The 71656-nt window shown below is 32.4% G+C and overlaps 6 protein-coding genes across 7 annotated transcripts; 2 read left to right on the top strand and 4 right to left on the bottom strand.

Moving 5' to 3' along the window:
- The first annotated feature begins 227 nt into the window (after positions 1–227).
- LOC107839311 (dynamin-related protein 5A) lies at positions 228–11417 on the top strand. Its single transcript, XM_016682738.2, has 16 exons — positions 228–610; positions 1713–1776; positions 1865–1972; positions 2397–2498; positions 3053–3103; positions 3198–3259; positions 4383–4473; positions 6196–6260; positions 7581–7775; positions 8483–8602; positions 8735–8805; positions 8879–9104; positions 10056–10106; positions 10356–10584; positions 10703–10842; positions 11023–11417. The coding sequence occupies exons 1-16, from the start codon at positions 482–484 to the stop codon at positions 11149–11151; spliced, it is 1833 nt and encodes a 610-aa protein (XP_016538224.2). The 5' UTR covers positions 228–481; the 3' UTR covers positions 11152–11417.
- A 14481-nt stretch (positions 11418–25898) lies between these two features.
- LOC107839313 (wax ester synthase/diacylglycerol acyltransferase 11) lies at positions 25899–29095 on the top strand. Its single transcript, XM_016682741.2, has 7 exons — positions 25899–26258; positions 26792–27397; positions 27536–27602; positions 27916–28025; positions 28158–28367; positions 28461–28598; positions 28934–29095. The coding sequence occupies exons 1-7, from the start codon at positions 26031–26033 to the stop codon at positions 29093–29095; spliced, it is 1521 nt and encodes a 506-aa protein (XP_016538227.1). The 5' UTR covers positions 25899–26030.
- Positions 29096–29245: 150 nt separating this feature from the next.
- Positions 29246–33347, bottom strand: LOC107839314 (wax ester synthase/diacylglycerol acyltransferase 11). The gene is made up of 7 exons (XM_016682743.2): positions 32708–33347; positions 31359–31952; positions 30817–30883; positions 30329–30420; positions 29956–30165; positions 29669–29803; positions 29246–29522 (listed from the first exon to the last, which is right to left on the bottom strand). The coding sequence occupies exons 1-7, from the start codon at positions 32933–32935 to the stop codon at positions 29358–29360; spliced, it is 1491 nt and encodes a 496-aa protein (XP_016538229.1). The 5' UTR covers positions 32936–33347; the 3' UTR covers positions 29246–29357.
- Positions 33348–41236: 7889 nt separating this feature from the next.
- Positions 41237–42711, bottom strand: LOC107879258 (wax ester synthase/diacylglycerol acyltransferase 11-like). Its single transcript, XM_047395546.1, has 4 exons — positions 42469–42711; positions 41749–42243; positions 41498–41635; positions 41237–41371 (listed from the first exon to the last, which is right to left on the bottom strand). Exons 1-4 carry the CDS (start codon positions 42709–42711, stop codon positions 41237–41239), a joined length of 1011 nt encoding a protein of 336 aa, XP_047251502.1.
- A 337-nt stretch (positions 42712–43048) lies between these two features.
- Positions 43049–50555, bottom strand: LOC107839312 (wax ester synthase/diacylglycerol acyltransferase 11). 2 transcript variants are annotated; one of them, XM_016682739.2, is made up of 7 exons: positions 50180–50555; positions 49344–49955; positions 47058–47124; positions 44158–44243; positions 43742–43951; positions 43453–43590; positions 43049–43320 (listed from the first exon to the last, which is right to left on the bottom strand). In XM_016682739.2, the coding sequence occupies exons 1-7, from the start codon at positions 50420–50422 to the stop codon at positions 43153–43155; spliced, it is 1524 nt and encodes a 507-aa protein (XP_016538225.2). In that variant the 5' UTR covers positions 50423–50555; the 3' UTR covers positions 43049–43152. The 2 variants fall into 2 exon arrangements, with proteins under 2 accessions (XP_016538225.2, XP_016538226.2); XM_016682740.2 differs by having other exon boundaries at positions 44158–44234; positions 50180–50542.
- Positions 50556–54565: 4010 nt separating this feature from the next.
- On the bottom strand, positions 54566–58018 carry LOC107879756 (wax ester synthase/diacylglycerol acyltransferase 11-like). Its single transcript, XM_016726699.2, has 7 exons — positions 57720–58018; positions 56652–57257; positions 56402–56468; positions 55943–56022; positions 55356–55565; positions 55131–55268; positions 54566–55041 (listed from the first exon to the last, which is right to left on the bottom strand). The coding sequence occupies exons 1-7, from the start codon at positions 57957–57959 to the stop codon at positions 54874–54876; spliced, it is 1509 nt and encodes a 502-aa protein (XP_016582185.2). The 5' UTR covers positions 57960–58018; the 3' UTR covers positions 54566–54873.
- Between the last annotated feature and the right edge of the window lie 13638 nt (positions 58019–71656).

Genomic DNA, 71656 nt, shown 5'->3' with positions numbered 1-71656 from the left:
AGGAGTATTGAAATTATGGTCGCATCACTTTTGATTATAAATACACTTACTGATCTATAGATTAATTTAGATATTGTATTTTATGTTGATCGAGTAGATTGAAGTATCTGGTAGCTAGCTGAGTTTGCGAAGCTCTGTTTTGTAATGTTCACTTTTGATGATTAATGAAAAATTTAATTATTGAAAAAAAAATGACAAACTACAAGTCTCTGATTATTAATTAATTAATTAATTATTTAATTTATTATAACGGACCAACCTTTACATTCGCCAACCGACGTCGACGCGTTCCGTCTTTTAAATTCTCTCCCTCTCTCTCTCTCCGTTACATTTTCAAATTCTAATTTCGACCCGTTAGCCTTTTCTCTCCTTTCTCTGAATCGTCATCGATCAATTTAGGAAATCGCCGGCATTGCCGCCGATCAATTATTGTTCCACTACGTTACGCTGAGTCAACTCGCCGATCTTTGACTCGGATCAAATGGAGAATCTAATACAATTGGTTAACAGATTACAGAGAGCTTGTACAGCCCTTGGCGATCACGGTGAAGAGAGTGCATTGCCTACTCTATGGGATGCGCTTCCTTCTATTGCCGTCGTTGGTGGCCAGGTATCTCCGATCTCCTTCTTTCATTTTCCGTCATCGTTGTAGTGATTTTTTTGCGTTCGATTCAGATCTGTGATTGATTGTTATATTTCATTTTTTGTCATTGAAGAAGATTTGTGAATCGTTGATGATCTATTTTAGCTTGAGAATATGCTGTCCATGATGAAATATCTAGGGTTCCGATCTATTTGGTATTTTTTGACCGAGTCAGAATATGTGACGATGCTGTCTCCATCATAGATATAGAAGCGTAATGTGAAAGAGAATGTGTCCAGATGAAGTTTTATGAGATGGAGAATGTGTCCAGATGAAGTTTTATGAGATGTTGGATGCTATTGGATAGTGCGATGAATATAGGATACTGTAGCTCACTGTGTATCAGATTGTAAATATTCATGTACATTTATCAGTTCCTTTTGATTCAATTTGAGTTTGTCTGCACCCTGATGGTTTCATAGCTATGAATTATTATCATGTGTCTGAATCTTTGGTTATGTCTTTTAGCTTTATAATATGCAGTTCATGATGAAATGAGTATTTTGTCAATATATACGATTCCGATATATTCTTGACTGACTTGGTGATTTTGGTACATTTTGGAATATGTAATGATGCTGTCTCGTCTCCCTTGTAATATAGAAGATTAAAGTGAGAGAGCCTGTGTGCAGATGAAGTTTTATGAGCTGCTGGATGTTATTGCGATAGTGTGATGAATATAGGATCCTGTAGCTCACTGTGTTCCAGCAGATCCTTGATAGAAGAAATATCCAAATACCACATCCGACTTCTATATACTCCCTAGAAACTAGGGTCAAAGAAAGAACTTGTTCTTCCGACATGAGAATACCAATACTGATACACCCAATATGTCGAAACTTATTGCTCATGGATAAAGAAAAATTGTTGCAACATTAAAAACAACAAAAACTGGAGAATACATTGTGAACATTCATGTACATTTATTGTTCCTTTTGACTCAATTTATATTGTCTGCACTCTGATGGTTTTGTAGCTGTGAATTATCGTGTGTCTTTGGTCTGATTATATATCTTAAATAATATTAGTGTATTGCTTGCTTACCTGTCATATTTTTTATGGCTTATAGAGTTCTGGGAAGTCTTCAGTGCTTGAGAGCATTGTCGGAAAGGATTTTTTGCCTCGTGGATCTGGTAAAGATTGTCTTCATTATTAGTGCTGTTCACATAAAGTTTTATCAATATCCCATCACAAGAAATATTATTAACATATCATGTACAGGTATCGTCACTCGTCGACCCCTTGTCCTACAGCTTCACCGGATAGAAGAAGGTAGTAGAGAATATGCAGAATTTGGACACCTTCCAAGGAAGAGGTTTACTGATTTTGGTGAGTTGTTGGACAACATATACTATTACTCCCTCCGTCCCAGTCTATGTGACCCTTTTTGTTTATTGAGACTTGAGAGTCAATTTGACTAATTTTCAAAGGTAAATTGGATTAGGTGAACATAATATTTTTAAAAAATCAAAATTTATTCAAAAACTATACGAAAGAACTATGTGATGCAATTATTCTCTTGTTAATATGATGAAAAAATATATTTTGAATTATTGGTCGAAGTTTTGATTCTTGAAAAGTGAAAAGTCCCACATAAATTGAGATGGAAAGTGTATTGGTCATGCAGTACGAATTTTCTCCTTCCCCATGTATCGCCGATATACTTTAGCATACTGTTCTTGTTATCTTCCTTGTAGTTTCACCTTACTTTATTGTCCTTTCGATTTCTAAATTCCGTGTATATCTTGTTCAGCTGCTGTGCGAAAGGAGATTGCTGATGAGACTGACCGAGAGACAGGCCGTAGCAAACAGATATCCAGTGTACCAATTTATCTCAGTATATATTCTCCCAATGGTATGAAGAGATTCTAGCTTTCCCTATTGGCAATGGTGTATTGTAATTCAGTTTAAGGTTCCAAGTCATTTACTTGTGTTGAGAAAAATAAGAACTTGAACCTTGTCACTGTTATATATTTGAAATTCAGAATTATAGTGATCTTTTGTTTCCTTGTGACGTGGAGGCAAATATTTCTGCAACAATTAATGCAACTAAATAGTATTGACTGGACAATTAAAGCTTCTTGGGTAAAATCTCATGTAGGAGAGCTTTGCTGGTGAACCATAATTGTGTTGTATGCTTTAGTGGATACCTTTTCAAAATTGTATCACTCGTTAAGAGATCTACTTGATGTTGAATATGATGTTTTTGACATTTGTTTCCTATTGAGCTATACTTTTAATTTGAGTTGCAGCCTTTTGTTGTTGCCAATTGTGTCCCTCTTTTCCAGCCATCAAATAATTTTGAGATAGTCCCTAATAAACATGATCTGCAATTGTTCTTCCATGTTGTATATTTCTGTTTGTTGATCAGGCTTTTGACAGCTAAATTTTGATTTTGGTCATTGCCAGTCGTGAACTTGACACTGATAGATCTTCCTGGACTTACAAAAGTAGCAGTTGGTGAGTTGTTTGTTTTGAATCATCAGTCTTAGTTTGATTCTTGCTTTTTCGTGATAGTGGACTATTTTTGAATTAATTCTCTCCATTTATTTAGAGGGTCAATCTGATAGCATTGTTGCGGACATTGAAAGCATGGTTCGCGCTTATATTGAGAAGGTTAGTTTTACCTTCTTTTATTATTAATTTTCTATGGGCATTTAGGCGTATTGTACTAGTTTATATGCATTTATGTTTTGTGTTTGTTATACTGTTGTCGGTCCTAAGCCGGGGGTCTATCGGAAACAGCCTCAGGTAGTGGTATGGTCTGCGTACACTCTACCCTCCCTAGACCCCACTACGTGGGTATACACTGGGTATGTTGTTGTTGTTGTTTCTATGGGCATTTATCTGGTGTGTTTACAGTTATGAGGGAGAACAATAATGCAGCGCCGAGTTTGCTATGGGCCAATCCGGTACATTTTGGAAGAAGTTTGGCAGTGTGGAATTAGAATATGGTATAGATGGTTTGTGTGATTTGGATTTTTTCTTGATATAAGCTGGAATCAATATTGGGGTACACCCTAACCTAATTCACATCTGGTTTCAAAATGAGTTTGGGAAGGCATGATAATAGTAGAAAAGTTGGAGGGGTTGAACAGAACAGGTGGGGGGAAGATGTAGGGAGTAGCCAATTTCAGGTCAATGAGGGTGAGGGACTTAGGGGTAGCTCTGGAGCTTGGGGAGGGAAAAGGGATCATTGGTATGAGTTGAATGGCAATGGCTATTAAATGGGTGTTGATAAAAGTTTGAGATGGAACGAATTTCCTGATGCACCATCAATTTCCCCCCTAAATGGAATGGTCATTTTGCGCATGTAAAATGGAACTGGAACTGGAACTGGAACTGGAACTGGAATTAAGTCGAAAGGCAAGTAACATTCGGATCACGACTTCAAAATGAAATCAGGAATCACAAACATTGAAATAGAAGGGAACATTGCTATTCGATTGTGTTGTTTGTACTTCCTGATTATTGTGATTCCAATGCTACTTCCATCTGTTGTTGTTCCATTGTCCCATACATGCCATAAATTCTGAGCGGTTTGCTTTGTTTACTTTAACCAGACCTCACTTTGTGGGATTACACTGGGAATGTTACTACTTTCTATACTTTAAATGTTGGTAAATATATATTGGCTTTTGAAAGCGTCTCAGTTACTACTTGACATGTGTAGGAAAGTTTTTCTGATTTTTTTTTCTTTTGGATAAGGTAACGATTTTTCTGCTTCTTTAAATTGCAGCCAAATTGCATTATTCTTGCTGTTTCTCCTGCCAATCAAGATCTTGCAACATCAGATGCGATTAAGATTTCTCGCGAAGTAGATCCGAAAGGTTGACTTTGAAAGCGTCTTTCTTTTCCTTCTCTTTCTCTAGTTTGCTTGCTATATTTGATCAGTTATGCATAGTTTGATTGATGTCAAATAGCTAGATCTAGTTAATTAATTATTGTTTTGCAAATTGTACAATTTAGTAGACGCTGGAATTTTGGGATAGACTAGGAAATCCGCATGCTTTTAAGAAACTTATCTTTCTGTATCCGGTTATTCTTTGCTGTCTTCGTTCTATTTTATTGACTTATCAATTTTTTTTTAAACATTACTACTGTGTACAAGGTAAGCACGTTAAAATATGCGTTATTTTACTGGCTCTTTCATGTGATGTGAGACTCTCATGAAAGTAAGAGGATGAATGATTCTCACCTGCTTGCTCCCCATTACATAAGGTGTTTTGAAGCGCAGTCCTATTGTACGATACCTTTTATACAGTGCAAGTTGTGTTAGAAGTCCATGAACTTCTAGTTTTTGTTTTTATGTCCCTTTTCTTCCTGATAAGGAATGCACAGTATTTCCTATGCAATATAACCATTAAATGTGACAAAGGAAGAGAAGGAAGACTTGGATTTCAAGGAATTGAATAAAGAAAATACAGTAGACTGAGAAGAGAATATTTTTTTTATCAGGGAGAAATAATATTTTCTTGTACTGCATTCTTGAAGATATAATATTTGCACTTAACGAGTTTTCACTGCCGAAATTAAAGCAGGTGTGGAAATTTGATATTCCACAATCTGAGGGTGACTAAGTATTTGAATAAAGAGCTCCTGGAATAGGTTCCCAGCTGCCTGTTAATCTGATGAAAGCTACTAGAGGTGGCTGGTTAAACTTCTTAATCTGATAAAACCTGTAGGAGGATCTGGTTGAACCAAAAGCCGTTTAGGGGCTAGGTAACCAATTCATTAAGGTTTTAGGACTCCTGATATTCTTCGTGTTGGTATGTTAGAATGACTTTCTTGTCTTGCATGCATAACATCGTTTTCGGAAGACTACACAAGCTTTCCCACATCTGTTTACGTGAGAATTGAGAATAACATTTTAATTTCTTAACCAACTGATAACCACTCAAGATGGAAACAAATTTAATTCCCGTCCCAATTTCCCCCCTGCTTATTATCCCCTACCCCCCATGTCTGCTCCTGTTCTAACGTGTTACCTTACTTCTTAAGAGTGGATTGTCTTTCAAGCATGTAAATTTAGTGCTCCCTATGATTTAACAAAATAAGACCATCCAGATTGGCCTTGTCACCTAACCAAACACAGTGGCTGCAACTGATCAATAGGCCGTGTAGTCACTTTAAGGGGGCACCTTTTGTCTGATTATTTCTTGCTTTTATTTGAATGTTTATTGCTTTTTTAGGCTTCCAGGGTTCCCTGAATTGTTTTTTCGACTTTTAACATTTGCAAAAATCATTCCTTTTATAAATATATATCAACAATATTGTCTTATACACATAAAATTCTGGGTTTCTGACTCATTTAAAGTAATATTGGTTGAGCAAATAATGTAGCTTAAGTTTTTGCTTGCATAATAATCTCTTTACGTTTGGCTCTCTTTCTTTTTGTGTTGTGTTGTGTGGTGTGATGCAGTGAATCATGCTAGCTCTTATTAAGTACTGGATGAGTTAGTTTGCATTATAGATTGTGTTATATCAATAGTGATTTTGAAAATGAGATGATTATATTGCCGTTTAACACTGTGAAAGGCTACTTGCCTCAGGGGAAAGGACCTTTGGTGTTCTGACAAAGATTGATCTTATGGATAAGGGTACCGATGCGGTTGATGTAAGTTTGTTACTTGGTTATATAATGTTATTTCTATTTTTGTTTGTTGGGAAAAAGTATATTTGCACTAAGCATGGCTTGATTAAGTGATGTTGGAGCTCTGTTGTAAATGGTTTGTTTGGTATTATACTTTTAAAAGAAGTTTCTTCTTTAATTTTTGGTCTGGATGGAAAATCTATGTTGTAACTTGTTAGTGGGTCTCTTAAATGATTAGGGGAACTCATTTGTACTCTTGTTCAAATCCCAAATAGAGATAAAAGGACTAGTTGGTTTCTTCCCGTCTCTACTAGCGTTAGTAGATAGAGTTACTTGATATCTGTTGCTGGTCCAGACACCATGGTTATCAAAAAAGAATATATTTATGTGAAGCCAATACTTACTTGGTTATATAGAACAAGAGGCACAGGCTAACATAAAACAAGAATAAGTAACAGATGTGGATTTGTCTCCCCTACTGAAGGCGTTGACATTGTAGCAGGTTTCTTGTTTATTTTTGCAGGATCTATATGAAAGTCCTATCCCCATGTCTCATCCATTCACACGAGTGCTTTAAGACAAATGAAGAGTCTGGTAGCATATGCTATCTTAAGTATTTCAAATATGTTGTCTTTAAAAGTAATTCCTATATACAGTAAAGTCTGTTTAAGTGAACATGTCAAAGTAAGAATGATCAGACAAGATCTAACTATTAACAAAAAATTAAACAAAGATCAATCTGCATTTAAGTGGATATGAAACTGATCTAAAATCTTGTAAATCGTCATTCATAAATTCCTAAGGTTAGTTTTGAATTTGCTTTAAGGATTTTATTTCAAAGACAATGGGTAAGGCATGGTTGTCCTTGATAAGATTTGAATTTGTTCCAGTTTTGTTGATATTTTTTTGGTTTATTGGAAAAGGTTTGGTTTGTGGCATTGAATAGGAAACAAAATATGCTTTCTGGATTGTATTTTTATGTGAACTACTAGTAGCTCTACTTTCAAATTTGACTTAGAGAGCAGCTCTCCATTAAAATATCTAAAGTTGTAGACATGATTTGATTTCAAAGATATAAGATGCTCAGAAAACACCTATCCTTTGTCCTGCCTGTTGATTTCTTATCTGAGAATTTTGGAATACTACCTTTTTGAGTCAACCTTTCTTTTTGCCTCTATTTTGTTAGCGAAACTAGTAAGCATATCTTCTCTTGTGCTGTGGATGGATACTGTACCTACTTCATTTCTTGAGCAAATTTTTGAGCCATATCGAGGTGGTTGATCACACCTTTATATAAAGGCAAAGCAATGCTTGTTTGTTAAATTCATCTTCTTGGATTTTCAGATCTTGGAAGGACGAGCATATAAACTACAATTTCCGTGGATAGGTGTGGTCAACCGGTCTCAAGCGGATATTAACAAAAATGTTGACATGATTGCTGCCAGGCGCAGAGAAAAGGAGTATTTTTCTAGTACCCCTGAATACAGGCATCTTGCCAGCAGGATGGGGTCGGAACATCTTGGGAGAGTTATGTCAAAAGTATGTTATATCTTCAAAGAATATTTTTTCTAATTCTGAAATGTTGTTTAGGTGCCTTGGTGCATAAACCTTTTTAATTAGAGCATGTTCCCACCTGTTAAATTCATTTCATGCGCCTCTGGGGAAAGTCTTGGGATACGATTTTCTAGAACATCTTCCTCTACATACATTGTTTTTTGGTTGTCCTAAATGAAGTTTTGAGCTCTTTATTCTTGACTAATTGACTTGTATCTTATGGCCGAGCTTCTAAGATCAGTTTATTTTGAAAAATGTTTTTTCCAAAGTGTTTTTTAAAAAAGTACTTTTGGTGAGAAATGGCTTGTGTTTGACCAATAAATTTAGAAAACACTCCTGTGCAACAATAAGTGTTTGACCAAGCTTTTTAAAAGTGCTCTTTAAGTGTATTTTTCTCAAAAATGCTTTTCAAAGAAGTGCTTCTAGGGAAACACTACTTTATTTAAAGTTACTGGTTCAAAAAGAGAACTACTACTTTATTTTAGCTTCTGAAGAAACAAAAAACAACTTCTGATATTCCTCTGAAACACTTATTTTCTCAAAAGCTTGGCTAAGCACGTCACTCTTTTTAGAATAACCATTTTTGGAACCACTTTCGGCCTCCCAAAAGCTTGGGCAAACAGGCTACTAGTTATGATTTTCAGTTTATTGAGTACTAACTGTTTTGTTTGATTTTCTTGATGCATATTTAGCATTTGGAGACTGTTATCAAGTCAAGAATTCCAGGTCTTCAGTCTCTTATCAACAAGACCATTATTGAACTAGAAAATGAACTGAGCCGTCTTGGGAAACCCATTGCAACCGATGCTGGAGTAAGTATCATCTTGAATTTTCTGTCAATTGGTTATCAAATTTTGCCTGACAGATTTTACTCTAGCTGAAATGAGTTGGTTCTCTACTTTTCATGTTAGTTTGTTTACGTACGTTTACATTTATCAATGCAGGGAAAATTGTACATGGTTATGGAAGTCTGTCGTACTTTTGATGGGATCTTCAAAGAACATCTTGATGGAGTGTAAGTATTCCTTGTTGCGTATGTCCTTTTAATCTAGCAGTGCTGCTTTGTTCTAATCTTATTTTCGTTGCAGACGACCAGGTGGAGATAAAATTTATAATGTCTTTGATAGTCAGCTCCCAGCTGCATTGAAAAGATTGCAATTTGATAAGCAGCTTTCAATGGACAATGTAAGGAAACTTATAACTGAAGCTGATGGATATCAACCCCATCTGATTGCTCCTGAGCAAGGATATCGCCGTCTTATTGAATCCTCCTTGATTTCTATCAAGGGCCCTGCTGAAGCAGCTGTTGATGCGGTACACAATTAAATTTTCTCTGACATGCTTCGACAATTGAGTCTAATGAGATAACTCTGCATGAATGCCTTCAATTAGCTTTTTCTTCCTCTTTTTTTTTTTGGGGTTCCCTGGATGTTAAGGATTCCGTTCTAGGTCCCTAGCTCTGCATGAATGATTCCAATTAGCTTCTTTTTTACCCTGAGTGTTGAGGATTCCCTTCCAGGTCCCCCCTTTCACTTCTTCTTTGTCTTTTCCTCCGCCTTCTCGTGATTCTTATTTCAGTTTTCTTTTTCAATTAGGAGGTTATGATAATAAGACTGTTGAATATGATCTCTGACTTTGAACTCTTGATGGGCAATGATCGCTCACTATTGAATGTGATATTTCATAAATATTTAGGACTAATGTCGCAAACAAGAAACCTAATGTCTGCGATTTGTCATTTCGGGTTGCTTTGGTTTTAAATCAAATTTGATTTTTCTTAGTATTTGAGACATTCTTCAAGAAAGATGTAAGCTAAACTTGAATGGGTATTTAAATATCATGCAAACATTTCAAGACCTAGAAACCAGTTGTTTCTCCTTAAAAATGAGAACTTGTGAGAAAAATAAAATGTATGCTATGGTGAACTCACTTTCTTCTGGAATAACAACAATGAGCTTTTATTTACTTTTATTCTGTATTATTCTAAAAGTTCTAAAAGTTGAACTATCTCAATCCCACCAGGATTTAAGCATCAATTGCATTTATATGTTTCAAGCTGAGATAGTTTGGCAACTGCTACGTTGTTAAGTGCTTAATGGTGAAAGAGAATTACTTGTGGAGTATTTTGTTTGCTCGACTTTATTTAATTATAGTAATCTCTGAAATACACAAGGGATTTTTGATTAAACATAATGGCCTGATTAGTACATTCTTGTGTAGTTGAGGAAAAATATTTACTTGACTATTTCATCTGGATGCTTTCAGGTTCATGCTATACTGAAGGATCTGGTTCACAAGTCAATTAGTGAGACTACAGTATGTTCACTTGCCATTTTAAATTACTATTCTGAGTTTGATATATATGAAAGGCTAAATAACATATGCGATGAATCTTAGCCATTCTCATTTAGGATTTAAAAATTCATTCTGGTGAGTTAAGCAAATAAATCCCAGTAAAGCACTGTGCTCAGTGATTTTCAACACGGAAAAAGTCCAAGTATTCTCTTGTTACTTTGATTATCTTTTGGTAAATGAATGCATATACTGGGTCTTTGTTATTTACAGGAGCTAAAGCAATATCCCTCTCTTAGAGTTGAGGTCAATGGTGCAGCTGTTGAATCATTGGAAAGGATGAGGGATGAAAGCAAAAAAGCAACTCTACAGCTTGTTGAAATGGAGTGTAGTTACCTGACAGTGGATTTCTTCCGGAAACTTCCTCAAGATATTGAGAAGGGAGGGAATCCAACACACTCAATTTTTGACCGGTACAATGAATCCTATCTTCGAAGAATTGGTGAGTTTTGAATTAACCTTTTCCTTGAAATTCAATTGTCTTTCAATTAGTCTTCTGATCAGGTGTTATTGATTATGAATTATTTTGATTATTTCCTCTGATGGGCTCTTTTCAACAGGATCGAATGTCTTGTCTTATGTCAATATGGTTTGTGCTAGTTTGAGGAATTCCATTCCTAAGTCTGTTGTTTATTGTCAAGTACGGGAAGCCAAACGCAGTTTGCTTGATCATTTCTTCACAGAGTTGGGAAAGAAGGAGGTGAGAATTTTGCACCTCACTGTTCAACTAACCTGAAAACTCCATTTTCTTGCTTGGTCAAAGTGTTTTGGGTGGTTGGGGTGGGGTTTGTTCAGCTGTGGGAGAAGAAAGAGTAACAATGATGGTGACTTTGATGTATATAATAATATGTGCTCCACTTTCCAACCTTTTTTTTTGTAGGGGAAACAGCTGGGTACTTTGTTGGATGAGGATCCAGCTATAATGCAGCGTCGTGTTTCTATAGCAAAGAGACTAGAGTTGTACAGATCTGCTCAAGCTGAGATTGATTCAGTTGCTTGGGCTAAATAGACACGAACCGTTATTTTTCTTCAGTTTTTGTTTATCACGATTGGGATGTAGGGATAGGTGGCCTATGATTCTTTGCTTCGACATATAATTCTTTTTATATTAAGTAGGTGATATATAGTTGCAGAAATGCTAGCAGTTTCTGTGCCTCGTCTTATTTTGCAGTACTCTTATTGAATACAGATGTATCGACTCGATTTTGACATTTACTATCTCTTGCTTTTATGAGCAAGAGAATATATTGGATGTGCTGTCCTTATTTTTTTCCACTCACTGAAATCCAGTTCAATTTGGAAGTCCCTTGATGGTATCAATAGCTAGTTATTTCCGTTTGTACGACTCTTTGATGTCCAAGGATGTATCACAACTGGGTATTACTTAAAAAATATGGTTGCTGTGCTTGCTTATTGTTTGAAATGAATCTTAATGATGAATGGATATGGTGAATGGTGAATTTCAATGTCTGTTGGTATCTATTCTGGTTATCTGCATCCGTTGGTCATTAAAAAAAGGAGGAAGAATCAGTGAGTTCTGTTCCTTTTGCTGGTGGGCAGGTTTACTAAGTATTTTTGGTCATTGTAGTTTGTTTATCCGACATTTGATGTGTTTTGGACATCAATTTGTTGATTTTAATTGAAATAAAATAACACACGAGGATGAAAATCAGCAACACTGTATAACAATAACAATTTCTATAGTTAAAATATAATTTTGTTTGTGTTATTCGTCAATACATACAAAATCTGGTTACCTTTTGTAGTTTGGTGGCCAAGACTCAGATTGACTTCTTGCTACTTAGAAAGGGGGATGGGGGTATTTGCAAGGATTGTAAGGTCTTATTGAGCAAGAGTCTTTCGATCCAGCATAGGCTTTTGGTGATGGACTTGGGGATTGTAAAGGAGTGGAGGAGAGGTATGGAGGATCAGCCAAGGATTAGATGGGGCAGGTTGACTTTAGCTAGTGCACTAGATATAGGGGATAAGTTGATGATGAGGAAGGCTTGGGAGAGTGGAGGGGATATAGATATTATGTGGGATGAGACTGCCAACTGCATCATGGAGACCGTTAGGGAGGTGTTGGGGGTCTCGAGAGGTCGTTCGAGCAAGCACCAAGGGGACTAGTGGTGGAACGAAGAGGTGAACGGGAAGGTGGAGCGAAGTTGACGGAGAGTACGGATGAAGAAGATAAACGGAAGTATAGAGAGGGGTATGAGATTGCTAAGCGAAAGGCGAAGTTAGAGGTCACGAGGGCTAAGGATGCTGCTTTTGAGAGTTTATACACAACGTTACATAGTAAAGGTGGAGATAAGGAGTTGTACAGGCTCGCCAAGGTTAGGGAGAGGAGGACTCAGGACCTGGATCAGGTGAAGTGTATTAAGGATGTGGACGACAAAGTTTTGGTGGAGGAGGGTCATATTATGAAGAGATGACAGTCTTACTTTCATAAGCTCCTGAATAATGGAAGGATACTAGCATTGTGCTGGGGGATTTGGAGCATTCCGAGAGGTTTTGCGATTATGGCTATTGTAGGCGCATTAAGATTGAGGAGGTTAAGGGAGCTATTCATAGGATGTATAGGGGTAGACCGACAGGGCCACATGAGATTCCGGTGGATTTTTGAAAGTGCACAGGAGGGGTAGGTATGGAGTGGTTGACTCGATTGTTTTAACATAATTTTTCAAGACAGCGAGGATGCCTGAAGCTTGGAGGTGGAGTACGATGATTCCGTTGTATAAAGAATAAGGGTGACATTCAGGATTGGAATAATTATAGCGGTATCAAGTTGTTGAGCCATACTATGAAGGTTTGGGAGAGGGTGGTAGAGTTGAGGTTGCGGAGGATTGTTACTATTTCTGAAAATCAATTTGAATTTATGCAGGGCGCTTGACTACAGAAGCGATCTATCTCGTCAGGAGACAGTATAGGGAAAGGGAAAGGGAAAGGAAGAAGGATTTGCACATGGTGTTTATCGACTTAGAGAAGACCAATGATAGAGTTCCCAGGGAGGTTCTTTGGAGGTGTTTGGAGGTGTTTGGAGGCTAGAGGTGTACCAATAGTCTATGTTAGGGCGATTAAGGATATGTACGACGGAATCAAGACTCGGGTTAGGACGGGGGGAGGGAACTTAGAGCACTTTCCTGTCTTGATGGGGGTTACATCAAGGATCGACGCTTAGTCCATTTCTTTTTGCCTTGGTGGTGGAAGTTTTGACGCGGCACATTCAGGATGATATGCCTTATTGTTTGCTTTTTGCGGATGATGTTGTCCTGATTGATGAGTCTTGTAGTAAGTTAATGCGAAGTTGGAGGTTTGGAGGCAAACCCTTGAGTTTAAAGGGATTAGATTGAGTAGGTCTAAGACGAAGTATTTGGAGTATAAGTTCAACGAGGTGTCTCATGATTCCAATGTGGTTGTTAATCCTGCCACTCATTCTATCAGTAAAAGAGATAGTTTCAAGTATCTGGGTCGATGATTCAGGGGAATGGAGAGATTGACGAAGATGTCACTCATCGGATCAAGGTAGGGTGGATGAAATGGAGGCTCGCCTCCGGTATCTTGTGTCACAAAAAAGTACCTCCCAAACTTAAAGAAAAGTTCTATAGAGTGGTGGTTAGACCAACTTTGTTATATAGTGATACGGGAAAAACAATGGAAACACGAAACAACTCCAAAACAATCCACTAATCTTAAGGATTTGAGGACTAAGATGGAGACCACTCTCGGATTCACTACAACAACAACAATACGAGATAACAATGGTGCATTTGACACCAAAAACAATAGCAACACAATGATAACAAGATGAATACAATGAGAACAAATTTCGAATTATAGATGGACACAAAACAGTCCACTATGAATCTACAAAGTGCAATAAGATAAAGATAGATAGATAGACCAAATGAGGGAATAATATTAACAATTCAAGAATTGTTACACCTTTGGACCTTTAATACTACACACAACACTAACCTATCTCCTACGTAGGCACAAGAGGGATCTCGATCTCCCAAGGACCAACGTTTCAAGCTTGAATCCAACACGAGTGATTCCACACTCAAGTTGCTTTCCCTAGTTACAATTTCATATTTGTGCCTCAAGGAGAGAGGACTTGTCTTTCAATGTTATACAACATTCATCATCATCAAAATCTAATGAATGAATCCCGAGAAGGTTGTATTTATAGTGTATTACAAGAATAGTGTGAAATGTCCAAAATGACCCCTTAGTCAAAGTCTTCAAGTGGGCTCCCTTGGAGTGCATTGTATGGACTGATTTTGGAGCCTAGTTAGGCCTTCATTTGCACTTCACGTGTACACTCCAAGTCTCGAGTTCATTCACTCTCGCACTAACCCACCTCCGTGGTTGTACCCGTATCATCCTTCCCTTCTTGAAAAGGATTCGACCTCGAATCCGTACCTTGCAAAATCAAGAGAAGACAAACAAGCATACATCCTCATGATATGAGGGGTTAGGGTTAGCAAAAATAACACATCACATGTCATGCCAAGGTGGGACAAACTTGGAGTATACCCACGGGTCCTTTGTATTGAACATGAAAACCTTAGTATAAATGGCACAAAGGAAGAGGTCATCATCAACAAAAAGAGACAAGGAGGAACCTTGCCTTTCTTTATTAGCACCCACAATCAAACATTGCTTGTCATCTTGACCAAGCATCAAGTAGGAAGTGTAGAAATTCCCACATTCCCGGAGGGTGCCGGGGTCAAATGGGAGAAGTAGCCAAAGGTCTAAGCCGAGGTTAGCCCTTCCTTCCCCTAAAATGTCACTCCCACAACCACGTATGACATTTTTCATTAAAAGAAGACTAACATTCAAGAATAGAGAGACACGGCCTAGAAGTCCTACCTCAAAAAGACATATGCCATCATTTACAACATTTCCATACACATGATCTCTATGAACAAAACTACTAGCAAGGCTTTTACCACACAAGATGTTCAAAGAGTCACGTGCACCATCAAGATCAACTCTATAAAAACCATCACTAACTTGAGATTTTTTAAGCACGCCACACACATGCTCAAGTAGTGGAATACATTCATGAGTAAGTTGATCTTCATTCACATCCTCACTAGTTGTTGGCAACTCACATACCAACGTAGACTTACCTTGGTTCGCACAAGGGTCAACTAGTGTGTGAGTACTCTTGTCAATTGGTAATAAAACCTTGTTCAAGTTATAAGGGCTAGCACTAGATAGACATAAATCATTCTTACAAGAAGAATCAATTTCGTCATCTAAAGGATCAACTAGTGCTTGCATACTTACAACAAGAGTTTGGTCCTCACATAACCTAACATCACCAAGAGTATCACCATAGGGAGACTCAAATACCTCTATTCTAGGTAAATCCGTAACTACATCTAATTGGCCACTACTAGCCACAACACAACATTTTAAGTTCATAGGAGTGTAGGGAATAGTGTTTTTACCTCATAGCTCACATGAGCTATGGCCTTCCTCTTGACATGTGTCTGGGCAGCCCACTTGCTCCCTTTGACCTATAATACGATCCAACCTTTCATTTGCCATAACTAGGTCTCGGGACATAGTGTCAAGGTAGGCTAAAATGACATTGGTGGCATTGTTGTCCATGGGTTGAGACGTGGAAGCCGCGAATTTCCTTGTAATTGTACCTAAAAAAAAGAAAGAAAAGAACACCTACAAAACAAAATACAAGTTAGTTTGAAACAACCTCACCACACTCTCGCACACTTGATCGTCTCACACTTGGTTTCACAAGTGTTGAAAGCCGACTTGTACTTCGCCAGTGATTGAGGGTCGAGTTTACTCTTGCCCGAAATAGATTTTCGTTTGAGTTGACTCAAGCAAAATTTGTTACGGACTTGAACCAACAAGATACAACGATTTCACAAAAGAGAAAAGCACACAACAAATGTGTAACACGAATGAACGAACACAAAAACTAACTAACAATCTAGTAGATAAGTACTTGTTTGCCAATTAGTATTGGAACCAACGAAATTGAAACTAAGAAACAACAAACGGAAACTAAGAAATCTAAAATTTGAGCTTAAATATGTTGCGTGAACAGTAAAATATGATGATGTGACAACCACGTATTGGTCTCGGTTGCACACAACTTTTGTTGTCCAATTTCAAGTCTTGGTCAATTTTTCAATTTGGACTTTGGTGAAACTTGTTCAATGGAGGGAAACACAAAGTAGTCTTTAGAGCTTCTTTTTCGATTAAAATTTCAAGACTCAAAGTCTTGGACTAGACTTGTACTCCTCCTTAAAACATGGATCCTTGTTTTATGGGAAAGTGGTTGAGATGTGATTGACTTGTTGGTGAGTAATGGTAAGTCTTTCAAGACTAACAAAGTTCTCACACTATTTCCTTCTCCTTTTTGGATCTAACTTTCACTTTATTTTAACAAGGTATGAAGGTTTGGAAGAACATCAAGAACACTTCAACAATCACCAAGAATATCAACAACAATCTCCCAAGAACAACAAAAAGGTTAACTACAAACTTCCAACAAACGACCAAGTCCTTTAGTGTGGTGTTTTGGTCTTAACAAGGGGTAAATATTGTGATGAACAATAAGAATACAACAACTTTTCAAGAATAATAACAACACCAACAACGTCCAGCCCAAGTCCACAAGAAAGGTCACCACACGGCTAAGAACAACAACATCAATACACGGCCATTAACTTGTCACAACAGCAATCTCAACAATTCAAGCTCAACTCAAGATATAGACTCAATGTGTTCGTGATGAAAAAAAACTAACACTTAGAGACAATAAATACAAGTAAAAATCTCGGCCAAGACACAACAAAAATATAATTTTCGGCCAAGAACACAAAATGGACAGATTGCTCTCTTTTCTGGAATTTTCAGTTTTCAACTTTTTTTTTTTTTTTGTAGTTTTCAAGTCTCAAGCCCAAGATTGATCTTGTTAGAACAAAATCAAAGATGACTTTGATACCAAATGATACGGGAAAAAACAACGAAAATATGAAACAACTCCAAAATAGTCCACTAATCTTAAGGATTTGAAGACTAAGATGGAGACCACTCTCGGATTCACTACAACAACAACAATACGAGATAACAATGGTGCATTTGACACCAAAAACAGCAGCAACACAATGATAACAAGATGAACACAATGAGAACAAATTTCGGATTCAAGAAGGACACAAAACAGTCCACTATGAATCTATAAAGTGCAATAAGATAAAGATAGATAGATAAACCAAATGAGGGAATAATATTAACAACCCAAGAATTGTTACACCCTTGGACCTTTAATACTACACACAACACTAACCTATTTCCTACGTAGGCACAAGAAGGATCTCGATCTCCCAAGGACTAACGTTTTCAAGCTTGAATCCGACACGAGTGATTCCACATTCAAGTTGATTTCCCTAGTTACAATTTTAGATTTGTGCTTCAAGGAGAGAGGACTTGTCTTTCAATATTATACAACATTCATCATCATCAAAATCTAATGAATGAATCCCTAGATGATTGTATTTATAGTGTATTACAAGAATAGTGTGAAATGTCCAAAATGACCCCTTAGTCAAAGTTTTCAAGTGGGCTCCCTTGGAGTGCATTGTATGGACTGATTTTGGAGCCTAGTTAGGCCTTCATTTGCACTTCACGTGTACACTCCAAGTCTCGGGTTCATTGACTCTCGCACTCACCCACCTCCGTGGTCGTACCCGTATCATATAGGATGGAGTGTTGGCCTGTTAAGAAGACTCACATCCAGATGATGAAGGTGGCGGAGATGAGAATGCTTCGGTGGATGTGTGGGTGTACTAGAAAAGATAGGATTAGAAATGAGGTTATTCGAGATAAGGTGGGCGTGGCTTCGGTGAAAGCCAAGATGAGGGAAGCGGGGTTGAGATGGTTCGGTCATGTGATGCAGAGGAGCACGGATGCCCTAGTGTGGAGGTGTGAGAGGTTGGATAGGGATGGTTTCAAATGAGGTAGAAGTAAACCGAAGAAATATTGGAGGGAGGTGATTAGACATGACATGGAGCAACTTCAGCTTACCGAGGACATGACCCTGGATAGGAAGTTGTGGAGGAGACGAATTAGAGTAGAAGGTTAATTAGAGTTAGGAGGTTGTATGTTTTGGGTGTATACTTGAAGTATCTTGCGCTGGGTATTATTGACGGTGTTGTTTTCCATTGTATCTTGTTTTATTGCTATTCCTTATCTTATCTTAGATTACTTTATTTTATTCTTATCTTGCTTTAGATTGTTTTATTGTTTTATTTTGAGCCGGGGGTTTATCGAAAACAACCTTTCTATCTTAGTTTGAGGTAGTGATATCGACTGCGTTCACTTACCCTCCACAGGCCCCACTTGATGGGAATATACTGGGTATGTTATTGTTGTTGTTATTCGTCAATACGATATTTGAGTAGTTATGTTAAAATTACTGCTTATCAAGTAATTGAGCTTTATCAACTTGAAAATTAGGGATCCTAACATATAGTACCCATTGAAAAATAACTCCTCATTACTCATTGTACCCATTGATCTCTCTAGACTCTACATGAGAGGTACTATCTTCTAGTTAGTCAAATTACTTTTTAATTAATGTTTTTCTAAGGATTGTTTAACTTAAAAAGATGACAAGTAAGTAGAAACGAAGGGAGTAGAACATAAATCAAATACTACTTTTCACTATCATTCTTATGGTCACTCCCAAACTAATTATTTAGAACATAAAAAAAAGTCTCAACAATATTTCTCTTGAACTTTGAAAAAATAATTTTTTTTTTTTAAATCCGAATAATTCACTTAATATAGATTAAAGAGAATAAGATATATTTGTGACCAAGTTTTCCAAAGTAGTGTAAAATTAAAAATTTTAAAAATATTTATCTTCGAGAGTTTAAGTACATTTAAGGAAAATAAGTGCTTTTAAGTATTAACAGATTTTTTGGATAGAGTTGTTTTTTCTCATAAACACTTCCAAAATTTTAGCCAAACACAAATTATTGATTAGGCAAACACCATTTTCTACTGTTCAAAAAATATTTTCTTAAAAATACAAGAAATGGTGTTGTATTGTTGGATGACGCTTAAGGGGGAGTCATTGCAATCTGCACGTTAAGGGGCGAATAGACAAATCACATCTCAACCCTTTTACGACATTCATAACTGTTCTTTCATACTTTTTTTTTTTTTTTTGCCGAGTTTAGATTTGAATTTGAATTATTTAAAAGTGCGCCGACAGAAAAGGACAAAATAAATAAAATAATATTTTATACTTTTTTCATTATTAAATAAGTGGTAATTGATTTAGACACTCACCTCTGAAAAATTATTAAAGATAATTTTATCAACTTTTTTCTAATTAAATTTCTTCTTTTTTCAACTTGACATATTCCTAAATAATATATGGTTAAATCTTTAAATACTTTAACTATATCTTTCCTATTATAAAACAAGAAAGAATAAAGAAGAAGAGTAGAGAGAATAGAGAGAGTGATTCTTATTTCTTCTCTTGAGGGATGAGAGATCATCAGATTGTAAATACAATGAACAAAACCCCTCTATTTATAGGGAAAATTTACTCCTACTCTGAGTAAAAGACGAATGCTTCAAATCCTAATAGATATCAAAGTAGATCTTGATAGATCTTGATAGACATTCACTATAATGTAAATATATTTATAACGCTCCCCCTTGAATGTCTAATTGGTAGATAATGTGTCTCGTTAAAACCTTACTAGAAAAAACCTAGTAGGAAAAAAATCTAGTGAAGGAAAAAGAGTACACATCTCTAATAATACGCATTTTGGGTGCCTCATTAAAAATCTTACAAGGGAAACCCAATGGGAAAAAACCTCGTAAGAGAAAAAGAGTACAACACGTATTAACTCCTCCTAATGAGAACATCTTTGACCTTTGCATCTTGATCTTGTGCAGCATCTTCTTGAAAGTTGCAATTGGAGAAGATTTGGTGAATAAATCAGTCACATTGTCAATTGAACGAATCTGTTGCACATTAATATCATCATTCTTTTGTAGCTCATGTATGTAGAAAAGCTTTGGCAAAATGTGCTTCGTTCTATCTCCATTTATGAATCCTTCCTTAAGATGTGCTATGTATGCTGAATTATCTCTGTATAAAATTGTGGGTAGATTGTCATATTTCACACCACATTTTTCTCGAATGAGATGTATCATGGACCTCAACCATACATATTCTTGGCTTGCTTCATGAATAACTATTATCTCAGCATGATTCGATGAAGTAACTACGATAGACTACTTTGTATATCTCCAAGATATGACAGTACCACCACATATGAACACATAGTCTATTTGAGACCGAGCTTCATGCAGGTCAGGTAAGTACCCATCATCAGCATGACCAATAAGATCGGGACTGCAATCTTTAGAATAAAACAAGCTCATGTGTTTTATCCCATTTTGATGTCTCATAGTAGGAGCAGAAATATACTTTGCGAACAAATTGACTGAAAAGGCTATAGGCCTTGTAGTATTTACTAGATACATGAGTGGATCAATTACACTAAGATATGATACTTCATAACCAATTCAATTCGATATATTTCGAATTTCAGTAAATAATTCATTGCTTTGAAAACTCTCCAAGAGTTCCAATGATATTCAAGCAAAAAGCTTATACAATATAAGGATTATAAATAAGTTTTCCAGAAACTTGTATATGCTTCAAGCAGTTTGAATCCTTAAAAGTTTTTACATAAGTTTTGTCAAGTGACAATATTCAACATTTCATGAGTGACATCTTCAAGTGTCTGGACTGCAAATCAAATAAGTTTTACACTTACCAAAATGCATCCTTTCATGTCACTTGATAAATGTTTCTACGTCAAAATGCTTAAATAAACGTAGAATTCAGATCCTCGTAATCTTTCACAATATTGCGCCAATATTGTGTCAAAGATATTGATGATATATCATTTTGTATCGGTTCACAATGCGACATAACATTTTGAGATCCCATCACTTCATTATATTCAGGCACATGAACCTTACATAAGGTTTCATGAAGTGTTATGTCGTAGGATCTTCAAGAGTTCATTGCCTTCTTATTATGATTATTTGCTCCTTATTTTTCAAGGACTATTTCATTTGGAACCGATTAGTCTACCACGCTTCACGCATGCATAGACTCTATCCTTTAGAAACACAAAATAAGAGCACTTGCGCTTAATATGAGATGCTTTTGATATTTGACTTGAATTATCTTTTGGATGAGGATCTGGTGATAATTCCTAACATATTTCATAGCGCTTATAATCTCCCCCTTATGTTAGGAAAACTAACATACATCCTCTACTTCTTTGAGGAATCCATCGTTGTGCATTATGGTATATTCATTAATCGTATACCGCACATCAAAATTATTAGATGGAATAATTGGTTCCCGACCTTGAACCAATTGAGAGGGAAAAAATAATCATAATTTATTGGTCTAATGCATACAAATGCTATTGCAATATATCATATTTCAGACCAATACATTAAGTTTTGTTCTCATTAACAATGATTTAGATATTTATCGAAGACATTCAATGCTAAATCATCACCATCAAGATGAATTATCTTGATTACACAATCTAAAAATTATGCTCAATTTATATTGAACAAGTAACTTTATGAATGTCAAACGTAGGTTGACCATGAATGTACATGTGATCATCTTATTGATGCATCTTTTCAACATATCACATAATAGGTGAACGGGCCCTTATTCACTTTTTATAATTTTCAGATTTGAAGGGATCGAATCCCAATATTAGTTGGTCCAACCAACTTGTCATGAGAATAAACGACATAAACAATTCTTTAAGAATCTTCTAGTTCTTCAATACATGCACATCTTCGAGATGTCACAATCGTTCATATCAATTTATGAACTTTTATTCTAGTAAACTCCAAGTTTATCATGACATGTACTTTTTCTTTAGTAAATTTCAGATTTACTATTACATGAATAAATTTTAGATTTACTACTTCAGAAGTAGATTTCAAAATTATTCAACCTCTTTCGGAGGTGAGTTGTGATACAATCACAATCAAGTGCACGTTTGCATCAATAAGTTTCTCATTCCCCAGGAATGGAATATAATCGTGCCTTAAGCCTATCAAATTATGATATCTTATAACCTCTTTCAAGATTTTGCTACTTCAGAAGCAAATTGAGGCATACATATGATGTAAAGAATTTTTCTCTAGTATATCTTATAATCATATAAGCGTGTGAAAATATCATCACTTTTGATGATCATTATTATATTCGTGCATTCAATCACTTGTCTTCTTTCAGATATATTATGCACTGCTACCACATACACTTCAAGAATGAAGTAAGTTGTCATATTTCAGACTTATCATATATTGCTACCACATTCACTTCATGAAATGGAGCATATTCAATGGGTCGAATTTCATGACTTTTCACCCAATATCCATTATTTTGCCTTAGCCATCACAATATCATCAATATGGTGTATTGAGATTCAAACTCAATATTTTATCCATATAAAGACTTAGGCATAAATCGATAGGACTTGAACCCAAATATTATCATCCCTTTTGATAATATTGTTCTTGAGGAATAGATTTAAAACATAAATGGTTCCAAACTAATTATTTTTCCTCAAATCCAACAATAATTATATCATTAATAGAAAAATACAAATAACATAAGGAATTACTAACCTTGACCTTTAGATTTATAATCTCACCTTATTTGATAGAGTCTCGTGCTGACAACGTATTATAAAACAAGAAAGAATAAAGAAGAAGAATAGAGAGAATAAAGAGAGCGATTCTTATTATTTCTCTTGAGGATGAGAGATCATCAGATTGTAAATACAATGAACAAAACCCCTTTATTTATTTATAGGAGAAATTTACTCCTAGTTTGAGTAAAAAATGGATATTTCAAATCCTAATAGATATCAAAGTAGATATTGATAGACATTCACTATGTAAATATATTTATAACATTTTCTAATATGTCCTTGGTTTAATCGTAATGATTCAAAGTTTTCTGTTTTCCATTCTTGGAAAAAGTCAAGCCTAATTTGTCATTGAAATCTTTTAAATTGTTTGCGATAAGATAGAAATGACTCCGAGAAGAGATTTTCTTTCTCCCTTCATTTTTTACTTGTTTATGTTATTAAAAGTTGATATTTTTAAAAAAATTAATAACTGATTTATTTTATTTATTATCTAATATATTTTATTAAAATATTAAAATTTATCATATTTAAAAAATAATATAATAAAGTTACTCAATTATTTACTCATCATTTCTTAAGATGCATGACAAATTAATAGTGGACAAGTAAAATTAAAGTTGGATCTTATCATCTTACATCTCTTTTTAGAAAAGTCTTTCTTGTTTCACGTGATGCTGTCCAACAATACTTGTGCATATTACTAAATTTAGAAAATTAGTATTCCCTTCGTTTTATTTTATTTATCTTAAATTTTTTAATTTGGTGTTTCATTTTACTTATATTTTTTTACTTATCAAGACAAGATAATTTTTTTTTACATATTTTATTCTTTGCATTAATTACTTCTTCTTTAAATTAAAATATAAACATTATTTAATAGGAATACTATGATAAACGAGTCATGTTATTTATTATTTTTCTTAATAACTGTGCCATTCCAATTTGGAACGAGTAAAATGAGACGGAGAAAGTATATTTTTATTTATTTTGCATTTTTAGTATTAAATACTATTTATTATTCAATATATTTTTTAAAATATTAAATTTATTTTATTCAAAAGGTACAATAATAAAATTACTCTTATTATTTATAGTTTTGTAAGTCAAGTTAATAATGGATAAATATTGTTCAAGAATAAAGTATTTTCTTGTACGTAATATATAAACAAATTATTATATATCATATTATAAAACACAATTCAAATTTAAAATTATGAGGATTCTCCTCGATCGTAAGTTTTTCAATTGCTAAAAGATATTCATGATTGCGTAAAACATTAGTACGATTTACTACTGAAGTTTAAATAATATAGTATATATACTTCACTATTTTTAATCCCATAGAGTTGACCAACTAGTCTTGTTGAACTTCATATATGGAGGAGGTCACTAATTTTATTTTCTACGACCTGCAGTTTATCAATAAAAGAATATTGAGGCCCCTTTAAATGTAAATTACATTTTCAGAAAGATCTGAACCTCTACTTTAAAGTGATCCGCCCGACCTGTGAGCTAGCAAGTATTATAAGATATGCCTATATCTTAATCTTTTCAAACTGAATGTATTATTTTTCTCACAGTAAAAAATTTCAGGAACAAATTGTTGGGTTCGAAATCGAGAGGGCTTCATGCGGAAGCTTAAAGTTTACAAATAATAGGATGGTAATTCAGATGACAAAGAAAAACAAATACTAAAAATATATTATTAATATGGCTCGGTCAAACGACCTACATATTAAAAATAATATTGAAAAAAACTTAAAATTCTATTGAGAGAAAATCTCCCATAAACGAAAATCTTAAAAACTACAGTGTGAATGTTATTATGTTATGGTATGAGAAGGAGTCTTCTATTTATAGATGTCCAAAACCTTTCCTTCAAGAAAGAGGTTAGCCAAATATGAAAAAAAATTATATTTTTTCTTTCAGAAAAAGTAAAAGTAATTATGATAAATTTTATTTTGATTCTAAGAAAAATTAAAACTTAAATATAGTAAGAAAATCAGGCAAAAATCCTAACAAATCTCCACTTTTTGGTTTGGTTTTCTTCAAAATATTGTTGATCATCCTTCTTCTTGTGCATGATCTTCGTTCTTCATATATATTCTTCATATATCACTGCTGTTTGACATGTTTAAAAATGGAGCTATTGGAGTTAAAAAATATATTAGCCCTTTAGGGTTAAAAATATTGAAGCCCTTTTGCAGGGTTAAAAGTGAGCTTTATTTTCAAATATGTGACAGCAGGTTTGTTGAAAATATGATTGACAATTATCTCCACATTTAGCTTTTGGACATATATCTTCATTATCATCAAATTGGTTGCAGCTTGATTTTGAAATCGCTTTCAACCTGTTTAATCTCGTCTCACCATACCATTGGACCATTGAACCGTAAGCTCTGATACCACTTGTTGGGTTCGAAATCGAGATGGCGTTATGCGGAAGCTTAAAGTTTGCAAACAATAAGACGGTAATTCAGATGACAAAGAAAAACAAATACTAAAAATATATTATTAATATGGTTTGGTCAAACGATTACATATTCAAAATAATATTGAAAAAAACTTAAAATCCTATTAGGAGAAAATCTTTCCCTAAACAAAAATCTTAAAAAACTACACTGTGAATGCTATTATTTTATGGTATGAGAAGAGAGTCTTCTATTTATTCTATTTAATGTCCAGAACCTTTCTTCTAAGTGGAAAAGAATTATAAGTAAAAGTAATTACGGTAACTTTTATTTTCTTTCTAAAGAAAAGTAAAACTTAAATATAGTAAGAAAATCAGGCAAAAACCCTCACACAATTGTCCGGTAACACCGTTTTCCCTAAGGCGGCTCTATCCTTGTCACCTTTGATTCAATTGACCTGACGCAATTTATCATTATTGCACAACCATCAACCTTCATCTATAATTTCACTGTAATTTAACGGTCTTATAAGACACACAATTATATATCTAACGTAAGACGAAATTGAAAGCTAGTACTACTAAACTTGTTATATATACAAAACAACAAAATCCCATTTTCCAGAACAACATACACATACAAGTTATTACTAAGTAATAGCTAAACTCACAAGTACTTGTCTAAAAAGCTAAGAGACATTAGTAATGGAGTCCATAAATATTTTAAAACCAATTAAAACAAAGGCAAAACCAATTGAAAAAGAAGTATGTGAAGAAGAGCCATTGAGTCCATCATCAAGGTTACTTCATGAACCCAACTTCAATGTCCACATACTCTCCATAATGGCCACCAAATCAAGAATTAACCCTCAAGCTATCAAGCACCAATGGATCCCTAATTTTGTTAACCATCCTCGTTTCTGCAGCCTCATGGTACAGTTAGATCTCTCTATAACAACATTGTTTGTTCAAATATTTTTGGACTGTATATGTATGAAACTATCCTTCACATTTGATATGCCAATATATATAGGCTGGCTATAGCAAAACACTGCTATAGAGAATGTATATAAAATATTATAACACAAGAAAAATTGGTTTAAAAAAATTATCCGTTTGTATAAGATAACTGTTATAGAAAGGTCTCATGATGAGCTATATGAATCAGATATTAATCTTAGACTTAGAAGAACAAATATTACACTTGATGTTAGACAAAAATGAAATTACAAATACTTAGGAACAAGTCTAGTGCGATATAAAATACTTCGTCTACTTTTACTTGTTTAAGGGATGTGTCAAGTCGAATATAAATACATAAACATGGTAAAGAAGTAGAATTACGATTTTCGATAGCATTTTTTTGTTTTGTTTTGTTTTGTTTTATTTTCATATACCTTTTTTAACGAATTATATTACTAGTATGTTTTCTTAAACGACATGTTCGTTCATTCATCGTTAATTAGGTGGTGGATGAGAAAAATAAGGGAGTAATGAAATGGGTGAGGACAAAGGTGGACATTGATAAGCACATTGTGGTGCCTCAAGTGAACGAACAAGACCTCCAAGAAACACCAGAAAAATTCGTGGAGAATTATATTCGGAACCTTAGTACAACAACTCTTGACAAATCGAAACCTCTCTGGGATCTCCATCTTCTCAACGTTAAAACATTGGATGCTGAGGGCGTCGCGGTTTTAAGAATGCACCATTCACTTGGAGATGGCACATCTCTTATGTCCCTTTTACTAGCTAGTACTCGCCAAACAGCTCATCCTGATAAGCTTCCAACTATTCCTGGAACTAAAAACAGGGCTATCAATTTGGAACATAACCAGTACTATTCGATGAGAGGATTATTATGGCGATATTTTGTATTGATTTGGTTTTACATGAGGATGTTTTGGAACACAATAGTGGATGTGTTGATGTTTTTGTCCACGACAATGTTCTTGAAGGACACAAATACGCCAATTAAGGGCAGGCCAGGTTCTGAGTTTAATCCTAGGCGATTTGTTCACAGGGTACTGAGTCTTGATGATATGAAATTGGTGAAAAATGCATTGAATATGGTAAGTACACTATACTGTATAGTATGTATATATATATATATATATATATATATATATATATATATATATATATGCATGTATGTCATGCAGATGCCAATGTTGTTTGATGTTTTTGGACTTTCTCATTTGCTTGCACAGACAATAAATGATGTCGCATTGGGAGTAACACAAGCTGGTTTGTCTGTTTATCTCAATAGGAGATTTGGTAAGTTCCTGTCTCATGTATTATTAGGACTATTAAGTTTTATTTATCATCATTATTTTGTGTATATAGAGTCATTAAATCGTAAATCACGCAGCAATTACAGAGGAAATATCGAATGATCTCGTCAGTTTATAATAAGTTGAACCAGTTATCTGAAAAGTAAGACATATGACATTTTATAGTAACAAGTAACATAACATACAAGGTGTAAAAGTCTCTATCTTATTTACAACAATTACAAGGAATTTTATTGTTTGAACTGTCCATCACAAGGTCATGTCATTAACTTTAATTCTTATGCAAAATTTGGTAGGTGAGGGCAGGAAAGACAAAGGAGCAACAGAGAAAACCAATAATCTCCCTTGCAACGTAAGACTTAGATCAAGTCTTCTTATAAACTTAAGACCAACACCTGGAATTCAGGTGATGACGTTCATTGTTCCTCCAAATTTTGAGTTTAATTTCTATACACCGTTCGTACATACCTAAATGACTTGATAGTAAAAAAAAAACATATTTACACTAACGGTGTGTATATTACAAACATATATATAGGCTTTAGCTGACATGATGGACAAGAATACTGAGGCAAAGTGGGGCAATTGGGTTGGTTCTGTCCTTTTACCATTTAAAATTGCATTACGAGACGATCCCTTAGTTTATGTCAAAGAAACTAAGGCAACCAGTTTTCGTAAGAAAAATTCTCTTGAAGCTATCTATACATGTTACATCTCCAAATTAATACTCAAGCTGTTTGGGATTAAGGTAATCACTTCTTAATAGTACTAAAATTTTTCGTCATTATTACAAGATTTGACCTCTTTTCTTCTATGGAAACAATAAAAATTTTAATGTCAGACATCAAGTTCAATGTCGCACAGAAGTTTGATCAATACAACAGTGGCCTTCTCTAATTTGGTGGGTCCTCAAGAGGAAATTAGCTTTGGTGGGCACCCTATGGTTTACCTTGCACCCACTTCTTATGGCCAGCCTCAAGTAAGTATTACTCACACAAATTTCAACTTTTTCTTTTTTGGTTTCATGTTCTATAAACGACAGTCTAATGTTTTCTACTGAAAAATATATGAACAAACATTATAATCAAGTCTAGCGTTTATCAGGAAGGATAATTTTCAAAGTGGTATATCACAAGTTTTTTTTTATTTTTAATCACACGTCTTAAAGAAAGAAAAAAATTTGAATGATGGATCTAAGAAAGGACATTTGTGTAATTCAGCCCATGTACAGTCTCTAGGTGTTCATTTATAATCTATATATTTGTGATTTGCATGTTTAGATCTTTACATCGTAATCCCAAATTTAAATTGCAGGCTCTGATGATTAATTTCCAAAGCTATGTAAACAAAATGACCATGGTTCTATCAGTAGACGAAAACGTGATTCCTGATCCACATCAACTTCTAGACGATCTTGAACAATCTCTAAAGCTTATCAAGAATGCTGTGGTAGAAAGAGGTCTTTGTCAGGAATAAAAAAAATGTTCGACAACATACAACATATATTTGGTTTTCTCATCTAGCTTGTTATTGCTCAAATGTTGCACTTCCTTTTTCTTATTAGGAAGTCTCTTATTGTGTGCAATAAGCGTTAGTACACAATGATAGTAATGCTATATGACAATATTACGACAATAATACAAAATCAAATAGTATATAATTAAGTGTACGTACATATCATCACATAAGGACCAAATTTCAAGTTTTATTGAGGAGCTTTCAAATGCAGTGTAATTAGCTAGTCAACTTTGGTTCTCGATTTTGTGATAGCAGCCTCGTTGATAAGCATAAATGAATCGACAAAATCATCGCCAAGCTGGTTAGGATCTGGAATTAATCCTTCATCAACTGCTACAACAAATGTTAACTGCTTGGCATAGCTACACGCATGGACCATTAGCCCCTACAATAGGCATTTGAATTCAGCGATTTTGGCCTAAACAGTTCATGATTTTTCTTTTAAAATATATAACGGTCTTATGAAAAATATAGAAAATTCATATAACTGATCTCAACTAGCTTGTGACTCGATTAATTAAAGAAACTTACAGTGGGATGTCCATAACATGTTGGTGCAAGGAATGCCAGTGGATGGCCTGCCAAAGAAACTTCTTCAAGCGGACCGGCTACGTTTGAAAACATTAGTGTTGTATGGGATAGAACTCTTCCAAGTGTTGTCACACCCTATGTGCGATGCCAAAGCCCAAAAAAGAAGTTTTAGGTTTAGATTACTACTAGGACAACTAATGAAAAAAGAGAGAAGATAAAGAATTATCAAACACGTCGTCCTCTTATCATTGTTGAAAAATTAGTAAGAGAAAAATTAAGTAGAGTACCCTAATGCCAAAGAACTTGAAGATGAGTTGTAAAATATAAAAGATGCATCGAGTCTCAAGAGAATGCTTCTTTCGATCCATTGACATTTTAGCTTTGCGAACATAATCCAGAGGATCCTCTAACTGGGATATATTTAATGGCATTATGGCAAAGCTGAAACAATTTCCTTGTATTACAGTAGCATTCTTCTCAATCATTTCAGCTATAGCCTGTCGTCGTCATATAGATCATGTGAACTTAATTAATAAATCTGTATGTATTATTATTATTTCAAACTTTAAGCAAAACAATTTTACATCATTCTTGTACAAACAATCTTGGAATTAGATCTTAATTAATCTTTAATGTGTGTAGAAGAAATTAAATACTCACTTGAACTCCTAAAGATGGTCTCAAATTCACCGCTACAGCGGCTCTGCATCTAATTCTTCGTTCTAGCCACATCTTGCCCTTACCTTCAACTTCTTCGGTTATGATAGGAAGAAACGCATACAAACTTTTGAGTACCATGCATGGTTAGAAACAATCTTATAATATCACATATTATGTTGTTACATGCAACCACAGATTAAATATACAAACCTTAATTACGTAGCAGAAAACAAAAAATATAAGTTCCATAGCAAAATTAAGTAACCTTAATTGTGGTATTACATGGAAAAAATGGGTAGCAACGTACTTTAGACAAAAAGAGAGAGAGACAACATAGGAAATCTAAAATTGGGGTAGCTTAGACTTAGAGTGCAATTGATCATGAGCACGTAGGCCTACTTGGTATAAAGATAAACTCCAGAAATATAATTAAGGTACATAAAATTACATTTCTAACAAGTATATAGTGAGTTAATGATCTTAATTACCATAGTTTCTGTCGATATAGCGAGAAAAAGCTGCTTGTGTTATCCCCAATATAACGTCATTAATCGTCTACAAGAGAAAGAGAGAAAAAAGTGCTTAGGTCAGCAATAAAGGCCAAAACAGTACTGAAACAGTTACTTTCAATAGAAAAGCTATATATAGTTGGACCAATGTATCAATTAGTTGGGACGTGTCAGCTATGTATTGCATATATTATCTCAATCTATAGCAGTAATGTGTTAATAGGTGGGTCATTCATGATATTAACGTAATTTTTTGGGCAAAGTCCATCATGGTATTTGTTAGTCCATTGCCATAATTTGTTTTAATTCTGTTTAAAAATTAAACTGGCACGTTTTATATTTAGTAATAATTTTTTAAATCCAACAACGTGTCAAACATATTTCAAACCATAATATTCAAAATTGTATTTCAGTATAATATACTTATTTTTAATTTAAGACCATAAAATTTAAATTTTTAAAATTGTGTGCTCAGTCAAATCAAGACATAAAATAAAAATAGAGCAAGTATATATACTTACAACATTTGTTGTATTCTTAATAAATTTGATGTCATCCAAGCTAACAGTCCGATAGATAAATCTTTGACGATTGGATTTATGTGCAATCGTGAAAGGTGATTGAGAGTCCTTCAAGACGAGCATTGTCGCTGCAATAAGCAAAACATCCATAACTGTGTTGAACAAGAGGTTGATGAGCACCCACAATTTTACGAGGTACTGCCATATCAGTGACCAAATATTGCTTATTGATAAATTCGATTTGCCCTTAGAAGAAGGTGGAAGTGTGGGCAGACAAGTAGGATCCGAGATTGTCCGAAAACAAGAGAGTAAGAGGGACATAAGGGCAACTCCATCTCCAAGAGAATGATGAAAACGGAAAATAGAAGTTGCCTCGGCTTGTGAGGTTTTCATGTTAAGGACGTGAAAATCCCATAGAGGTTTCGACATGTCAATAGTGGTCGTGCTTAGGTTTGATATATACTGCTCGACCAATTTGTCTGTATCCATATTATTATGGGCGATCTGGGGCAATATGATATGATCATCTATATTCACTGTCGTGGGAACCCATCTTATTTCTCCATTGCCATCATGACTTAACTCGTCCATAACCTGTTGACGTTTCAACAAAAATTGATGAAGAACTTCAAATTAAATTTTATGCACCAAACTAGTATTTACAGATGTTACGCTGTCGGGCAATATTTATATATTTAGAAAAATAATTGCAAAGAATCTATCGGAATCAGCCTCTCTACTTTACCTAGGTAGTGGTATGGTTTGTATTCTATCGGAATCAGCTTTTCTACTTCACCTGAGATAGTGATATGATTTGCGTACACTCTAGAATCCCACTACGTGGAAATACACTGGGTATGTCCTCGTTGTAGAAAATAATTGCAAAGAACAATTAATTGACATAAGGACAAGAAGTCAGTGCATAAAGTTGGAGGAACGGTCAGAGTTTTATTTGCATTTATGTAAAAAATTATTTGTGCTGCCTAAAATTGCTAGCTATAATAAACTAAATTAACATTGACATATTTTAAGATGTCATTACATATAAGCTAGAGTTTGAATTAAATTGTTAAGAAACAGATAAAGATCATAGTCACTGAAGTGACTGTTTATATTCAATATGCTGAAAAACAAAAATACCAATAATCTGCACATACGGATATCATATACAGAGGAGATTATTGTTTCGATAACCCCCAGTTCTATTATTATTGACTTGACTTATATATTATTATAAAAATTATTCACTATCCAAATGAAAGACGATCGATTATCTACCCAAGATAGAGAGTCCCACGTACGAGAAAAGGTCACAGATAGAGAGTTGAACCAAGTAGCATTTAGCTTACCTGCAAACTCGAAAAGCGTGGGTGCTTAAGCAACTTGCGTTGGAATTCAGCTTTGATAGAGTCAATCTCAATTGGTACTTTCCAGCCCATGATAGCTACGATGTAAATATTGAAGTCAGGCACATGAAACACTCGAGAAGATGGACTTAGTAATGTTGCTTCTTCTCCACCGTTTTCATCATCATCATCTGAATTTTTTGATATTATTCGTATAGGTTTGAGATTCATCTTTAAATCCACCACCCTGATCCTCAATGATAATATTAAGTGATGATGATATTGATAACCCACCCAACTACGAGGCGAATATTTCTAAAAATTATTTATAGAAGAATGGAAGATTTATTGGGTGCACAAGGAGTAGATCGATCGATTTCCTTTTCTTGAATAGATTATTTCAAAGAACTATAGTATTTTAAAATGTATTTGAGGAGTCAAAATAAAAAGTGTGGATGAAAATTGAAAAGGTAAAAGCAAGTGGCTGACAAAGAGCAATGTGAGGCATAAAGAGAATTAACTAAGAATTCTAACACTCCAAAATTTCTTACACTTATATCAAAGCTTGAGGCGCACGATCACTTGAGCTATAAATAAATGCTCTCGTTTGCTGTAAAAAATCATCAGCATTGCAACCAACGACCCTCTTCTTTGTTTTCATATTGGCAATTACCAAATACTCCCTTCGTTTTATATTAGTCGGCTACTATTAACTTAACATATTTATTAAAAAATATTAATTAGGAGTTTATTTGACTAAATTAACCTTATTAATCATAATTTGAAAATATAAATTTAAGTAAATATACATTGTTTAGTTATTTAGTGTTAAATTTTTAAAAAAAAGGATCAATTAAAATGAAACGGAGAGAGCAAATGACTACTTCCTTTCTGTTAAATTCTTCTGTTTTTTTCTCCTAATCTAGTTTGTTGGGCTCTTCGCTAACAAGACATTTTCAAAAGTTATTTTGATAAAATAACATAAATCTTGAAAAATTAGGGGAAGAGACACTTTTTATGACATCAGCAAATGGAGTTTTAAAAACTATCCTAGCCCACTTTTTATTCTGCTATCTAGTTTTTTTGGAGGTATTATTTAATTTTTATTGATACTTGTATCTTTTTTTTTTTTCTTTGGTTTCTCATTCGATATTCGGTATCTGTATTGGAGTTCGATTAATTCGAATTCACGTCGGATAGGGCCCCATTCGGGATAGCACTCCCAACAGAATTTTTTTCATGCTCAGGATCAAACTCTCGATCTCTGATTAAGGGTGGAATAACCCCATCCATTGCACCACAACCTATATCGGTGATTCTTGTATCCTTTCACTGTAAGAGAAGATCTGTTTATTTTGGAAAAACATTGGGGACTGTTGGGACACGACAAAGGCCGGCTTCAAGCTCAAGGTGAAGCTATCGAAGCAATTATATGTTTATAGTTTTTCAATTTTTTTTTAGAAAATATTAAATATTTTTTAATATTTTCTTTGTCCCATTTTGCTGTCTCTTTTAACTCAGCTCAAATTCAAATTTCCTTTTATAAATTCAAGATTATAGTTACAGTTATTTTCAACTCTACATTCAACATTAAAGAAAATCTTTTATAATACGTACTCTCAATTCTAAAATGAACATTTACTATTAGGGGTAACTTACTTGAAAACAAATGTATATATTATTTATAGAGTTTCTATAATAATTATTTCAGCTGATTGAAGATTTTTAAAATTAAAATTTATAAATCTTAATTAAGATGAAAAAAATGTTTCAAGAGAAATCGAATGAATTAGTTATACTATCATATAATAAGAAATTTTTGATAAATCAATTATAAAACTGTTTTATTGTGCAGGTCATTATTGAAGAAGTTGGGAAATCTTGTACTTCGCCACACCTTCCGCCAGCTTAATACAATAGCCAGCCACTTCGTTGTGCAAATTTGGTGCTCAGCTTACATCATCTATCCAAGTCACTGTTTTGATATCTCCACCCCCTCTAGTCGTTTCTTTATCAGTATTGTGTTTTAGTTCATAGGATAATTTGCTGTGGAAATTTGTTTGTCTTAAATTCACTTCAGCTTTTGATGTTATTACTATTCCTAGAAATGGATCTTGGGCCTAACTTAACCTCAAAAGCTAGCTCATGAGGGGAGTATTATCCAAAACCATATAAGGAGATCAGGGACCTTTTACCCCACCGATGTGGGACTCCAACACCCTCACACGCCCAGGGCTGGACATCTGGAGCATGGACAATATAAGACGGGATCCATTCTTGACATGGTATCAGAGCCAGGTCCATTTCCATTTTGAGCTCCCGGTCCACGCGCCAGTGCAAGTTGGGTCTGGGCGTGAGGGGAGGTGTTAGAGTCCCATTTTGGGCTCCTGGTCCACACACCAATGCCAGTTAGGCCTGTGCGTGAGGGGGGTATTAAAGTGGGTACTAGTGGTTTGCTTATATGGACTTGGATAACCCTCCTCTCTTGAGTTAGCTTTTGAGGTTTAGTTAGGCCCAAACTCACCTACATTACCTTTGGATGTTGGTACTTTTTCTACCAGAAAATCGTAGTACTTATATCAATAATATTTATCTTTGCTTACAAAAAAATATATATTGAGCCGTTCATGAACATGACTCAAGTATTATTTGTGTATTATCCAAAGTATTATTGTATAGTAATATTTATTTATTCTTCAATTCTAGCGTTTGCTAATAAGTCAGTAATTTTATTATTGAGTTTTTATTAGTTATTCTCCATTTTATTTTACTCGTCCTAATTTAATATTACACAATAATTAATAAAAATAATTAATAACATAGTAATTTTAACATAATATTCTAATTACATAATGTTTATATTTTAATTTGAAGAAAAAACAATTAATAGTGTAGGTAAAAAAGGAAAGAATATTGTATTATCTTGATTAATAAAAAATGTCAAGTAAAATAAGAAATCAAATTAAAAAAATTTGAGACAAGTAAAATGAGATGAAGAAAGTACTCCCTTCGTCTCAAATTATCCATCTCAAATTGAAATGACACATTGATTAAGAAAAATAATTAATACCATGCCTAATTTATTATAATACCCCTATTAAATGATATTTATATTTTAATTTGAAGAAAAAGTAATTAATACAAAGGATAAAATGTAAAATTAAAAAAAATATTTTTTCTTGATAAATAAAAAAAATAAGTAAAATAAAAAATCAAATTAAAAAATTTGAAATAGATAATTTGAAATGGAGGAAGTATATTTTATCGTTATTTCCCATCGGTAAAAAAGTTCTCATTAAAAGTACATCGTCTATCTTGAAAAATGATAACCTAATTTTGGAAATCCTAAAGTAAAGGGACGTGTCATTGTCAAGTAAGATATTGGACCATTAAAATTGCATCTATTTATGATTTAACACGTGTCATGGTGTTTCGATTTGGTAAAAATTTGCTCACACCTACTTTTTACGCCCAGCACAATTAACTTAATCATAAAATAAAATTATAATTTATTAAGAATTTTATTTTAAAATTTCAAAATTTCAAAAAACAATAAGTACTTCTTTCTTAGTAATACTTTTTAAAATAAATAGTCAAAGTTTGATATTTTTTCATAAAGTAATCAATCGGATATATTATTTTCACTTTATAATCATTTTTTCCTAATTTGGATCATTTTGACCCATATAGTTCGGATACAGTTCATATACAATAATGATACAGATTTCGACTTGGGCCATTCGGCCCTCTTAAAAATAGTAAAATTAACATAAACCAACCTTATTAGAATTGTTTACACTCTCTCCTATCCACTTCCTTAATTACTTTATTCTCTTTTCTGATTCATATACATAACAAGGCCGATATATACATAGAAACATTTGTATATGACAAGACCGACATATACATAACAAGGCTGATTCATATAAATAACAAGTATGACAGGGCTGACATATACATAATAGGGCCGACATATACATAGCAAAGTCGATTCATATACATAATAGGGCCGACATATACATAGAAAGGTATGTATATGTAATTTTAGAGAAAAATGAGATTTTTGTAATATGTTTGGAGAGATGGGACTTTTTGTAATAAGTGAAATTTAAGTTGTGGGTTTATATAATTTTTAGAAAATATTTTAGCTTTTTTTTTTTGCTATAAATTTTTTAAATGAAAAAAATATTCTGCTTTTTTATTTATTTATTATTGTTTAGAAATCATAATTAAATATAATTATATGAAAAATAATATAATTGTTATATAAAATATGTATTTATATAAGATATATGTATAGAAATTGTATAGTTCTATAAAATATGTATATATATAAAAAATATATAAAAAATATATAGAAAGTGTATAAAAATATATAATTGTTGTATAAAATATATGAAAAAAAAAAAGTATAGTTATTGTATAAATTGTGTATCAAAACTGTATAATTTATATAGAATATTTATATGTATAAGATATGTATAGAAACTGTATGTAAAGTGTGTAGAAACGGTATATAACATGTTAGCAAATTGAAATGGCTAGAAAGTGAATTTAAATTCCATGGCCCTTTTCGTGGAAATAGCTTAATTATTTGAAGTATCGTTTTTGTCCTTTCCCCTTCTTTTTTTTTTTGATTTCTCATCCGGTGTCTGGTACTTGCATGAGCCCGACTTATCCAGATTCGCGCTCGGTAGGGCCCCATTCGGGAGGTAATGCTCCCAACAGAGTTTTCACCATGCCCAGAGTTTTCCCCTTCTTAATATACTAGATGCCAAAGGCCCGTGCCAGCATGGACCCAATATATGTTATCTTTTTATTTTAATTTATGTGACATAAATACAATTTAGATAATCAATCCTATTTATAATATGTTCTAGATATTTTAAGTTGTTAACTGTCGAAATTTATAACTCTTTTTATGTAATTTTCAACTAATACATGTAACTCTCTGTGTTCAACTTTTGTGGCATTTATAGTCAATTATATTTTGTAAGATAATTTAAGTTTATAATTATTGAGATTTATAATTCCTTTTTCCTATTTCAATTGAAGTGATGCTGATATAATTTCGAGAGTCAACCATATATTTTATATCTGTAAATTTTTTAAGTTGTTAATTATTGTGATTTGTAATATTTTTTTACCTTTTTTTTTAAATATACAATAGATTAATTTTCTTTTTAGATATTTTAAGTTGTTAACTATTGTAATTTATAATATTTTTAGTTAATTTTTAAATAATACATGTTACTCTTTTCAAACTTTTGGCATTGATAATCGATTATATTTTTAACTATTCCAATTTAAGTGACACTGATATAATTTTGAGAGTCAATCAAATATTTCATATCTTTTTAATTTTTTAAGCTGTTAATTATTGTAATCTATAGTATTTTTTGGCATATATAACAGATTAATTTTTTTTAGATATTTTATGCTGTTAAAAATATTGTAATTTATAATACTTTTTATGTGCTTTTCAAATAGTATATGTTACTCTCCTTTTCAAGCTTTTATGACATTGATAGTCAATTATATTTTAAAATAATTTAAGTTTTTCATTAATGTGATTTATAGTACTCTTTCTTCCATTTCAATTTAAGTGGCACAGTACTTCGATTGCCACAATAATTAATTAGTATAATATAATAAAATCATGATTGAAGCAGTGAAATAGATATATCTTAAATAACTTATAATCACTAATTAAAAATCACATCTCAAAATTACTATCAAGCATTTGTGTGCTTAGGTTTGAGGATCATTTTTTTACAACCACCCTCCATAAACAATAACCTATTGCTAGAACGAAATATTAATTAAGTGATGATATTGCTGATGATTAAAAGAATAGCTCCAATTATTATTTATTATAGAAAGGAAAGGAAGACTTATTGGGTGTCCACAAACTTCTTTTTATTACTACTATTATTTTTTTAGTAGATAGATTTGAACGTTAAAAGAAAGCTGCTATTAAAGGACAACTGTCTTGATAATTTAGTTTTTGGAAAGTTATGGTTTACATGAAACTGTTGAAAATATTACTAATAAACTTAAATGGTTAAATATTTAGATTCAAATGTCTTTCAGTTTCGCTAGCGTAGGTACATGATCTTTCATATTATTTAGATAACTATTATATATATTATTAATGTGGTTAAATTCAAATGAGTGTGAAAATATTTAGCAGGTATTAGAGCTAGAAGACTCTATTGACAATCTATATAAACCTCTTTTATGATCTTGTAAATTGTAATGTGAAGTGGAGTTTTTCTAATAATGTGTAGTGGCTTAAATATGATTATATATAGTATCTTCTTCCATACTTCTTTGTGCCCTATAATTATCAAAGGTCCACCTATATAAATCCATACAAACTGTATAATAAAGGTAGAGAATGTCAAAATCCAAAAAATAGTATTTTGGTACATGTGAATTATTAAGCTATTAGTACGATATAAATAAAAAAGTAATTGTTCAAAACATTTATAATGTGTCATATAAAGAAATAGCTAAACAGTGCTACATACATATACTGATACTAGTTTAGGTACAAGTGCCTTGCGCATCTATCTTACTTTAATGAATTCAAACATTACGCTAAATAAAATATTTGTTTAAATAATAAAAATAAACATAATAATTAAATTTAATATCTTTTAAGTATGTAAAAATGGATAATTTATTTATTAAACCTAATCTTTACCAAAAATATTTTTAAAAGTCGATCGACATTCATCCCATCTGTAAATTGTAACAAAATAATACAATGATAGATAGATCAAAATAATACAATTAAATCTAATCTTTACACACAAAATTCTTTTCAAAGTCGTCTGACACTAATCTATCACCGGTAAATAATAACAAAATAATACGATAATAGAGATATCAAAATAATATTAACTAAACCTAACCTTTACATAAAAAAATTCCTGAAGGCTGGCCAACATTTATCTAACACCTGTAAATTGCAATAAAATAATACGATAAAAGTGATATCAAAATAATACAATTAAACTTAAATTTTACACACAAAAATTTCTCAAAGTATAAACTGTAAACTACCACAAAATAATAAGCTAATAGAGACAGTGGCGGAACCCAGATTTTCAGCAAGGAGGTTCACAAGTGAACATATTATATAGCCGAAGAAGATTCGACATCTACTATATATATAAAAAAAAATCAAGCATCCACCAATCTAGACATGCAATCGAATCAAGTTAGATGAGCATCAATCATATTATCGCAATAGACAAATCGATTTGTTTAGAGTCCTATTTTAGGAGTATTTTTTTAATTGAATAGTAGAAAGAAGAATATTAATTAATTCTCCTACCATATATTTTAGGTGTCTCATATATTTTAGGAGGTCTAATTAATATAATAAAAAATAATTAAATAATAAATTTAAAAAATGGTGAAAAGACAAAGTGACTTCTTATATCAAAGTGTTTTACTCTAGAAGCGTCGTATTCAGAATTTATATAAGAATATTTTATTGTTGAAGCACCAAATTCAAAATTTCAATAAAATAGGTGTATTAAGTTTGATTATATAAAATTTTAGATTTAGATAAATGAATATAATATAATCAATGGTATATATATTACTCACCAGTCATGATGTCAGAGATTTGTAACAACTTCAATAAATCATCAATTATTGTCAAAAAAAAAAAAAGATCACCACAATCGATGAATTCTGTGCAACAAATAATTCTAGATAAATATACACTACCACAATTTTGAGTAGACAAAAGCAAAATTTAACAGTTCTATTAATAAAAGAAAAAAAGAAGTTCATGCCAAATGCAATAAAGAAGTAAATTATAACCATAAGAGTTTCTCCGTATGTGTATTTATTTTAAAGAAAACTTTTGATGTTTGTTTTTCACTTGGACTACACAAACCACAATGTGTTCATATAAAAAAGAGATAGACATAGAATTCAAGATGGAATACAATTTTGATTACATACACGTAGCAATAAATTTGGTAAATTATGGACTTTCTATTTTTATAGTTTGTTAAAATAAGGAAAGATTTTACTAAAGTATTTAATTTTTTTGAGTTCCATATATTTTAGGAAGTCTAGTAGAATGAAAAATATTAATTAATTCTCTCACCATATATTTTAATATTTTAGGTGTCCTATATATTTTAGAAAGTCTAGTTAATATAATAAAAAATAATTAAATAATAAATTAAAAAATAGTGAAAAGACAGTTTTATCTAAAAAATAATCTTTTTTTAATGAAGGATAAAAAGTTCAAATCACTTTTCTAAGATTTCACACTTTTAATATATTATAAATACGTCTTAAATTCTCTGAAGCCTATATATATAAAAATAGTCAAATTGACGAGGGAAGGAATTAAAATGATTGGAGGGAGTAGGGCACAAAGATATTAATAATGCTACCACGTACTTGACAATGTTACGGCTATATTATGTAATCAAATATAATAGTTTAAGCAGTAAGTATACATATCATAAATGTACTTTCAGATGTGTACGAAATGAACTAAACATCAGTATTGGTTCTCAATTTTGTGAGAGCAACTTCTTTGATTAGCATAAATGAATCGACAAAATCATCGCCAAGCTGGCTAGGATCTGGAATTAATAATCCTTCATCAACTGCTACAACAAATGTTAACTGCGCGCTTGGCATAACTACAAGCATGAACCATTAGCCCCTCCAATAACGACCATATAAAAGATATAGCAGATTCATATAACCAATCTCAACTAGCTTGTGACTCGATTAATTAAAGAAACTTACAGTGAGATGTCCTGAACATGTTGGTGCAAGGAATGTCAATGGATGGCCTGCCAAAGAAACTTGTTCAAGAGGACCGGCTACGTTTGAAAAAATTAGTGTTGTTTGGGACACGACTTTTCCAACAAATGTTTTCGCAACCTATATATGTGCATTGCCAAAGTCAAAATAAGTGTTATTATAGTCTAGATTATTATTACAAGGACAACTAATAATATATATAAAAGGTGATTGAGTGATAGGGTCATACGTACTCTAGAGCCAAATGTAATGAGGAAAAGATCTATAATTGTGTTGAACAAAAGTTTGATAAATAACCATAACTTTACGAGGTACTTCCACAACAATGACAGAATTTTATTTCTACTATTGCTAATTGATAAATTGGACTTGCCTTTAGAAGAAGAAACTGGGATTGTGGGTAGAGAAGTAGGATCTGAGGTTGTCCGAAAACAAGAGAGTAAGAAGGAAATGAGGGCAACTCCATCTCCAAGAGAATGATGAAAACGGAAAATACAAGTTGCTTCGGCTCGTGAGGTTTTCATGTTAAGGACGTGAAAATCCCACAGAGGTTTCGACATGTCAATAGTTGTTGTGCTTAGGTTAGATATATACTGTTGGACCAACTTGTCTGCATCGTCCATATTATTATGGGCGATTTGGGGCAATATGATATGATCATCTATATTCACTGTTGTGGGAACCCATCTCATTTCTCCCTTGCCATCATGACTTAACTTGTCCATAACCTGTCGACGTTTCAACACAAATTGAAAAACTTCAAATTAAATAATATACACAAACCTTGTAATTGAATATGTTACACTATCAGGGTGTATAAATTAGTGCATTAAGCTGGGAAGAGTCGACCCTTATTTTGCATATATATGCAAGAGAGTGTTTGTAAGTTGTAACTGAATTTACACAATTAGGTCGATCACTTGTACGTAATGAACAAACTTTTGCTAGCTTACCTGCAAACTGGAAAAGCGTGGGTGTTTAAGCATCTTTCTTTGTAATTCAGCCTTGATGGAGTCAACATCAATTGGTACTTTCCATCCCATGATGGCTAAGATGTAAAATTTGTATCCAGGCTCATGAAACATTCGAGTAATCGGACTTAATAATATTGCTTCTTCTCCGCCTCCATTTTCATCTATATTCTTTGATATTATTCTGATGGGTTTGAGTGTCATTTTTTTTCCATCACCCTCCATATATCCTAGCTATAGAACCAATATTAGTTAAGTGATGATATCTGAATAACCCAAACTACGAGTCCACTCCCATCTGTGTATATATTTAACATGGTATATATCACTATGAAAAAATCATCTACAGAATATCAATTCAATCTTAATTCTTTCAAGATATCAGAATCAAGTTCGATCTCGAGTCCTAACAATGGTTATCAAAATAAAATAATATTGTGATAATATACAGATACATCTTTAAATCCTCTAATGCATATATATATATATATATATATATAGTATGAAATGGAATGAGTTTTGCTCAAACATTGGTGCACAAAAATATTAATAACGCTACTACTTCGACAATGTTACGAAAATGGAGTATTATATATAATCAAATATAATAGTTTGAGCAATAAGTATACATATCATAAATGTACTTTCAGATGTATGCGTAGTGAGCTAAACATCAATATTGGTTCTCGATTTTGTGAGAGCAGCTTCTTTGATAAGCATGAATGAATGGACAAAATCATCGCCAAGCTGGTTAGGATCTGGAATTAATCCTTCATCAACTGCTACAGCAAATGTTAACTGCTTGGCATAACTACACGCATGAATCAACAGTCCCTACAATAATATGCATCCGAATTTAGCGATTTTAACCTAGTAGTTTATTTTTCTTTTAAATATATAACGGCCATATGAAAAATATAGACTGATCACAACTAGCTTGTGACTCGATTAATTAAAGAATCTTACAGTGGGTTGTCCATAACATGTTGGTGCAAGGAATGCCAGTGGATGGCCTGCCAAAGAAACTTGTTCAAGTGGACCGGCTACGTTTGAAAAAAGTAGTGTTGTTTGGGACAGAACTCTTCCAACAAATGTTGTCGCAACCTATATATGTGCCATGCCAAAGCCAAAATAAGTGTTATTAAGGTCTAGATTATTACAAGGACAACTAATAACAAAAGGAAACAGTAAGAAATAAAAGATGATCTCCTTGTTGAAAACAAATTATTGAGAGAAAAAGTGATAAGAGTCATACTCTACAGCCAAATAACTTGAAGATGAGTTGTATAAAATTAAAGGTGCATCGTGTCTCAAGAGAATGCTTCTTTCGATCCATTGATCTCTTAGCTTTATGGACATAATCGAGAGAATTCTCTAACTGGGTTATATTTAGTGGAAATATGGCAAGACCGAAACAATTTCCTTGTACTACTGTAGTATTTTTCTCAATCATTTCAGCTACAACCTGCCATATATATATGATCATGTTAATTTAATTAATAAATCTGATTTTTTAAATTTAAATAACACAAATATATATCAAACTAACTTTAAGCAAATTAGTTTTACATCAATCTTGTGAACTCTATAAACAATCTTGGAAGATCTTCGTTTTTAACGTGTGTGTATGTGTGTGTATATATACATATATATGAAGAATTGAATACTCACTTGAACTCCTAAAGTTGGTCTCAAATTCACTGTTACAGCGGCTCTGCATCTCATTCGTTTCCAAAACTTCCTCTTACCTTCAACTTCTAAGGTCATGTTAGGAAGAAACACAATAAAAATAGTGATATAGTACTTTATTTTCAATTTAAGAAACAATGTAATGAATCAATGCAATGAATTTTGTTCATTCTCTACATACTAACATGAAATCTAAAATTGGGATAGCTAAGAGACAGGGTGACTCAAGGGTAAGTCTATTATGGCATTTGCTTTAGGCTTTCAAAATTTTGAGACTTCAAATAAATTTAATATGGATTTTATGATTTTAGTTTCACTTAAAATAATATTAAAGATTGTAAATATAAAAGATACAAAATTTAAATTAAAAAAAATAAAGAAGAACTATCTACTTTATTAAAAGTATTTTAGATTTTTTTAATTAAATCTTTATATTAATAAATAAAGTTTTCACAAGAATTTAAGTTAATGCATTGTAAACAAATAACTTACATCTTATTAATTAAAATTAGTCCTTATTTATATAAATAATAATATTACTATGTGAAGTTAAATAATTAATGTCTTCTATTAATACTATAATAAAAAAACAGTACGTAAGAATAAAAAAATAACTCTAAATCATTGATAATATTTTTGTTATGTACATATATTTAAGAGGCCTCATATTAAAATTTTGCTTTAGACCACTAATTTTATTGAATCGGCGTTGCTAAGAGAGCAATTGAAAGCCTACTTGGTTGTTATCTTTTCTCACAATTGCAACACTAGCTTGGCAAACCAGTGTTCAACTACCCTTAACATAACTGCCAGCACCACCTTTGACAAATATTTAGGCTTTCCTAAGTTCCATGCTAAGCCCACCCATAGTGATTTTCAATACATTGTGGATATAATGTAAGCAAAGTAACTGGCTGGAAAACAAAAATGATGAACATGACTGGCAGAACCATCCTTGCCAAATCAGCCCTTAACAGCATTCCCAATCACTCTATGCAATTCATCAGACTTCCTGCCAAAACCACCAGGATCATTAATAAAATTCAAAGAAGTTTAATATGGGGCACCAATGCTGACAAAAAAAGCTCCATTTGGTGGATTGGGACACTTTAACTCTTCCCGGGGACAAAGGAGGCCTTGGCATCAAACCCTGTGAGCTTCAAAATAAAGCCCAGTATGCCAGTCTGGCTTGAAAAATGTACCATAACCCAAATTCTCCTTGGGCTAGAATGCTTTATAACAAGTACTGTAGACCTCATCCAAATAACCAGGAGAGAAGGATCTCCTCAAATATTTGGAAATGCATCAAGCAGGGGTGGGGTATATGCCAGAACAACATTAGGTGGACCGTCAATAAAGGCAATAGAACTAGATTCTTTGAGGATGAGTGGATTCCAAACCTCCAAACTCTCAGATCCTTAATCCAGGGGCCTCTCAATAAAGGTGAAGACCAACTTAGAGTTCAATCTATCTGCTCAAACGACAGGTGTAACCTCAATCTCATCTCCTTCCACTTCCCCATGACCTCTCCAACATTATCCAAAACTGTTTCATCCCTCATCAAACCTTTAATGAGGATATTCTTTTCTGGGGCAACTCTCTGAATGGGAGTTTCTCCATGAAGTTAGCCTACCTGAGCATCACTAACCATGAACTCACTCATGGCCACCCTGAGAAAGAGTACAAATGGATTTGGCAGCTTAAGCTCCCCAACAAGCTCAAAACTTTTATATGGTTGTTCCATCACAGGAAACTCCCCACTAGAAGCTACCTCCACCATATTGGACTGAATGTCAATAGCCAATGCCCTGGGCAGGAAGAAGACATTATACACATTTTCTTCAAATGCAATAGAGCTATTACTTTTTGGAATGAAATGACAAATATCAGCAACTCCATCCAATCTTTTGACTCTAGTGTCATCAATGACACTAACTGGCTAAACACTTGGAAGGCCATCAAGAACAAACATTTTAATAGATGGCTTACTTGGGATCATATTATCCTTACTCCTTGTGGAATATCTGGTTGACCAGGAATGACAACCTTTTCAACAATAAGAATGATCTCATACCCACTAGTCAAACCATAGCCATGGCCATTGAATTCCACTTGGTTGTGAATAACACTACCACTAATAGGTGCACTAAAACCACGACCCAATAGGTCAAATGGGAACTCCCCAACCGGGGAACTTATAAGCTGAACACTGATACTTCTGTTAAAACTCAGCCTGGCATCGGAGGACTGGGGGGTGATCCAAAATTCAGAAATGAATCGGCTAATAAGATTCTCAAGAGCTATCACCCATAATTCTCCTCTCCAAGCTGAACTTATGGCTATCCTTGAGGGTTTAAAGCTTGCGTTACAAAGAAGCCTGACACTCTTTGTTATTGAAACTGACTCTTTGTTGTCCCTAAAGAGCATTACACACCAACACACACCATATGCTAACATAATCTCCGAATGCAGGTCACTGATGCTACAACTGGGGGCTCCGGAGCTTAGGCACATCTACAGGGAGCAAAACAGAGTTGCAAATGCTTTAGCAAAGGAAGAGGCAAAGAATGCAAGTTTTGATGAGCCACAAATTTTGATAGTTCCTCCTATGTATGCAAATCAATAGCTGAACGCAGACATACTAGGAACTGCTTTCCCTAGGATAGTTGTGGCATGTACTAATTTAGTTTCTATGACTGTAACTACTAATACAAACTCAAGGGCTATCTCAGCCACTCCTACCTCTGTAAACTCCTAATTTAAGTTAATTGAATCAATTCCTGCTTACCAAAAAAAAAAAAAAGCCTACTTGGTTAAAGATGAACTCTAGAAATATACAAGAAGCTAAGTATAATATTGAGCTAATTAAGTATCTTAAGTACCGTTGCTTCTGTTGATATAGCGAGATAAAGCTGCTTGTGTTATTCCCAATATAACATCATTAACCGTCTATCAAGAAAGAAAAAAACACATGAGCTTAATTAGGCTAGATATACAGAGCTAAATGGCACTAAAATATATATATATATATATATATATATATATATATATATATATATATGTAAGGCTTTTTTTTTTTCATTAACTTCATTTTTCTCAGGTTTTCATTTAGATGAAAGACACGTATCATAAGTTAAAATCAATGATTAAGATTTAATTAATTAAAATAAAATTCTTGATTTAGATAATCCATCCTTATCCATTTAAAAATTTTCCTATTTGTCTTTTACTCTTCGTTCCAAAATAATATTTGATATAAAAAAGAAAAGCAACACATATAAATTCATGGTTGCAAAGATAATTTAGTTTAGTGAATTCAAATATATGATTCTAACAAATTATTATAATAATAGAACTAAACATTATTGATATTGTTATAAAAATAATCAATTAACAATCTTGAACCTCAGTCATCAATTAGGTAGGATGTTAGCACATAATATATATATATATATATATATATATATATATTATTTCTTCATTATAGTAAATTTAAAATTTAATATTTTAATATGTAGATCATTGATCACATGATATCAACTCAAATTTTTTGGGTAAGGTCAATCATGATAACTTTTTGTTGAAACCCAGCGTGTGTTGCCTTGGTATCGCACTATTGCCTTGGTATCAGAGCCATCGTCAGAATTTTGAAATGATGGACATTATTATGATAATACTTTGAACGTATATTCACACATCTATATTTAAATATTTTTTTAAAAATATAACACTATTATATATAATCTAGAGAAAGAAGCATAGGTTCACGTAAACTTAGTGACCCCCACCTAGATACGCCTCTGCTTGGTGTGGAGCATCCCATTAAAACAATAATATTTTTATTTTAATTTATGTGATACTTCTTTCGTTTAAAAAAATGACTTATTTTGATTTGATATGGAGTTTAAGAAAATAAGAAAACTTTTGAATTCCTGTGGTCTTAGACTAAAGTTATGTCAAATGTACTAAAATATATTTTTCTTGTCGTCTCAACCATGACACGTGGAAAGTTGAAATTAAAGTATTGCTAAATAAAAATATATTTTTTTAAAAACGTACTAAAAAGATAGCTCATTCTTTTTAAAACAAGAAAAACATATTTTTCTTTCCTTATCAATTTTTTTTTTTTTCAAAATTCATTTCAATTCTTTTTTAAATTTCATATCTGGTCAAATGTATTATGTATACAACAATAAACCGCAGGCTGAACAAGAGCAAAAGAGTAATTATGCATTTGGACCCTTAAAGTTTCTAAATTTGCATGTAGTTCAAAGCTCTCGATCTGTCCTAGTGGTCCTAATTTAAGCAAATCAATAATGAGAACATTAAAAGCAATCAATAAAGAGGACATTAAAAGCAATCCCGAAAGAAACAATAATATACACTTCATTTATTCATTTTTTACCCCTCTATTTCAAAATAATTGAATTATTCAAATATGATACACCTTTTAAAAAAAAAAATTTAGAACATAAATTATAGATTACTTTCCAGTATTACTTTTGTAATTGTTCTTAAATTACTATCCTAGAAAAATGTGAAGTACTTAAGAACCTCATTAAATAAAAGAGTAAAATTGAAAGAAATTTTCAACATGTCTTTTGAAAAATGAACAATTCATTTATTTTGGACATTAAAAATTGCTCAACAATTTATTTATTTTGGAATTGAGGGATTACTTGTCAAGTACAAAATGAATGTTCATTTTTACTTATTTAATTTTTTTTTAAAAAAACTGATTTACCAATTTATACAGATTTTACACTTATTATTAAGTATTATTTATTTTAAAATTTATTGCTTTAAAGTAATAAATATATTATATACATCACAAGTGTGATATAGTAAAATTATCAATTCAAATTATTATTCCTTATTAAGAATATGTCAAGTCAACACCGATAAGCAAAAATAAATAAAAGAAACATATAATTTCAGTTACAGAAGGTAAAATCCATGAAAAAAGATTTAACATACATTATATATATAAATTTTTCAAATCCAACAACTCACCAGACATATTAAAGACTAGTATATAAGTTTCAAATGGTATTTTGGCACATTATATTATTTTTATTAAAGAATCATAAAATTCAAAAATTTTCGTTACTTAATGCTCAATAAAATCAAAACACATAAAATAAAATTAAGGGAGTATATAGACTTACCGTGTTTGTTGCATTCTTAATTAATTTAATGTCGTCCAAGCTAACAGTTCGATAAATAAATGTTTGACGATTAGACACATGTGCAATCATAAAAGGTGATCGAGAGTCCTTCAAGAAGAGCATTGTGGCTGTAATGAGGAAAAGATCTATAATTGTGTTGAACAAAAGTTTGATAAATAACCACAATTTTACGACGTACTTCCACATTAATGACAGAATGTTATTTCTACTATTGCTAATTGATAAATTCGATTTGTCTTTAGAAGAAGAAACTGGGATTGTGGGTAGAGAGGTAGGATCTGAGGTTGTCCGAAAACAAGAGAGTAAGAGGGAAATGAGGGCAACTCCATCTCCAAGAGAATGATGAAAACGGAAAATACAAGTTGCTTCGGTTTGTGAGGTTTTCATGTTAAGGACGTGAAAATCCCACAGAGGTTTCGACATGTCAATAGTTGTTGTGCTTAGGTTAGATATATACTGTTGGACCAACTTGTCTGCATCGTCCATAGTATTATGGGCGATTTGGGGCAATATGATATGATCATCTATATTCACTGTCGTGGGAATCCATCTCATTTTTCCATTGCCATCATGACTTAACTTGTCCATAACCTGTCGACGTTTCAACACAAATTTAGAAACTTCAAATTAAATTTTATACACAATCCTTGTAATTGAATATGTTACACTATCAGGGTGTATAAATTAGTGCATTAAGCTGGGAAGAGTCGAACCTTATTTTGCATATATATGCAAGAGAGTGTTTGTAAGTTGTAACTGCATTTACACAATTAGATCATCACTTGTACGTAATGAACAAAATTTTGTTAGCTTACCTGCAAACTGGAAAAGCGTGGGTGTTTAAGCATCTTTCTTTGTAATTCAGCCTTGATGGAGTCAACATCAATTGGTACTTTCCATCCCATGATGGCTAAGATGTAAAATTTGTATCCAGGCTCATGAAACATTCGAGTAATCGGACTTAATAATATTGCTTCTTCTCCGCCTCCATTTTCATCTATATTCTTTGATATTATTCTGATAGGTTTGAGTGTCATTTTTTTTCCATCACCCTCCATAATATCCTAGCTATAGAACCAATATTAGTTAAGTGATGATATCTGAATAACCCAAACTACCAGGTCAATATTGCCAGATAAAAGGCTAGCTCCTGTTATCATTTATAGAAGGTAAGGAAGATTTATTGGTTGCACACTGAGTAGATCGATTTTTTAGTTTTTCAGTAAATTGATTTCAACCATAAAAGGACGCTCTCATTAAAATGTGCAACTGTCCTAATAATCTGTTTTGGAGCTAGGTGTCAGTTAACCTGTCGGACCATTAAAAATGTTGGGTTCCAAATTGAGAGGTTATCATGGCGAAGTTTATACTTTAAAATTATGTAAACGATAATTCAAATAACATAAAAAACTAGGCATAATATATAACAATGTCCTACCTTCAATTTTCAGTGTGTACAAGTAGACACTTAAGCTTGTATAAAGTTGAATAAGCAAACACATATGTGTCTTATGTAACGTCCTATTTGGCCAATTCTTATTCTACATGACATTCTATGTATATTATGCCACATAGGACGTGTGCGTCTACTTGTTCAACTTTATATAAATTTAAGTGTCTACTTGTGCACATCCAAAATTAAATGTCATAGATTTGATTTGAGGTCAAGATAAAAGGCATATTTATGTATTATGTCCAAAAAATTGTGCTAAAAACATATTATTGATAGTATTTGAAAATTGACCTATATATTAAAAAATAATTTAAAAAGTATAAAAATTATTTGAGAGAAAATCTCCTCTAAAGAAGATTCTTTAAATAAGTATATTGTGGATATGTTATGAAATAAGTAGAAGAATTTTCATTTATAAAGATACACCATCTTTCCTCCAACAAAAAGGTACAAAACCTTCACAAAAATTAATGAGCAGTTGAAAATGGTTATCCTGTATAATCATTGTATAAAGGAATAATTGTATAAAGGAATAATTGATGGATGCAATGATAACGTTTACTATCGTCTTAAATCGAGTTATTTAAGTAGTTCAATCACTTGATTATTCAAATTTTTTCTAAATTTTCACTTTTTTTCGTGAGAGTTTGATTCCGATCTTTGAAATTCCCATTTCCCCTTTAGCTGTCCCAATTTTCTTCTTCCAGAAAACATGCCTCGGAAATCCTCCTAAGCATATTTAGTACTTCCAGCGTTCGCTTTCATTTGTCACTTATTTTTTAATTAAATTTTGTTTTTACTTATTATTTTTGACATATCAAAGAAGATACTTTTTTTCTATTTTATCTTTAACATTAATTATTTTTTTCTAAATTAATTTTAAAATGCAATGTAAACATCATTTAATAGAGGTACGATAATAAAATAGTCATGTTATTAATTATTTTTTTAATAAATGTGCCAACTCAAATGTAACGAGAATAAAAATGGAGTCCCCTTTTTTTTTATTACATATGCCTTTAAATTAAAATCAGCAGCTGATGTAGTCAAATTAACCTTTATTTGATAAGTTTAATATTCCTGCGCCATTTATTATCAGGTAGGTAGAAGCAGAGAAATAATTGTTCCTTCCTAAATTACTCGTCATATTTTGTCTTTTGAAAGTTTACTCTAGTTAATATTTTAAAATATATTATTTTTATGAAACTCACATAAGAAAAGTTGCTTAGTACTTTTTATATTAGTTTTGAATAATTGAATTTTAATTAGAGTTAATAACTTATATGGTCATTTAATTATGAAATTTTATTCTAAAAAATCACTTAACTTTGATCTTTATCTCAAAAGTCACTCAACTATGAATTTTTATCTCAGAAAATCACTCAACTTTGGTCTTTATTTCAAAAATCACTCAACTATCATATTTTTACTCAAAAAGTCATTCAACCGATTTAATTTCCTTTTTAAATAGAATTTGCTTATGTGGAATTTCTATTTTAAAAAAAAAAATCTACAAAATAAAAAATATTCTTTTAATGACCATTTTATCCTTGTACTCCTAAATTAATATTTCTTCCTCCTATTTCTTATTTTTCTTCTCCTTCTCACTTTCTTTTCATAAGTTTTTCATAACTCTAACATTTATGGTATAATCTAAAAATTAAGAATTATAATTATACAAAATAAAATTACTATTATATTTTATCTTTGCATTTTATATTTTTTGGTCTTTGAAAAGGAAAAAAGAGAAAAACAATAGGAAAAAGGAAGAAAAACTAAACTAAACTAAACTAAAATATCGTGCACTTTCCTTTTTCTCCTTTTTAATACTTTATAAGTTTATTTTATTTATCTTCTTCTGACCTCTTTATTTTTATTTTTAAAATTAAAGACAAAATAAAAATAAAAAGCAAATATAAAATACAGTAGTAATTTCATTTCGTGCAATTTTAATTGTTAATTCCTAGATTATAATGTGTGGTCTATGAAAACATTTATGGGAAGACAGTGAAAAGAAGAAGAAAATTGAGAAAGAGGAGTGAGAGATATTAATTTAGGGGAATAAGGATAAAACGGTCATTAAAGGGATAATTTTTATTTTTTAGAATTTTATTTTTAAATAGAAATTCTACATAAGCAAATTCTATTTGACAAAAATAATTAAATAGGTTGAGTTACTTTCTGAGCAAAAATGTGATAGTTGAATGACTTTTGAAGTAAAAATCAAAGTTGAGTGACTTTCTGGGATAAAAGTTCATAATTGAGTGATCATTTGAGTTATTAACTCATTTTAATTATAGAATATTGAATTGTTCTGGTATGATTTAACTTCAATTAGTCAAATTGACATTCTAAAAGTTAAATATCACAACTAAATAAAAAGTTAAAAGTGATTCTTTTTTAAAAGTTTGGTCAAATAGACTATAAATAACTGACCATTTATTGGACTTTGGTTTCATGGCTGGCACAGAAACAAACATTAGCAATGCCTGACTGGAAGGTAAAAATGGTTGTGCAACTCTCATCTTCAAGGAGTATTGTTATTATGGCAGAGAGCTGAGGTTCTGTGATTGTATCTGATTCAGCATAGTAAAGGAAATCGACTTATACTAACACAAATTAGTATAAGGGACTTTGTTGTGGCTATCGAGATTCTGAGATTGTTTTATTTTGAGTCGGGGGTCAACAACCTCTCTATCTCATATCTGAGATAGAGTTGTATGAACTGCATACACTTACCCTTCCAGACTCCACTAGGTGGGAATATACTGGATATTGTTGTTGACTTTGTTGTGGCTAATTAATTAACTGGCCACATAAGCTATTCACTCGTTTGAATGAAAAGTGACACGGTTCTTGGTCCAAATTAGCATTGAGAATGCTCCTACTTCCGCTAGAGGCAATCCAGGATTTCAAGGTGACGGAAGTACTATTGCTTTTTAATATACTTCTAAGCTTCTTAGCTATGCGAATATCTAAGAGCTTTTACTTCAGAAAAAAGAGAGAGCAAAGAAGAATGGTCTCGTTTGTGTTTTGATAAGTGAATTTTGATCTCTTGACACCAAGAAGTTCAAAGTTAAAGGCCACCTCTCAATCTCTTTTGATCATGAGTGTCTTCAGATGATAATAAATATACTTAAAAAGTTATACAAATAATACATCGACTTTAATTGAATGATCACAAATTCAAAGTGACAATTTCTTCATTTTTAAATTTTTCACTCCGCCGGAGCGCTATCATGTTTAATCAGGGGCCCGGGTCATTTTGGTGGTTGTGACTTGTGTATGGTAGCCATCATGGCTCCATATGCATCTCCAATTTAATTTAGTCGGTCCAAAAGAAATTGGGTTCTATGGGGACCCTATGGTATACTTTAGCTCCATAATTTTAAGGTCGGAGGTGGAGGATGCCTACCAGTTACCACCCACATTGAGTAACCCCTCTTGTCACAACTATATACTATTATGAATATTGTAGTAAAATATGTACTTGATTTGTTTTTTCTTAATAAAAGTGTAAAATTTATTGTTTGCAAGTAAAAATGAGCGGAGGAGAGTATTTTCTTGTCTTCCGTTTGTTGGTTTCATGCTCCATAAGCACAAGTCGTTTTTCTTGCAAAATTATTTTAACAGCATTCAAAGTATGTTTAATTTGCTCTTCTAGTTTTAATTAATGACTCAAATTGTTGCAGTCATTTTTTTAATTATTAGGAACCTAGGAAGTATAGTATTACTTTTGACAACAACATTGGTACACAAGGATAACAATTTTATTTCGTTACAATAATACTACTACCATATTACATAGTACTCAATATATAAATTTTGAGCGTTAAGTCTATATATCATAACGTAATCATTAATCATCATATATATATATATAGGACCACGTCTGTCAAGTTGTGATATATATATATATTTTTTTTGATTATGTAATACTATATAAATTTTGAGCGACAAGTCCATATATCATAAGGTAGTCATTAATCATCATTATATATAGGACCACGTCTGTCAAGCTACGTTTTGTTGAGGAGCTTTCAACTGTGTAATGAGCTAGTCAACTTTAGTTCCCAATTTTGCGAGATCAGCAGCCTCTTTGATAAGCATAAATGAATCGATGAAATCATCTCCAAGCTGATTCAGATCTGGAACTATACCTTCATTAACCGCTATAGTAAATGTCAACTTCTTGGCATAGCTACACACGTGAACCATTATCCCCTACAATATGTAGAAGATTCATATAACTGATCTAAATACGTTTGTAATTGAGAAAATAATTGTTTGATTGATTGACGGAAGACACTTACAGTGGGATAGCCAGAACATGTTGGGGCAACGAATTCCAATGGATGGCCTGCGCAAGAAATTTCTTCATGCGGACCGATTACGTTTGAAAGGGCTAGTGTTGTTTGGTAGGGAACTCTTTGAGCAAGTTTTGCCGCACCCTACATGCCAGGGGCCAATGCAAAAAAAAATAAAAAATTAAGAAAAATCTTGGTAACTTAAAGGTGTAAGGGGAAGAATTTGATTACCTTATAGCCAAAGAACTTGAGGAAAAGCTGTGCAGCGTAAAAGGTGCACTGTGACTCAAGGGAATGCTTCTTTCGATCCATTAATGTCTTAGCTTTGCGAACATAATCAAGAGGATTCTCTATCTGGGCTATAGTTAATGGAATCAAGACAAAGCCAAAACAATTTCCTTGTATCACTGAAGCATTCTTCTCAATCATTTCAGCTACAGCCTGCCATATATGGTCATGTGTATATGAAAGTAACTATCAGGAACATATATATAATATGATATTTTTACATTGCAATAACACCATTGTGCATAAATTCTTGAGCAATTATCTAACTGAAATCCCTGTAATCAGTGAGCCAACTGACCGATCAAGTTGGGCTAGGCGTTTAGCCAAAGTCCCATTATGGATCGAATCGGGGTGGATCCAATTCATTGGCAAATGAAAAATCTAGCGGGCAGTTAGTAGCGCAGACATCAACTAAGGGATCGTAGGCTACTCATGCCAAATGAACATCCAATTTTTTTCAGGGGGAAAGAGAAGAGCTCCAATGTAGGAAGATTTTCATTTTTAACGTGGATATGAAGAATTATACTCACTTGGACCCCAAAAGCTGGTCTCAGATTCATTATAACATTGGCTCTGCATCTCATTCCTTCTAGAGAAAACTTACTCTTGCCTGCAGAAACAAATTATAGAAATTTTAATTAGCATTTTAACCTCCTCATCTTTCAAAATTAAACCCAGTTCAAATTGGATATTATATTTCATTAATCTTAACTTGTGTACGAGTATTTCCAAAACAAAAAAAAAAATACATCGTAACACGAGGCATATATCACTTTCAATCTGAATTCCTTAGCCAATAAATAGCAAAATAACCGGATGACTATCACCTACTTTGATATTTATAGGTCTTGTAACAAGATTTATTTTTCTATTCTATTTGTTTACTTATTTTATCGGTTATTAATGCCTATTATTGACTTTAATGATATGCTATTTCGTTCGGTGATACAAGCATAATACAATATAGCTAATTGAGGAGATTAAATTACCGTATCTTCGATGGATATAACGAGACAAAGCTGATTGTATTATCCCCAGTACAACATCGTTAACCTTCTAAAATTCACAAGAGGGAAGAAAAATGAAAAGGAAAGATGAGCGTAGGTCAGAAACAAATTTAAAGTTCAAATCAATATTGAAAAGATTATAATGTTTGGCTAAGTTTCTCAAAAGTCAGAAAGTGTTTCTCTTTAGCTTGGTAAAACAGACTATAACTATAAAGTTCATGTATATGCTTACTGCGTTTGTGACATCCTTTATAAATTTAATGTCGTCCAAGCTAACACTCCGATAGATATATCTCTGACGAGCAGACGCATTAAATCCTTGTGTAGTCGTGAAAAGTGATTGAGAGTCCTTCAAGAAGAGCGCAGTCGCTATAAACAGCAAAACGTCAACAACTGTATTCAACAGAAGTTTGATGAGCAGCCACAACTTAACGAGGTACTGCCACAAAACTCTTTTCCTATTTTTGCTTAGTGATAAATTCGATTTGTCCTTCGAAGAAGAAAAATCTGGGAGAGAAGGCAAGCAAGTAGGATCCAAAGTTGTCCGAAAACAAGAGAGTAAGAGGGACATGAGGGCAACTCCATCTCCAATAGAATGATGAATACGAAAAACAGAAGTTGCCTCAGCATGAGATGTTTTCACGTTGAGAATGTGAAAATCCCATAGAGGTTTCGACATGTCAACATTTGTTGTGCTTAGGTTTGATATATACTCTTCGACAAATTCCTCGTTTTCCATATTAATATCGGTTATATGGGGCACTATGACATGATCATCTATGTTCACTGTTGTCGGAACCCATCGCATGTTTCCGCCACTATCACTCTCATCCATAACCTGTTAAAATATTTTGAATCGTTAGCTATATATATGGATTTTTAAAACAAATACTCTGAATGTTAGTTCGAATATATCGTCAAACTAAGTGTTTAATTCTCATACTCTAAACTTCTTAATTCACATGAATTAGGTCAAAAGGGATTATCAGTTTTCCTACTTGTTATTCTTTAGTTAAACTGTCCAGGTCAACGATAGAGCCTGGTGGGACAAAAATCACATAGGAGGAGGAGTGACTTGTCCTTACCTCCCAATGTGTTTAGGTCAAGCTAATAAATATATGACATGTGTTTGTGTATAGAATCATAATCTATTGTAACATGCATCCTCTCCTTTTTACTATTATCTCACAAAGTCATTTTTCCTCTTGATTCCAATTTCTTCCTTCTAAGATAATAACTAGTATTAGCTGAATGACTTTATGAGAAATCAACTCATTTAATTTCTCTGTTAACATATTACCTGCAAACTGGAAAAGCGTGGGTGTTTAAGCATCTTGCTTTGTAATTCAGCTTTGATGGAGTCAACATCAATTGGTACTTTCCAGCCCATAATGGCTAAGACATAAACATTGTAGCTAGGCTCATGAAACATTCTAGAAGATGGACTTAGTAATATTGCTTCTTCTTCTCCTCCATTTTCATTTAAATTCTTTGGTATTTGGATAGGTTTGAGAATCATTTTTTCCCCACCACCCTCCATATCCTATAGCTTAGAACCAAATATTAATTATGTGATGATATATATCTGAGTAGCTCAACTAGTACGAGGTCAATATTGCTGATAAAAGGGTCCAAAATGCGATTATTTATAGAAGGAAAAAAGATTTATTGGGTGCCCACAGAGATTTTCTGTTTAAATTTCGAGGAATATGGATTTCAATGGTAAAAGGGCATGCTCATTAAAAGCACAACTGTCTTGATAATCTAGTTTCGGGGAAGTTATGGTTCAGATGAAACCCCATACGCTAAAGGGGAGAACTGTCAAATCCTATAATTAAGCTATTTGCATTTTGCACCATATAAGTTAAACATAATGGTTAAAAACATTTATCATAATTCATATCACAGGGAATAAAGAACTACGTAATGCAGTGACAATATATATACGTACGTCTTGAATAGTCCGAAGCTAGTTTATATGAAACGAAATTAAGATTTTACATATGCATCTAAGGTAGATTGTTGGTCCAATTAGGTAGTATTAACCTTTATTTTATTTACTTGATGGATTTAGGCTTTTTGTTAAGTATAATTGACACCCCTCTTAAAAAATACTTCCTCCATTTCAAAATAATTGAATTCTGAATATGAGACACATGTTTAGAGAAAAAGATAAAAACATATATTAATCGTGTTTTTCCATTTTTATCCTTTTCAAACTCCAAAACATTAGAAATGATCAACGAAACTCAATCTTGAAAATTTAGGGCCCGTTTAGCCATGAAAATTTATCAACTTTCCGGAAAAAAATTTCACTTTGTGACAAATACTACTCCAAGTTGATGTTTGTCCATGAGAATTCCAAGTACAACTTGGAATTGTATTTGGAAAAGTGAAAAAACAAGAAAAAATTGTTCCACTTTTTTCCATCTTTCTTCTCTCACAAAAGTTCAAAAACAACTTCAATTATATTCATTGACAGACACTACTCCAACTCCAACTCCAACTTCAAAAATTTTAGTTTTCATGGCCAAACGCCCACTTAATTAATGAAGGGAAAAATTGAAAAAAAAATCTCACCATCTATCTTGAATAATGAACAATTCAATTATTTTGAACACTAAAAAATACTCCAATAATTTAATTATTTTAAAACGAAGAAAGTATTAATTAGGTGCTTATTTTACTAAATTAGTCTTATTAATTATGATTTGAAAAAATAAATGTGAATATATACATTTTTTTTAATCATTTAATAATAAAAATAATCTTGGAAAACATAATAAAATACTCTTATTACATAAATGAAATAATTAAATTAAAATAAATATTTTTAATAAGAATGTCAATTATTTTGAAGAGTGGGAGTATATATTTGTCAATACAAGATAAAAGAGCTTCATAGCCAGAGAGTGAATGAGATTTACTTTATCTACATTGGTTCCTGCGTCGCAAATGATATGCGGTGGTTTTCTTTACAGGCATTTTTAAAAAATACTATTAATTAGGAGGAGTTTTTACTATTTAACTTTATTTATGTTTTATTGTTTTTGTTCATCAACAATTGTTCATTATTTTTTTAATATATATATATTAAAAAATAGTAATGAATTTAGAATTTAAATTTATAGAAACTTGATAAAATTAATTAATATATAGTTATATAATAAAAAAATAATACCCCAACAAGAATCGATCGTATGATCATGGGAATAAGCACTTCAAGGATTCATTCTGTTAGAATTTTTACTTTATTTTTCTTATCAAGTTTAAGTTTTACTTTTCTTAAAAGAAAAAAATAAAAGTAATATCATAATTACTTTTACTTTTTCTAAAAGAAAAATATAAAATTTTTCTATATTTTGCAAACCTCTTTCTTGGAGGAAAAATTTTAAAACTTTATAAATAGAAGACCTCCTTCTCATACCATAACACAATAGTATCCACAATGTAGTTTTAAAGAGTTTAGCGGGAGATTATTCTCCCAATAAGTTTTTATGTTTGAATAAATTTTTCATATATAGGCCAATTGACCAAATCATAAATAATATTATGTTTTTTAGTTTAGTTTTGTGTCATATGAATTATCGCCTCAATGGCTTGCAAAATATGAACTTCCGCATGACGTCCTCTCGATTTCGAACCCAACATATTCTATGCCATCAAGTCAATGCTTCTTTTGTTTTTGGATTTTCATCTATAATATTTTATTGAATTATTTTATTATTTAATATATTTATCGAATCTACGATAGTGGGGGAGGTTTTCACGACCCCCCACCCAACATTATAGATCCGCCCCCGTAAATGATAGAGATAATTTTACAATATGATCTTTTGATATAATAAATTTAATACTTTAAAAAAAATTTGAATAATGAATCGTATTTAACGTCAAGGCTAAAATGAGTAGAATTAGGTAATTATTCATTGATGTTTTAAACTATACAAATATTATTTGACATCTATTTTTAGTATAGTAGACAAGTAAAGATGGACGGAAGGAGTAATATATATTACTCCCTATATGTGTCGTCCTTACTAAAAATAGATATTCCATAATATTTGTCATTTTAAAAATCAAGACATAATTACTTGTTTGTTTCTACCTTTACCTTTAGTCATAAATATGAAGATATTTTAATATAGTGCACACGAAAAAAAAGTACTACCTTCATTTAAAAAAGAATGACCTATTTTGACTTGACACGAAATTTAAGAAAATAAAGAAGATTTTTGAATCTTGGGGCCTTAAATTAGAGTTGTATCAAATGTATCAAATTGCCCTTTATTTTGTGGTCTTAAACATGCCACGTGAAAAATTAAAATTAAAGTATTGCCAAAAAAGAAAAAATCATTCATTTTGAAAAGAACTAAAAAGAAAAGTATATCATTCTTTTAAAAACGGAGAAAATATTAAGGGGCCGTTTGGTTTCGGAACTAGAGTCAATAATTTCGGGATAAAATAATAATCCCGGAATAAAAATGTAACTCACTCGTTTGGTTGTAAATATTTGGGATAACTTATCCCGAGACTAATAATTAGTCCCGGGATAAGTTATCCACCCAAATGGTGGGATAACAATCCCAAGACTATTTTTCTTTGGTCTAAAATTATACAAGGACAAAAATACCCTCATTTTCATTTCTTTTTCTCTCTCTCTCTCACACACACATATATATATATACATACATATATATATATATATACATATATACATATATATATATATATATATATATATATATTCATAAATAATAAATTATGTTTAATTAACGTATAATATATTCATAAATAAATTATATATATATATAATAATAATAATTAACGTAATCTGGTAAACTGTATAATAATTATATTTTGAACGTATAATATATATTATGAACAGTATAATATATTATGAACATAAATATATATTATGAATAACATATAATATATTTATAAATATATAAAAATTAGATATTCATAAATTATGTTTAATTAACGTATAATATATTCATTAATTATGAATATGCTATATTACGTAATATATAACGTATAATATTATGAATATATATACGTTAATTATGTTTAATTATATATATATTATGTTAATATATTTAATTATAATATATTATGTTAAATTATGTTAATTATGTTTAATTATATATAATTTTATTATATATAACATAATATATAACATAATATATGCTCATACACACATAAATTATGTTTAATTAAAGTATAATATATTCATAAATAAATAAATTTTGAACAGTTTACCGTTCAAAATGGTTGTAAAATATATAAATTATGTTTATTTATATATTTTAATTTCTCTAAATAATAATAAAAAAATTTAAGAATGAATAATTAAAGCTTAAAAGGATATATATATATATATAAAGTTAACTAAGATGGAGGGTATTTTGGTAATCAATCAATTTATTCCTAGAAATTATACCATGCATGTTACTTTGAATACAACAAATCAAACACTCAATAAAAAATAATCCCAGTATAACTAATCCCAGTATAACTTATCCCATCATAACTAATCCCAGTATAACTTGTTTTCAAACCAAACGACCCCTAAATGGAAAATAGTACTCCCTACTTGTCATATTTTCCTTATTGGATTTCTATTACAGTTTTGACATATTAAGAAAAGAATAATTTTTTTTTTTTAGCATTAATTATTTACTCTTCAAATTATTTTCAAGAGATATTACTCTAATCATCAATTATGGGGGTAGTATCAGGGGCGGATCTAAGGAATTGAGTGGAGGTTTTCGAGAATCCAGTAATTAAGTTTCGGATGAATCTAGTATTTATATAGAGAAATGTAGTAAATATATAAGAATTATAAGTTGGGAACCCATAAATAAAGTGTATTGTTGGTCTAATGGAGTAAAGAGACTTGTGAAAGTTTTATTGACCTCTTTGTTGTGGGTTAAAATTTCCTTAGTTGCTATTTGGTTTTATTTTTATTTAATCCTAGATCCGCCTCTAGTATGGTAAAATAGTTTATATCAATAATTATATTCTTAAGATTAAATACATAATTACACCACTGATCTTGTCCGAAATTTTAAAAAAGACACCTAAACTTTAACTTCGACCTATTAACCCACAAATCTTCTTTATTTCGTTACAAATACACTATTTTGACCCTCTACGTGTATACACGTGCCACAAGTGCATGAAAAGGCAAAAATTAACTTTTTTTGACTAATTAGAAGCTGTCATGTGTAAATAATTTAATATATAATTTATATTATTTTTTTTAAATTAATATTTATTTATTTTTTAAAATTATTTCATAACCCTTCCCCACTCACCCACCCCCAACCCCACTCATCCACCATTGTCTTCTTCCCCAACTTCTTCTTCATCACCATAACTTAACAACAATATCAATTACAACAACAACAACAACATCAATTAAAGCAACAACAACAACATCATCATCACCATAATTTTAAAAAGGAAATATGATGTACCATCTCCATTTTATAGAGCTTTAAGCTCTATTTTAATGGGGGATTTTTTTTTTTTTTTTTTTTTTTTAGGGGGGGGGGGGGGGGTGGGACGGGAGGGGGGGGGGAGGGGGGGTGGGGTCATAAGTAAAAATGGAGCTTAAAGCTCCATTAAAATGGAGATTGTATAGGAGTTTTAAGCTCCATTTTAATGGAGGAAACTGGATGCGAGAGGTGGGGGGAGCTGTTGACCTGGACGCGTGGGGGAGGGGGAGTTGGTAGGTGCGGGGGAGGGAGGGGTGGGGGAAGAGGGGGCTGATAAATTAAATAAAAAGAAAAAAATTTATTTAAAAAATAAATAACTAATAAAATTAAAAATATTTGATACGTGGCAGCACGTGATTGGTGCGTGCATCCACTCTTTTTATTGTGACTGAGATTCAGCAAAAAATGGTATATTTGCAACGAAATAAAAAAGAATCGTGGGGTAATAGGTCGAAGTTAAAGTTTAGGTGTCTTTTTGTAAAACTCGGACAAGATCAGTGGTGTTATGTATTTACTCTATTTTTAATGAGTGTGTTATGTGAAAAAATGGCAAGTAAAAACGAATGGAGAAAAAAATAAATAAGGATAATTTAGTCAAATTACTTTTTAGTTAATGTTTTTCTTAAGACGTGTGCAAGTTAAAAAAGTGACAGTAGTTAGAAATGAAGGGTGTACATTTTTGTCGAATATTTACTTTATTTATATATCATCTTGAAATATTTATAGTGTTCAAGAACAATTATTGCTTATTAGGATAAAATAGGAAAAAGTATTTGAGATAAACTATTTTTATAAATCAGATAAATAATTTGAAAGGAAGAAAGTAGTGAGTTGGTGTTGAACCCAAGTTAGCTTCGGTACACTGGCGACAGTTACTGTATGTTATCATAATGGTGATAGAACGACTTAAAAAGAAGAAAATCTTTAATTTTTTGAAAAGAAAAAAACAAATGAGAAGACCAAATATATAATGAAATGCAGTGACAATATACACGCCTAAATCCATCCTGGGACATACATTAAATCCTCACTTTAAATTCGGTCGTTGGTCAAGGCGGCCTTTAAAAACACAGAAAAAAACGTGCACTAACAAGTGAATCGAAATCTTTGTGAGGTTGCTCACTTGATTTGAGTCATTCAAAAGGAAAAAAAAAAGGTGGGAGGTCTTAAGGAAGGGGTAAAAATATGAATTTTTTGCAAATTAACGGTGCGACTTTCAAAAGTTAGACCGTTGTAAGTCCAACACTGTTCTATTTACTCTCTCAAATGAGGGGTTGATTTATTTTGCTATAGGGCCATCTCCTATCATTCCTTAATTACCTATAGTTTAGAAAAGAATTGATTGGAATGGTTGGAACGAGACACACCAACACCACTACTTAGAGGTGGAAAGGGGGGCGGTCTGAGGATGACAGAGCAATCAAGCCTTGCTCCCTCTTGTTCCCTCCCTGTGTTGGTTATGTTTTTATATCTCGTCTAGAAGAAACTAATCGAGTTTCGTTTGATCTCCCAGAAGCGAAAGTTGAATTAGTTGCAGGGTATAATGCAGAATATGCACGGGATGTGATCTTTAATAGTTCACTGTTGGCAAAAGCCAGTGTCCTGGAGACTCATTCTGACTAAAACATGGGGTGGGTCATTACCAACTTTCAAATATTCTATTTTAGGAAAAAGATAAACATCTAGCGCGAAAGGTTGCTTTACTAAGTAAAATAAGGCAAGAAGCAAGGGCACAACTGTTGCATAGAAGTCGTTGCTTCTTAGTGCATCCCTTCGTACACGGAGTGAGTCTCTTGTCGCATGTTAAGATCCTTACTTAGCTCCATATCCCTTATTCCTGTAATGAGGGTTATTATGTCTAAGAATCTTTCATTGTCGTATCGTTTATTGAAAGTTGGGAATCGGGTGTATACTCGATCTACGACCCCCTCAAGGATAGGGGCAAATATTGGACACAAGTGCGAGTCAAAAGGAGAGGAAAAAGCTTTATAAAATAGACGACTTCTACGTCGAATTCCTTCGAGGGAGGAGTGAAGATTCTAATCCGACCTATAAAAACAGTATGAATGAGAGGAGCGATGTGAGTTTGAAATCTCTAAGAAATATGATTATCCACTGTTAGTCAGTAATGTAGGTTAGCTTGGATTACTTAGTGTTACACGTCTAGGAGGGAAGCGTGCTTTTGGATAGCGATAGACTACGTCTACAAGTTACTAATGAATTTTCTCAATGGAAGATTTGGTATAATTTCTGAAAGCACTGGTACTGAGTTGTGCAACGATAATCGCCTCAGAGTTCTAATTCAAACATGTGATTATAAGTTTTTATTCAGCGAACCCGTTAGAGAAAATAACAACCTCGCTTTCTACCATGTCAATACAAACTCGACTTTTGGAAAATGCATGGTCCTACATGAAGAACTCGGTGGTCTTTAGGAAAACGTTTCCCATGCTTTGCAGAAAAATAAGTAGACCTTTTACTTGTTTTCTTGTGTTTAGAATAAAGAAAAAGTATAATCCTAAAAGTATTTGTATATAATCTAGACAGACACTATACAGATATACAGGACGAGAATAACAGTGTGAGTTGGTGTGGATGTGTTTTATGTGGGTGGAAGTGGAGATGAGATGAATTGAAGAATGGAGATGATATAATCAATTTGAAATGTCAAACTCATTTTCCCTAGGATGTCAAACTCGTTTTCCCTACTTCCTCTTCATTTTAAAGAAGTTTATTTTTGCAGAGGAAACGTTTTCTTAAATTTTCGACCAATCGAACAATATGAGAAAATCGAAAAATGCACCCACAGTGAAACGGTAGTTGGCATTAAATTTAAATGTCAGATCATGCATAGTCTTCGTCATTATTGAATCGGACAGATTTCCCAACTAATATGTCACCTCTGTAATAATATATATGGATTAGCTCTATATTTTGAATGGCTACTAATTTCAAATAACATTAGTGTGATGCTAAAAGTAATTAAAAAACACGTTTAATTAGTGCAAGTTTGTGACGAGAGGCATCTAATTTGGTTACATCCTCTGAAAGACTTCAATATAATTATTGTAAGTCAAGTTTATATGAAAAGTAGTGTTGCTTTTCTTAACAAAATATTTATAATACAGAACTAAACTATATACTTACGTGATATTTTTAGGAATAAGCTGTAATAATTTTGAGTCGTATGTGAACTCAGAAGTAGCTTGATGCTGGATAAAGCCAAAAGTTTAATCATAACTTCTTTAGGAATTGTTTTTATTGTTAACAATCTATCTATCTATATATATATATAAAGGAGAAACAAGATAAGGATGATGTGGCGTTCCCTATGTCCTCCATTTCTATTTATCCTTTTTTTTTCTTTTTTGACATTTTTCGTTGACTTCCTCTACATAATATATCTAATTAAATGAAATAACGAAAGTCTGAAGAAGTAAATATTCCTACGTGATAAAGCCCACTTAGTAGAACTAAAATCTGCACAATAAGATCTAAATAGTCTCAATTATTATCATGCATACCACATCCTTTTTTTTTTTTTACTAAAAAGATTAAATTTTAAGTTTGAAAGGGATTTTTATTATTAAAGTGACAAAAATGAAGATTGTTTCAAAAAGAATTCATTTTACAATTAACTCAGAGTCGCCACTTGACATAAATTGGATGTGCCAAATCACCTTTGGAAATTCTTTTTCGAAATAATTTTTGACTCTTTTAAACTGGTTTGCGAACAGAGATTCTGGCTAAGGAATTTTGTTGATTGAGGGAAAGGTGTTAGGCACCTCTCCATCTCATGATTCGACAACAGTCGCTTCGTGAACTATATCGGCTAGTATGACACTATAGAATGCATAAACCAAACAAAACACACAAACTAAGCAAACAAACAAATCAAGCAAAATTCAAAACCAAAATAATGTCCAGTCCCAATTATATAGTCCCAAAATAGAAAAATGCGGAAATGTTAATCCTATTCTAAACTAATCCTAGACTATGCTCTATCCGACGCCTCGGGCCTTCATCACGAACGTCCTCCGAGTATAGGATACTTCGGGGCATTTTTCGGTGAATAAATACAAATGACCTCAAGGTATTCCTGGCTAAATAAACACTACTAAAAAAGTTGAAAAAAGAGACTAAAAAAAAGAGACTTAAAAAATAGGTCGAACATAAGAGACCTCATGAGGTCGCTTATCCCCTTAATTTATTTTTAAATAAAGAGACCTCATGAAGTCGGTAAATGTTACAAAAATTCAGTGACTCAATATTAGTGACTTCAAGGGGTCGAAAAAAAAATGCGAAAAAATTTAGTGCCAAAATAATTATAATTATTTTTAAAAAATTAAACACGAGGTCGCTTCAATTTCGTTAAATTAATATTTATTATTAATAATAATTATTTGTCACCATTTTATGAAATGTAAAGTCAAAATATATATTTATTTAATTCTTATAATATTTTTTTTATTATTATTATAATTAAAAGTATACAAAACCAAAACTAAAGATTCAGTGCTCTCAAAATCGGTTCTCAAATCTGCCCTCTCTCAAAATCATCTCGCCTCAAATATCTCTCGCCCAAATCCGTCCCTCTCAAAATCCCCTCGCTGGAAACTCTCTTGCCCAAATCCTAAATAACCCATCAATTCTTGAGTTATAGATTGTCTTGTACCCTTATGTATTTTGTGTTTTTTGCTTTTTTTGGTTCTAGATTTGATTTTTTTTTTTTTGCTTGTATATGGTGCTTTTTATTAACATTTTAGCTAACCTAATTCAGAATATGTGAAAAGTCTTGTTGGAGTTTATTCTTTTTTCTTGATACTTGTGAAGGTTTAACTTTTGTTTGAGTTGTATTTTATTTCATGTTTCAGCTGAGACAATTATTATATTTTCAAGCTCAATAATTTAAGTCAGTGAGTTTTCATTGATTATTAGGCTGGTTTTTACGTTGGGTGGGAGGATGGTGGAATTGCATGTAACAGAGAGAAATTTGAGGGTATATGTAAGTCGGGCTTGGCAGCTAGTTTGACATCACAGGTATTGGTTGAGAAATCTTTGTTGGGTTGAAAAGTAAAGTAGAAAAAACAGCGAAATATGCGAGATGCTGATTGAATTTCATTGCCATGGTAGTTAGTTACCTTTGCCCACTGTTAACCAAAATACAAATAAACTGAAAATCCAGTGTGAAAGAAGAGTGTGGTGTCCCTTTTATCAGAGATCAGATTTGAATACAGATCTCTCTCTGTCTATTAGTATTGGAGTACGACTAGTTTGAATTTGCACTTGAATCCTAGATGTCTGGAAAATATTGATAACATACCGTCTATAGATCTGATGCGCTCAGAGAAGATGACTTTCATTCAGCTTATTATTCTTGTTGAGTCTGCTCATCATGCCATTACTTACCTTAGCCAACTTGAACTTCTCCAACTCCGTGATGTACTCATCTCTCTCTTAAGAATTTATTTTTTTTCCTAAGTTTTATTTTTGATTCGTGATTGATATTGTGGTTATATGATTTTGAGATGTCGCTGTTTTGACATGATTGGTTGGCGTGATTTTGACTGAAATTCTTAATATTTGAGAGTGATTTCGGTTATGGTAGAGGCAGTGTAACAGTAAATTGTTGATTATTAGAGTGATATCAAGAATGTGTTGTTTTGAGTGATTTTGGTTATGGTAGAGACAACATAACAAGAAAGTGTTTTTTTGAGTGATTTTGGTTATGGTAGAGGAAACATAACAGGGAAGTGTTGATTTTTTTTGAGTGATTTTGGTTATGGTAGAGGTAGTGTAACAGAAAAATGTTGTTTCTAGAGTAATTTTGAAATTGTTAATTCATGATTAATAACTGGTTTTATGATTTTAAGGTGTCACTATTTGTACATAATTAATTGTCGTGATCTTTAACTATCTAAATTATAAATCTGCCACTTCTTTGAGTTGTTTATGGATGGTTTAACTAGTAGCTGACTTTGGTTTTTCTTTTTGGGTTAAATAAATGCCTCATAATATGTACAGATGACAAGTCTTTGCACACTTATCCAATATCCGTTTTATCTTTACTTGGATTTTTGTATGACTTAATGCCCCATTTTCTTTAATGAATCATTTCGAGATCTCTAGTGCAATACATAATCAGAAATGGTCTATCTAAGGTAAGGTTTGTGTGCACTTTACCCTTTCATCATAATAGTCATTGAACTATTGCAACAATACTTATGTTTCGGTTTATCATTGACTACCAAACGGATTAGTAATAACTAGCTAGTTCACTTTTAGACTGGAGATAAAAGCTTAAAGAAAGAAAGGAAACTCATAATTATATGACACTTGATATCAAATTCAAAGCAATTGCTGAAGTAGAAGAAAAAAAACTCATAAATTATTTTATAATGGAGGTTAGATGGGTACTTGGATTGTTACATTGCATTATGATCAGTTCCTTAGGAACCTGTGTACTCTAAATTGATATTTTTGTGCTGAATAGGTCCTAATAGCATAAGATATACATCAAATATAGAAAGGAAGTGCAAAGGTGGAGATATACCTTTAAACAAAGATTTTGCCTCGTGTCACAAATTGGATAATTATGTGGGCAACAGTATGGAGCCCTTTTAATAACCACAACTGTGTGCACACAAAGTCTTCTTTCTTTGTTTTTTGTCCTGTGTTATATATTCTACTAATCTACTTAGTCCATTTAGTTTAGGTGTATACTAATTACTACACAAATTTCTGTTTGTAAATTAAATTGAGATAGTGTCATTTGAATTATTGCTAGCCTTTTTATAGTATCTACTTATGAAAAATATAAGGGAAAAATATTGTTGAATTGTGTATCTACATTATATAAAGAACCTTTCCGGTACATAAGTTATTCAGAATGAGACATCAACTTTTGTCAATATACATCAGTTAGTGTTTTGTAACAATTATTGTATAGCAATTAAACTTCAATTAATTTTGTTTGCAGGAAAAAGAACTTAGGAGGCCAATAACTCAAGGCTGAGGCATTCAAGGCTACATACACAAGGCTAACCTATGTAAGCCTTTTTTTCTAGTAGTAATTACTTTGTTTTCTAAATTTATATTCTAATATCATTAAATTCAGAATCGATATCTGCAATGCATAGAGGATCTTCGTCAAACTCTACCAGAAGATAGGCGAGACCTACCACTTAGTCAAGAGCAGAATGAGAGAATGCATGTGGTTGGTGACCCGAGTAGGTATGGATATGCTTATGGATTTCCCAACGAACCTTCCGTGAATTTTATTTGAAATCAGAAGGCCTTGGTAGTTTCCAGAATGATGAGTCAAGTGATATGATTTTGGCTTTGAAGAAGCAAATAGCTGTGGTATCTAAAGAAGCTAAGGCCTCGCAGGTTAGGGAAAGACAAAGAGATATACAGTATGCAGGAATGAAGGCCCAATTCGATGCATTACTTGCTTCGGGGGATTCCCCCTTGTCCCGATGATGTAATGCGCCCTCCTCGACCTCCACAGTCTCTACCTATTTCACATGGAGTATATGGTCAATACAGAGATATGACTAAGGAGCCCAGTAGTGATGAAGATGATAAGGATTACTATGTGGACAATATACTGCCGCGTTGTTAAAGTTGAATGTTGTCTAGATAGTTCAAACTATATACTTCATGGTGGTTTATTTGAATTCTTAGGTGTTTTTGAATGCATTAAAACTTTAAAGTAGTATGAATAATAGTATTGTTAAATAACTTATGACTTTTATATTTTGTTCATTCAATTTCAAGGTATTTAAATTTTATTTTCATTTTGTTGTTATTAATTAGATTGTATTTACTTGTGTTTGTTGTAGTTTGATTGATTGGTGGGAGTTCTTGGAGCTCGATTTAATTGATTATATTGTATATATTAGTGAATTGAATTAAAATGGCAGGTATTTGTAAAAGCTATTGTTTTACAAAAAGAGACCTCGTGAGGTTGCTATTTTGCATTTTCATTTTTTCGCAAATGCACAAAAGCGACTTAATGAGGTCTCTTTTTCACGATTTCATTTTCTACATGCTCAAATATGAGACTGCAAGAGGTCACTTATGTTTTAAATAAATTGTTTATAATAAAAAATTAAGAAATAATATTCACCTCGTGAGGTGTCTTTTAATTAAAAAATAAAAATAAAAAAAATCAAATAGAGACCTCATGAGGTCTCTTTTTAATAAAATAATAATAATTATAAAAAATAATTTAGAGACCTCACGAGGTCTCTTCTTTGTAAAATTCAAGAAATAATCTTGTGACCTTGTGAGGTTGCTTTTAAGCGACCTCATGAGGGCTCTTACAAAAAGCGACCTATGTTTTAGAGACTGTCAATTGAGGTGGCTTTTGAAGTCTCTTTTTGAGGGAAAGAGACCTCATGAGGTCTCTTTTTTAAGTCTCTTTTTATAGCTTTTTTAGTAGTGAAATACATTTTTTCAGTGCGAGAAAACCAAATCATTCAACAAAATTTTAAACATTCAAAAATTCATAATTCCTAAATTTGCCTACCCCTGTCGTTTGCCTATCCTTTTGACAGCCTAATCATAATACTATAACGTTCAACATCAACAATGAATCAAAATACCACAATTCACTTTATCAAGATCAATCCCCCCAAATAACTTATTTTTGTTTTTAACAAGTACACAAATCATAACCAAAGGAATCAAATAAATCAAACAAGAAGCAATTCATCACCAACCAAGATCA

This window comes from Capsicum annuum, chromosome 8, assembly GCF_002878395.1.
Source record: "Capsicum annuum cultivar UCD-10X-F1 chromosome 8, UCD10Xv1.1, whole genome shotgun sequence".
Classification (NCBI taxonomy): domain Eukaryota; kingdom Viridiplantae; phylum Streptophyta; class Magnoliopsida; order Solanales; family Solanaceae; genus Capsicum; species Capsicum annuum.
Note: the sequence above shows the minus strand (reverse complement) of the source record. Positions and strands in the feature narration are given on the sequence as shown.

What these genes read in the sequence shown, in the direction of transcription:
- LOC107839311 (XM_016682738.2), top strand. Translation starts at nt 482, where the DNA reads ATGGAGAATCTAATACAATTGGTTAACAGATTACAGAGAGCTTGTACA. An exon ending in AGGGTACCGATGCGGTTGAT is followed by an intron (nt 6,261 to 7,580) that starts GTAAGTTTGTTA and finishes TTGGATTTTCAG; the next exon opens with ATCTTGGAAGGACGAGCATA. An exon ending in TTGGGAGAGTTATGTCAAAA is followed by an intron (nt 7,776 to 8,482) that starts GTATGTTATATC and finishes ATGCATATTTAG; the next exon opens with CATTTGGAGACTGTTATCAA.
- LOC107839313 (XM_016682741.2), top strand. Translation starts at nt 26,031, where the DNA reads ATGGAGTCCATAAATATTTTAAAACCAATTAAAACAAAGGCAAAACCA. An exon ending in CTCGTTTCTGCAGCCTCATG is followed by an intron (nt 26,259 to 26,791) that starts GTACAGTTAGAT and finishes ATCGTTAATTAG; the next exon opens with GTGGTGGATGAGAAAAATAA. An exon ending in TCAAGCTGTTTGGGATTAAG is followed by an intron (nt 28,368 to 28,460) that starts GTAATCACTTCT and finishes TTTTAATGTCAG; the next exon opens with ACATCAAGTTCAATGTCGCA.
- LOC107839314 (XM_016682743.2), bottom strand. Translation starts at nt 32,935, where the DNA reads ATGAATCTCAAACCTATACGAATAATATCAAAAAATTCAGATGATGAT. An exon ending in GACCATCTTTAGGAGTTCAA is followed by an intron (nt 30,166 to 30,328) that starts GTGAGTATTTAA and finishes TGACGACGACAG; the next exon opens with GCTATAGCTGAAATGATTGA. An exon ending in CATGTTATGGACATCCCACT is followed by an intron (nt 29,523 to 29,668) that starts GTAAGTTTCTTT and finishes TGCCTATTGTAG; the next exon opens with GGGCTAATGGTCCATGCGTG.
- LOC107879258 (XM_047395546.1), bottom strand. Translation starts at nt 42,711, where the DNA reads ATGGAGGGTGATGGAAAAAAAATGACACTCAAACCCATCAGAATAATA. An exon ending in CACGCTTTTCCAGTTTGCAG is followed by an intron (nt 42,244 to 42,468) that starts GTAAGCTAGCAA and finishes AAACGTCGACAG; the next exon opens with GTTATGGACAAGTTAAGTCA. An exon ending in TCATTACATTTGGCTCTAGA is followed by an intron (nt 41,636 to 41,748) that starts GTACGTATGACC and finishes GCACATATATAG; the next exon opens with GTTGCGAAAACATTTGTTGG.
- LOC107839312 (XM_016682739.2), bottom strand. Translation starts at nt 50,422, where the DNA reads ATGGAGGGTGATGGAAAAAAAATGACACTCAAACCTATCAGAATAATA. An exon ending in GACCAACTTTAGGAGTTCAA is followed by an intron (nt 43,952 to 44,157) that starts GTGAGTATTCAA and finishes TATATATGGCAG; the next exon opens with GTTGTAGCTGAAATGATTGA. An exon ending in TCAAGTTATTTGGCTGTAGA is followed by an intron (nt 43,591 to 43,741) that starts GTATGACTCTTA and finishes GCACATATATAG; the next exon opens with GTTGCGACAACATTTGTTGG.
- LOC107879756 (XM_016726699.2), bottom strand. Translation starts at nt 57,959, where the DNA reads ATGGAGGGTGGTGGGGAAAAAATGATTCTCAAACCTATCCAAATACCA. An exon ending in GACCAGCTTTTGGGGTCCAA is followed by an intron (nt 55,566 to 55,942) that starts GTGAGTATAATT and finishes CATATATGGCAG; the next exon opens with GCTGTAGCTGAAATGATTGA. An exon ending in TCAAGTTCTTTGGCTATAAG is followed by an intron (nt 55,269 to 55,355) that starts GTAATCAAATTC and finishes CCTGGCATGTAG; the next exon opens with GGTGCGGCAAAACTTGCTCA.